The following is a 62,258-nucleotide window of genomic DNA, read 5'->3' as shown; positions in this document are numbered from 1 at the left end:
CAGGGATCCTTCTGGCTCTTCCTGCAAAATACATCTGGCATCCATCCATTTCTCACCACCTCCATTGCTACCATCTGGTCCTCATCCTCATGCTCTCTCGCTTGGATTCCTATATTGGCTCTTTCCTGCTCTGGCTGCTCCCGTCCTCACCCCACTGTAGTTTATTCTCCATACTGCAGCCAGACCGAGCCTTCTAAAATGTAAGGCAGACTGCACCTGCCGTGGCTTTCCAACCTCACTCAGTGACCTACCAGATCCCCCGAGTCTATGGCCCCCGCTTCGCTTCTTCTGTCTTCACCCTGAACACCAGCCTCCTTCTCAGCCACATCTTTGTGCTCACTATTTCCTCTAGCTGGAAGGCTCTTGCAGCAGATAACCCCTCAGTTAACACCCACAGCCCCTTCAAGTTTGTTCAAATGCTCTGTTTTAGCCTCTCCTGAGGTTTCACCTGACCACCCTATTTAAAATCACATCCTCCCTATCTTCCTAATCTCTCTTCCTGTTCTACCATTTTCCCCATAGCACTGTCTCCTCCTAACACATCATGGAATTCATACTTTATGATGTCAGTTCTTTTTGTCTCTCTCACCCTACTAGGGTATAAGCTCCTAGAGAAAAGGATCTTCTTTTGCATTTACTGATGATTTCCAAAAATCTACAGCAGTACCTGGGACATTGTAGACTCTTGGTAAGTATTTGTTGAATAAATAATCAATAATCAATAATAATAAGGTTCCTCAGACAAAATGTGGCAAAGCCATACACGTGAAGCATTATTGGGAATACAGTACTTCTATGTGCTGCAACATGAATGAACCTTGAAAACACAATGCTAAGTAAAAGAAGCCAGGCACAAAAGGCCACATACTGTGTGATTCCATTTACATGAAAGGTCCAGATTAGGCTAATTTATAGAGAAAGAAAGTTGTGTTTGCCTAGGCCCATGAGTGGGGAGGGGACAGATCTGGGGAAAATGGGGAGTTGACTGTTCATGGTACAGGGCTTCTTTTTAGTGGCAATGAAATTTTTCTAAAATTAATGGTGGTGATACTTGCACAGCTTTGTAAATTAAAAACATTAAAAACTATTGAATTGTATATTTTAAATGGGTAAACTTTATGTGCTGCATCAATTCAGTCATGTTTGACTCCTTGTGATCCTATGGACTGTGGCCTGCCAGGCTCCTCTGTCCATGGGATTCTCCAGGCAAGAATACTGGAGTGGGTTGCCATGCCCTCCTCCAGGGGATCTTCTCAACCCAGGCATCAAACCCACATCTCTCATGTCTCCTGTATGGGCAGGTGGGTTCTTTACCACTAAGTGATTTTTGTTGTTGCTGTTCAATCGCTAAGTCACGACTGACTGCATCCTCACGGACTGTAGCACGCCAGGCTCCTCTGTCCTCCACTATTTCCTGGAGTTTGCTCAAATTCGTGTCCATTGAGTCAGTGATGCCGTCTAACCATCTCATCCTCTGCTTCCCCCTTCTCCTTTTGCCTTTAGTCTTTTCCAGCATCAGGCTCTTTTCCAATGAGTCAGCTCTTTGCATCAGGTGGCCAAAGTATTGGAGCTTCAGCTTCAGCAACAGTCCTTCCAATGAATATTTAGGGCTGATTTCCTTTAGGACTGACTGGTTTGATCTCCTTTCTGTCCAAGGGACTCTCAGCATCACAGCTCAAAAGCATCAATTCTATATGTTATTTATATCTCAATAAATATGTTAAAAATAATAATAAGGTTTCTGCCTTCAAGGGCCCTTGTGAGACTTACATGAAATGATTAATTTGACTTGCTTTGTAAAGGAATTATATAATGAGTACTCACTGATCCTAGATGTTCAACAAAACCATTACATGGTTTATCTTATTTATTCCTCACTATGAATCTCATTCGTTCATTCAGTGAGTAATTGTGCACCTACTATGTACTAGGCACTGTTTTGGACACTGGAGGTAAAGCAGTGACCAAACTAGACAAAGACCCCTGTCCTCTGAGAGCTTTCAGGAAGAATCAGACAATACAAACAAAATGTGAAGTTAAGTGTGATTTTCCCTTTTTTTTTGAATGACATGGAAATTGAGATGCCCCAGGTCATCTGACTAATGAGAGGCAGAGTTGAGATTCAAATGTAAGTCTCCAAGATTTATGTGTTTCTGTGCCTCATGGATGAGGGCTCTGGGTTGGTTCAGGTGGAGTGAAAGCTTGTGGACAAGGTGTGTGGGTCTATGGTGAGGACGTGGGTGTGGGTCCCGGAGGGCTGGCTGAGATCCCCTCAATCTGGTGCTTCCCACTTCATTCCAAGGACCGCCCCCTTCCTCATGACTGACAGTCAGATGCATCTTACCTACTAGATGCTGGCGGGATCCAAATGATAGGCATCTCGTGGGTGGTGAGTGAACCTGAACTTCTGCCAGAGCAGCCACATTGGGGGTGCCAGGAGAGGCCGTTGAGCTCAGTCACATCTCCCAAGGGATGGAGTCCAGTTGTGGAGGCTGCCTCACAGGGAGGCAAGGACTTCTGGGGGGCATACAGAGGAACCAGGGCTTTGGGTAGGGGTGGAGGCCTGGAACGGGATGGGGCAGGGAGCTGGGGGTGCCAGCCTGGAGAAGAGCCAGCTTGGGGTCATGGGCACACCCTCTGTGGCTGCCCCGGGCTGCGGATAGGTGTGCCGTGTGCCCCAATGGCCAAACTGGGGAGACAGGGGTCCTGTGAGGAGGCTCTCCTCCAGGGACAGGGGTTGCCTAGGAGGGAATCACCTCTCCATCTCTGGAGGTGGGGGAGGAGGCAACTGATGTTGGGGTGTGAAGGAGGTGCAGAGGGGACCCTTGTGGGGGGACAGATCCTTTCAGAAGCCCCAGCTTCAGAGTGGGGAGAAGATTCTGGCTTCCCTTCAGAAGAGCTCCCAGACCAGATTGCGGGGGGTGGGGGTGGGGCTGGCCCTCAAGGCCTAAGAGCCCCCCACCCAGATCTGCAAGCCTTGGGGAGGGCCTCTCTAGCCTTGCTCCCCAACACTCAGCTGTGTCCTCAGACCCAGGGTTTGGGTGTCTTCCTGGCAGCCAGTGAAGGTGGGGACACCATCTGGGGCCTCCCTGAGATCAAAGGGATAACCACAACCAGAGGACATCACAGAGTTGTCCTTGGGGACCCCTGCTCCTGGCAGAACCAAAGAGGGCCAAGTTAGCACCTTTGAAACCCCACGCTGGGACACTGGGCCTCAGAGGGGCCCTGAGGATGGAGCAGCAGTGTCTGCCTCTCATTTTTTTTTTCGAAGTTTGTTTTTTCTTTTAATGAGGGTCATTTTTTTTCCAGTCTTTATTGAATTTGTTACAATATTGCATCTGTTTTATGTTTTGGTTTTTTTTTCTTTTTTTTTGGCTGCAAGGCATGTGGGATCTTAGCTCCCCAACCAGGGATCAAACTCATACCCGCTGCATTGGAAGGCAAAGTCTTAACCACTGGACCACCAGGGAAGTCCCTGCCCCTCATTCTTCCCTTTCCAAAACCAGCAGCCAGTCATAAGCTGCTGAGGGAATAAGATACCCCACAGTGCTGAGCTTTGTCCTGGTGCCAGAGTGCAGCATGACAGATCCACTAGGGGCTGTGGGGCTCTAGGCGGGTGTAAGAAAAGAGCAAATGGCCAAGATGGCAGTGGTTAGGCTCTCTCGCCCCGTGGCCTCTTGCTCTTGCCCCACGTTTTGTAAATAACGATTATGTAACTGCACATGCACTATGTCCTATATAAGCACCACCTGAACTGCCTTTGTGGTCCAGTCCAGTTGCATTGAGTTGAGTTACATAGTCATTGTTGCTGTTGTGTCTGCCATTAGAGGGTAAAGCACATCTGCTTTGCCATGGTGAATAAAGAATGTCTGCAGTTCCTACAACTCCTTGCATCTTCTTCAAGCTTCTTCCTAGCTCATGCCGTGCCTACCCTGGGTTCAGCAAACAGTGAGATACAATGACACAACTGGCATAGTCAGCAGGATTGAACATCGAGACAGTGGGGACTCCCTGTGAGCCCATGGGGGTGGGTGGGCTGGAATGGAGAGCTGAAATGTCACCTGCAATGAAGAGCTGAAACTCACCCACAATGGCAGCAACCTTTTGTCATTGCTGATCAGTCCTCACCATCAGGAACACACCTGGAGCCAACAAGGCTTGGCTTATTACCTGCTGCAGCAAAGACTTCCCATCAGGGGATTCCGTGGGGTGTCTCTAAGGGGAAGAGTTAAGGAAGGTGTATTTATAAGGTTGTGGGGGCTGAAATGAGTCAAAGAATGGTCTTTGGCAGAGACTGGTCAGAATTTTCAAAATAGGAAGTTGCTGGAACAGTCAGAGATCCTATGTTAAGAACACAGGAGAATTACTATTAAATCAGTTTGTCTGTGGTTTTCTCTTGGAACACGTGGGTCTAAATCAGAAGTCCCCAACCTCCAGGATCTACTGATGATCTGAGGTGGAGCCAATGTAATAATAATAAAATAAAGAGTACAATAAATTTAGGGCACTTGAATCATCCCCAAACCATCCTCCACTCCTGGTCAATGGAAAATTGTCTTCCATGAAACCAGTCCCTGGTGGCAAAAAGGTTGGGGACCGCTGCTCTAAATACATGGGTGTTTACAAGTGTGAGTTTAATCTGAGATGGACATCACAGCTTGGTCAGGAACGGTTACCTGTTTGGTAAGTCAGGATATGTTTTGTAAACTGCGTTCCCCGTTTCAGTTCTCAGTCCTATCTCCATCTTGCACACCCCAGCAACCTGGTTGCCAGCAAGAGGGTCGTTTTCTTCTCCACTCCACTGGCAAGGAGGGTCTGGACCTCAAGCCGCCTTTCTGCTGCTGCTGCCAACTCTGGCCACCAGGGGGCAGCAGGGCAGCATCCATGAGCTCAAGACCCAGCGTGGACTAAGCACAGCCAGGCAAGGGAGCTGAGCCTGGGCCCAGACTGAAGGGGCAGGTCTGAAGCTCTGCACGGCTCCATGTGCTTTCCTTTCCTTCCAGGGGTACAAGGGGCGTGGAGAAAAAGGCGAGGGAAATGGAGAGTGAGGAAGGAGGGAAACTGAAGGAAAGGGGATCCACAGAGCTGGCAGCTGGGTCCTCTGCCCGCCTCCATCTTTTCCTGCCATCCCCAAGCCGGTCTACTTCCATGTTTTTAGCCTGGTTTTAGTCTGACCTCCTGGCAGCCCCTCCTGGTCCTTCTCTTTCTCCCACAGGTTGGTCATCCACCTGTGGCCTTTCTACTCCAGGTATCTACGTGGTACCTGCCGGGACTGCCCCTCCACCTCAGCCTTCTCCCTCAACACAGATGTGAAAACACACACACACTAGCACAGGCTGTGTGATGACTTTTAATTTCCTCCCCCACATTTTGCAATTGATTTGGTCACAAAGGCTGGTCTAACAGCTTAATCTCACAATGAAGTGGGACTTTTCATGTGGCTGCTGATTTGGAATTTGGCTCCAGGACATAAATCTGAGGACACAGAGGGGTAGAATAGCCACCTACTAAAGAAACCTGAAAACAACTGGGGTTAGATACCTTTTCCGTTTACTACCCCTGCTCCCTACCACCTCCTCTCTTGACTCTACAAGCTCAACACCTGACATCTCTGCAGTTGTGAGTTCACAACAGAGTGGGAGTGGGGAGGGGGCTGGACAAGGGCTTTCCCACCCCCAGGCGAGAGATGCTCCAGGAAAATCACTGAGGGAGTCTGGGGTGTATCAGTTCAGACTTTCAGCAGGAAAGATGGGGCACACACTGGTCACTCTGGGATAGTTGAATGAAGAGACTCTTACAAAAGTGTGGTCTGCAGTGCAGTTCAATGCATGAGGCAGGGTACCCAGGGCCAGTGCTCTGTGACAACCTAGAGGGATGGGGTAGGGAGGGAGGTGGAAGGGAGTTCAGGATGGAGGGGACACATGTATATCTATGTATACCGATCATGTTGATGTATGGCAAAAGCCATCACAATATTGTAAAGTAATTATCCTTCAATAAATAAATATTTTTAAAAAGGAGTCTGGTAAAAAAAAAAAAAATGTGTGTGTTCTGGTGTTTGTGGGGACTCTATGCAGAGCAGCACTGATGTCAGGTTGTCAGGGCCAGAGAAGCAAGGACAGCAAGAGAGGGCTGGGGCAGCCCTGGAGATGATTCATTGGCCCCTTTCCCCCTCACCTTGCCCCACATCAAGGGAGAGGGGCATCCCAAGGACGGGAAGCAGGGTCCTGCCAGCACTGGGGGAGAGGAGGAGGGAGCAGTAAATTCAGTAGGCGACTGGAACTTTAAACTGGACTGAACTTTAGTTGTTACCCAAAAGTGACTCAAAGTTTTGGAGTTTGCCAAATACGCAGTTCATGGCTGGAAAGGGAAGTTAGACAGTACTGAGTGGAGAGCATCGATGAGAGAAAAATAAAAGTTGCATATTTGTGCCTTACTGCACGCTCACTGTTCAGTAAACTTGGAAAGGAGGTACGATCAGTTCCATCTTACAGATGAAGAAACTAAGTTTGCGATCACAGAGCTGATGGTGGCTAAACTGGGCCAGAACCCTGCTCTTCCTGCCTCAGCTTCCCTGCATCCCCCGACCTCTTCCTTTCCCTCAAGAGTGAATGGGGAGCTCCCAGGTTAAAGCCAAGATACACCCCCTCCCACCCACACCACTCAGGCTTTTCCCCAGGATGCCTGCCCTAGGCCTTCCAAGGTGAGCGGTCCTCCCAGCGGGTACAGACCAGCACTGATGAAGGCAGCTGAGGCAGCGGAAGAAGCCAGAGAGCCCTGGTCTCAAGTTTAGTCTCCACACTGACCATTGCTTGGCCTCGGGCAAGGCACAGCCCTCTCTGGGTCTCCAGTCCCTCCATGCAGCCAAATAATCCCTGGGGGTCCCTGTCAAGAGGAAAAACTGATTATAATTGGTCATGTCTCCCAGGGTACTCACATGCTGTTTCGCAGTGGTGTCTAGGAGTAACAGCCCTAGGAAGTGATGTCAAGTTTGAAAGGTGAGGAGCAGGGCAGGGAGGCCCAGAAGGTAGATGCAGGGGAGATATTTTGGGGTAGGCAGATGCCCTGGTCACTGCTGGACAATGGTGTAGGGCAGCCATTGTGCTGGGAGTGAAAAATCTTTTTCTGACTTAAAGGGCTGAAAATAGTCACATGTGAGCCCCTGGGAGCTGGCGTGGTCTGGTCCATTGTTCCTGGCTGGGACAGGGCTGGGACTGGACACCTGGCTGACTTGGAGCCAAGACAGGGGCAAGCCCTCATGAAGGGGCTTGGGCCACTGAGGGGTGGATGTGCAGAGCCAAGGCCGTTATATATGGGGAAACTGGAAACTGAGATCCAAAGAGGAAAAGGGGATTCACCATGTCACATGGCACATCAGAGCAGAGGAGGATGAATTTGGTTTCTGGGGCTCATTTCCCTCACCCTCACATCCTCCACCTCAAGCACATACCCATGGGGAAGGCAAATGCATCCCTCACCTGTCACCCCAGTCACTCCTGGCCAAGCTCCAGCCTCACCCTACAGGAGGCAGAAGCGTCTGACATTCAGCTGGATCTACTCCAAGGCATCGTGTGGTACCAGTGGAGTCCCTTCATCTTTCTGCTCACTTGATGCCAGGGGAGACCCACTGCCCCACTCTAGTTCTCAGAACTGAGGGCTCATGGGTCCTAGCAGTGCCTGGTGGAGCAGCTGTTAGCTATGTCTTTGATGAAAAATCTAGGCTGCTGATGCCCTAAGTTAGGGACAACTGGTGTGTGGGAGGCAAGGTCTCCAGCCTCTACAGAGTGACCCAGAGAGGGCAGGCACATGGACTCAGGTCACACAGCAAAAACTGCCCATCTGTTGCCTGCTCGGCCCAGCTCCAGGTTGGTTCTCCAGCCCTGGGTCTCTGACTCTTGGATAAACCTAGGAGTGGCTGCAGCACCCTGGTGGGTACCAACAGTCAGAAAGAAATGGCCAAGTCTTGCTGCCATGGGTGGGTGGGAGCCCTCTGGAAGACCAAGGCCATCCTGTTCATCCTCTTTCCACTGTCACTTCTCCCTAAAGCCCTTCCACAGCCCATCACCTGAACAAGGTTCTGTAAACACAGAACTCAGCTCTGTGAGCCGGAGTGCCACCCAGGGCCAGGCAGGGCAGAGGGTGGTCCCACACCTCACCCCAGGATGGCCTGCTCCCTTCCCCCACATCCTGAGGAAGCCTCACCCACAGGGGACACTCTATTGTTCACTGGCCGGACACATAATCCTTTCCTTCAAATCACTTATCCCCGTGTGGTTATATATTAAATTATGTCAACTCCATAAGGGCAGGGCCAGCTGGTTTGCCTCCACATCCCCGTGGCACAGTGCCCGACGTGTAAATGCGTATGTTCCAGCCTCTGTTCTCACTGCCTCATGTGTATTGATTCAGGCCTGTATTGATTCAGGCCTCCCAATGCCCTACATGGGAGGTAGTGTCTCCTTCTAGAAATGAGAAAACAGAGGGGCTGCAAGATTCAGTGATTTGCCAAAGATGCCACAGCTGAAGAAAAGTGGAGACACTCAAATGCAGGTGGTCTGGGAAGAGAATTGGTGCTCTTAACCCCATCCTCACTGGAGCGCCTCTCTCATCCTGAATCACATGAAGGTTGAAGGGTTGTTTACAAACTTTCCTGCCCTGCAGGGACTGCAAGTGGCAGGGGACACTGGAAAGGGAACTACTCAGGGCATCGGATGGATGAACTCAGTCTTGACTCACCCGTTTACTGCCTGTATAACCTGGAGCAAGTCCTCATCTCTCAGAGCCTGTTCCCTCATTTGCTAAATGGGAATAATACTGTCTATCTCACATGGTGGTGGTGAAGAAATATTACAACGGATGTGAGAGGGCCCTGCCTGGTGCCTGGGACATAGGTCGATATCTCAGTTCCCTTCTTTAGGCGCCTGATTCTGACATCCACCCAAATCTTCCATGACAAGGGTGATGGTAGAGGGGTAGCTTTGGTGGCCTGACCTGCCAAGATTGGAGTAGTTGTGTCTGGAGGGCATGTTACCCAGTGCCTTTCCTAGCCTTTGGAGGGTCAGACTGTCCCTCCTGGGCCCCAGGACAGCTGCCACCCAGGGCAGAGACCTCTATGTGCCAGGGCCCCTGCCCCTGCTGCATGGAGCTCCCCGAGCTGAGCTGCTGCTGGCCAGTCAGCAGGCGTTTCCTCCTCCCAGCTGTTCCCACACTGCTCCAGGTGCCCCAAGTCCCTGGCTTTAGCTCCCTAGCTCCATCAGAGGTGGGAAGAGCTAGGGTGGTGGGGGTGATGGCAGGATTCCCACAGAGGCACTGACCTGCACTGCCAGGAGCGGAACAGCTGGGGCGGCCAAAGCCCCTGGCGCACATCCAGGCGCCACGCTGACCTGCCGGGTGACCTTGGGCAAGGCCCCGCCCCTCTCCGGCCTTGAGTCTACAGCTGGGCTGACAGTCCCTGGGGTCCGTTAGGGGCTGCGCCCTGTCACAGCAGCCTTCCGGAGTCAACAGCCCCAGGAAGTGATGTCAGGCTGAGGAGGTGGTGAAAGGGCAGGGAGGCCCACAGAGTAAGAGGAGATATTTTGAGAGCAGACAGGTCCTTCCACGTCACTGCTGGACAATGGTCTGGGGCCGAGAGTGGAAAATCCTGCTCTTACTTAGGCTGAAAATAGTATAAGGCAACAGGATTGGGAACCCACCCTCAAGGAGGGTGGCCTGCCCACTGAGCAGCAAGGCCCAATGTCCACAACAAGGGGCCAGGCAGTCTGACCAGGGCCCAGAGATGTGGCCCTGGGCCTGTCCATGGTTCCCTTAGGGTCTCCGTTCCCCACCCCCACCAGGGTCGGCCACAGGATTGGATGGTGAGTAAACTCCTCCTGTCCCCTAGGTCCTGTGTCCTTAGACATCTCCAGGCATTGGTTTCAAGGAAGGCTTCCTGAGGCTAAGCCATAGTGTGGTCTCCATGTGCTGCAGAGGCTAAGTCCTCAGTTCTTGGGGTCTCAGGACAGCTGCTGGAGGGGGAAGTGAGCAGGACATGAAAGGAGTGGGGACCAGGGGAACTTGGGCCCATGGGACACAGTCCCATCCCCAACTGCAGATGCATTCAAGGGCCCCCACAGTCATGACATGTAACTCCCTGCCTCTGGGTCTGAGCAGGGCTGAGGGAGTCAGAGCTCAGCATCAACACTCCTGGTCAGTAGAGCATCTCACCTGGGTAGAGACTCCTTATAAACTGAGATGGGGTTCAGCCTGAGCAGCAGCTGGTAGGAAAGAGATAGGCTCAGGCCTGCAAGAAAGGTTCAAGGACAGACTCTAAGAGATCATCACAAAGATAATCATAGGGATCCTGGCTATATTAACAGAAGGATAGAACCTAGAATGCGGGAGGTGAGCATTCCACACTACTTTGGGCAAGTCACCCACATTACACAATGCAGAGTAATGGTCTGGGTCATGGCTCATGACAGATCCCTGTCACACGGGGGAGCCCTGGAGCTAGACTCTAAATAGGGCAACCCTGAGGGTGCCGTTTTGACAAGGCAGAGTGGGAAGGGTGGAGAAGTCATTGGAGGTAGGTGGAGGTGGAGTGGGGAAAGCAGGCAGAGTGGGCCCATCAGGGAAGGGCTTTCCCAAAGGGAGAGAGAGAGAATCCTTATTCTCGAAGTTAAAAGTGAGGTCAGTTTTGCCCTATTCCTGCCCAAAGGCTAGAGCTAGCTGGCACCTGCACTTTCATGTTCTTCTCTGATGAAGTGTTCTTCTTGGAAGTCCTGCCACTCCAAGAGGCTTTCCCCGATGCACAGTCCACAGCCCCAACCATTCATGTTATCCAGTGGTGTGCTAGAGAAACTTGTACCTGCTCACAAGAGCCAAATGCTAAATTTTCAGGCATTTTGCAAGGAGGCTGACATCCCACTGGCAGTCTGAACCTGGCCCTGGTAGGATTATTTGTACCACAGCTATTGGCAGTGTTTACAAATCAGGGATTCCCCCCACCATCTCCGGACAGTCAGCTAAATGATTTAACATTTATCAGCACTTAATGGTTATTGCCATTAAATCCTACACTGGGGGGACCCTAAGGACAGGGACCCTCTGCAGCCAGCAAAATCAGGCAGAAAAGTCAGTTAACTTTAGAGTGGAGGATGTCCTGTGTGTATGGAGAGGCTATTCCTCATATGAGACCACCACTGAGGCAGCTGGTGGGAAGCCAGGCAGCAGAAGAGGGCAGGTTGGAGAAAGGACACCAGTGTGCATGGGGAGACCTTCCCAGGCTGTAACCCCATCCTCCAACGATACAACGAGGCCTGGCTCAGCAGTAGCAACACCTTTAGTATCAGTCCCAGCCTCCAGATGACATCAGTTTATGTCATCATAAACAGTTTATGATGGGTTTATGACATCAGTTTCCAGACATGCATCCCTTGGACTGAGGGTACTCCTCAGAGCCAAGCCCACCATGGCACTCAGACCACTCCGACTCATTGTGGGAACCTCTGGCTCAGCCCTTACCCCTTACCAGGGTCCCCTGGTCAACTTGCGACCCCGCCCCTCCCAGGCAGCTCAGGCCCAGGCTTGGCTGTGTGACCTCGGGAAGTCGCTTTCCTCTCTGGGCCCATTTCTCTATTTGACTTGATTGGGCTGGAGCCCAGCCTGGGGACCCTGGCAGGCACAGCCAGGTATTTATGTGGGAGTCAGGCCAGGGCTGGCATTGTCCCTAAACTCTTTTCTTAAGATCTTACTCCCCACCCTGCACATACAAACGGTGACTAAGGGCGTGGGGACTGCCACGCTCTCTGGACCACAGAGAACAGACCTAGTCCCACTCAAATGACAGAGCGCTGGGGTCACAGCTCCCTTGACCATCCTGCCTGAGTCGCTGATGGTCCATATCTGGGGAGACTGTCCCCTTTGAACAAGTCTACAGCCCCATCTCATGTAAACTTGAACAGGGGTGCAGCGCCTACAGCCAGATGTCCTTAGTGTCAGCGCCACTACCAGCCAGCGAGGACTCTGTCCCCCTGGAGTTCTCACGGCTGGCCGAGTCTTCTGTCCTGACAGCATCAGTTCCGTAGGACCTGTGCAGGCCCAGCCGGTGGCGAGCCTGGGTGGGAGGGGTGGGGTCTGTGGGTGGCTTGGCATCCCGGGCAAAGCGCACGAGCCTCTGCCCAGCCAGGAAGTAAAGCACAGGGTCAAGGCAACTGTTGGCGCTGGCCAGCGGCCGGGTGACCTTGTAAGCCAAGTTGATGGCGTCGAGGGTGTGGCAGCTGAGGTCCAGCGAGCGGAAGGAGTAGTAGAGGGTGCGGGTGACGTGGAAAGGCAGGAAGCAGAGGACGAAGACAGTCAGCACAATGGCGATGGTGCGCACCGACTTGCGCTTGGCCCGCGGCAGGCCGCCGGTGGTCCCGTAGGCCGGCTTTAGCAGCCGCCGAGCCATGAGTACGTAACAGACCAGGATGACGGCGAAGGGCACCGCGAAGAGCAGGCTCAGCATGACGGAGCTGTAGGCCACGAAGTGGCCGAAGAGCTCGGGTGCCGAGGTGTCATGGCAGGTGATGCGGCTGCCACGGGTGCTGGTGGTGACGAAGTACAGCACAGGGGCCTGGCAGGACAGCACCAGCACCCACACGGCGAAGGCCACCCGGCGGGCGTAGCGGGCCCGGCCCCAGCGCAGCGAGTGCAGCGGCCGCAGGACGCCCAGGCACCGGTGCACACTGATGCACGTGAGGAACAGGATACTGCAGTAAAGGTTGGTGTAAAAGAGGAAGCGCACCAGCTTGCAGAGCACGGTGCTGAAGGGCCAGTTGTCGCCCTGGGCGTAGTAGTAGACCAGCAGGGGCAGGGAGGCGGCGTACAGCGCATCCGACACGGCCAGGTGGAACATGTACGTGGTGGAGGCGTTCCAGGTCTTGAGGCGGCAAAGGAAGATGTAGAGCGCCGCGGCGTTGAGACACAGCCCGAGCACGCACACCACACCATAGGACACGGGCAGCAGCACGTACTTGAAGCTCTCGTTGAAGCGGCACTTGTAGTCCAGCTCATCCCCATCCCAGGTGCCATTGGTAGTGCCATTCCAGGTGTCCAGGCCTGTGGCCATGGCCCTGAAGGGAAGCAGGGATGGGGGTGGAGAGAACAACCATCAGGGTCATGGATGGCCGGGGGACCCAGCTGGGAGACCTGATACACCCGTCTGACCCAGGCCATGAGGGACCCCAAGTGCCCACAGACACCTCCGTCAGGAACTGCCCAACCACATTCAAGGCTTTTATTGCATCTGATCTGCCTCTCTCTCTGGACACAGAGGGCCCAGAACCTTGGAACCCTGGGACCTTAAGAACAAATGAGATCCATGAATGTCAAGATCATATAATTCTAACAATTTAAAACAGGGGTAGGCAAACTGAGGGACAAATCCAGCCCACCAGTCTGTTTTTGTAAATAAAGCATTATTGGAATATAGCCATGACCATCTGTTTACACAGCACTTAATAGTTGTGGCAAAGACCATATATTCCTCAAAGCCTAAAATACTTACCATGTTGCCTTAAAAAAATTTTTTTTTTTTTTTTTTTTTGGTGTTTGAGAACCTCAGGAATAGAGTTCCAGATCTAGGATTCTGACTAGGGCAGCTCATACTTTTCTGGAGGCATTAGGAAGTTCTTTTGTTTGGCTTATCTTTCCACTCTCTGGGAGGCTCCGGCCCTGTGCCTAGTATTTTGGCATTTGAAGGAGCTTTGTAAGGGTTTCCCTCTTTAGTTATTCAGTCACCTCTCAGCAAATATTTTTTAGGGACTCCTATATTCTGGTACTTTCTGCATCTGTAAACAGCAGTCCTGTTCCCTGGCCTCTGAGGCCACCAGATGGGGCAATGACCTTCCTGAAGATTGCAGGCAAGTCTGGGGTGGAGATGGGAATGGGGGGAATGGGGAACTTCTGTGGGGCAAACTTAGCTTCCTCCAGACCTGCCCTGCTTCTCTCCACACATCGCCACCACCTTGACCTTCTCCTACCTGGTTCCCAGTGAGCATATAATGAAGCTATGGTGCCTGACCACCCGGACAGAGAGCACCTAGGGATCAGGATGCCACCTTACTCCTCTCCCCATCCCTCCAATGTGACCAAGAAGAGCTCTCTCAGACTATCCCAGTCTGGAGGGCAAAGATGTGCCCAAAGGTCTCAGAAGGCAGGCTGTAAGTCATAGCAGTAGTCCCAGGTGGGCAGGCTTGGAACACAAAGAGTATGTTTCTACGAGTGTGAAGAGGCAGGGGGCGCTGACATTATTGAAACCCCACTACTGCTATGTGTGCTTTATCAATATTGCTTAATTCTATCCTTACATCACAGTTCTGGGAGCCAGGTTATCATGCCCAGGTTTCTGATAGAAGTTGGGGTCACAGATCATTCAAGGTAACTTGCCCAGGTCACAGCCTTCAGGTAGTGGACTCCCCGATTATGGGGCTGTGCAAGTGGCTCCCTGTGAGTGCAGAAGGGCTTGTGCCCTGTGTGTGGGTGTGTCTGGGAGGACAGAGAAGGCAGATGAGGTGGGAGTTCTCCTCACCCTGAGAATCTGGGGCTGTATAATCCCTCCTATTTTGGAACCCCAGGATCCTGAGAGGCTGGGACTCAGATTCTGCAGGGCCAATGACATCCATTCCCTTAGACACTGAGATTCCTGCCCAACCAGGTCTCCCAGAAGCAGCTCAGGGCCCATGAAGTTGAGATCAGGGTGGCTGAGGGACAATTGCCTCCTCAGCTTCCTTCTTCTCCCTTCCTTCCTTCCTAACTCTCCCTCTATCTTCCCAGCCTGCTACTGTCAGCAAAGATGCAACTAGGAGATAGGAAGCCTGCCCTCATGACCTTGCTCCCACGGACACAGATTCCTCCCCAAGGAGCCAGGGGAGATACAGGATGAGAAGGTACATATGGGATCAGGGGCCACTGGCAGGGCCAAACTGCTAGGATCCCTCTTGACTCAGCAACCAGCATTAAAGCATTTCCTGCATCCCACCCAGCTCCTTGCAGCCCAATGTTACCTCCACCGTTGCTGCTGGAGCCCCTGTATCAGTCTCCCTGTCTCCAGCCTCAATCCCCTCCATCCAGAGGGATCTTTCGAAAAGAGAAAGTCATTCCCCTGCTGGAAACCCGTTGTGGCTCCTGTCTGATCTCAGGAGAAAACCCAGCTCCTCAGGTTGGTACCAGCGGATTGTAAAACCCAGCTTCTGTCACCATCCACATCCCCCGTGACCTGCCGTTTCCTGAATGCAGCCAGCACGTTTCCCCTCTCGGCTATGCTTCATGTTACTCCTTCAGCCTTGAATCCCTGCATGCCCCTCGTCTCCATCTATTGAAATGACAACTCTTTATCCTAATCCAGTGATTAGGAAGAAGCTGGCCTCTGGACCCAGGGCTGCCTTTGTCCCCTCACCTGTGAAATGAGGTGATCAACAGAAGCTATGTCACAGGCCTGCTATGAGGGTTAGGGGAGCAATTTGTGTAAAGCCTCTGGAGCCGCACTTGGCACACGGTGGGCACACTGTGTGTTACAAGCTTTGAGACTCAGCTCAGCTGTGGCCTTTTCCTGACCTCTTTGGGAAGCCCTCTTGGGCCATGAGCGGAGGAGTGACAGAAGGTCCTGGAGGTTGTGGAGCAGGTGAGTGTGGTGGGCCAAGGGAGTGACACCAAGTGCCCACGCTGGGGCCAGGCCTGGGGACCTCATGAGGGGAGAGGTCTGAGAGCTGTTTGGGAGGGAGTCTGGATGGAGGAGGGGCCAGGACGCCTCAGGCTCAGGGGTTGGGAGGAGAGGGAACTCCGTGTCAGACACAGTAAGTTTGGTGTGCCCCAAAGGGGTGTCATGGGCTGTGGAGAAGGGTGAAGGCTGGGATCACCAGATCTGAAGTACTGAGAGGTGGGTAGGGGTTGCTGGCTCACAGGAGCTGCAGAAGGAGTATGGAGGCCCAAGTGCAAGACTGAGGATCTATGGAGGGGCCACACTCCCGCTGGGGACACTGGTTTGGGGTGTCCAGCTCTGCCACAGAGCCCTAGGTGACATCAGGAATTTCCTGCCCTCCTGAGGGTCAGACCTCTCAGGTGCTGAATCCCCTGGCCTGGTAGCACTGTGGTGCCAACACTTCCCTCATGAGCTGCTGTGACCACTGGGCATGCTCAGGGCACCCCCCACCCCAGCCACACCTCCACACTGCTGCTCTGCTCTGCCCCCATGCTGAGGCCTGGCAGGTCTCTCCTCAGAGTGAGGGTCAGGGCCTTCATCTTCCTTTCATGTCAACATCTCATGGCTGGTCACAGAGCTCCTTACTAATTACTCATGGTGGAGTCTCTGACACCGACGGCAGGGGTGGAAACTTCCCTAAGGGGCTCATGAACCAAGGGAGCTGCCCTTTCCACCTGTTTTAAGACATCCTGGTCTCCACCCTCCCAGGGCAGCTAGGGATTCTATCACCGCAGCCCCTGTCCAGACTGACCCCGCCTGCCCTCTCTCTCTACAGGCCAGCCCACCAGCTTGTGAGTACAACTTCCCTCCCCACCCTCTCTGACCCGCTCCTGCTTACAGAGCCAGCCAAGTCCCCAGTCCTCTCCCTCGGCCCTTTCTACTGCCTCTCCTGACCCCTGATGCCCTTAGGGCCTCACTCCCAGCTGCCTGGAACCAGCTTCCACCTAACTCTTTTTCAAGAGCCCTGCCCTTCTCTGGACAGATCAGCTACCCCTCTGTGCCCAGTTCTGGCTGGCCCTGACCTCAAGAGCTCTGAGTGTGGTGGGCGCTGGGAGCCATGTGAGTGCCCTGACAGACTTCCCTGCCTCTGTGTGACACTGTCTTTCCACCTGGAAAGCTTTTCCTGACCCACTCACACCACACTCCACCCACCCCTCAAGACTCTTCTCAAATCTCATCTTATCTCCAAGACTCTTTCCCTGCATCACGAACCCCTCAGGGCATTCCTTACATCCTGCAGGGGATTTGTCCCTCCACCCTCTATCCCAACACAGGAACTCCTATCTGATTCTTTTCTCTGGCCCTGTCTTCCAGCTAGAGGCCTCATCCAAAGCAGGCATGACATGAATGAGAGAATGAATGAATGAGTGAGTGAAGCGAGCACAAGAGGTCATGGGAGCCCAGAGGAGGCTAAGCTTTATGATACTGGTCTCCTTTCAGTGGACAATGACACTGAAGGATTTCCAGCTGCTGACCCTAGGTGGCCAGTGGTCACATCAGCTCTCCAGGGGCCCAGTCCACCTGAGGCCTGCTCCTGCCCCAGGCAGACCGCTGGACTGGCTCTTTTTCAAGAGCCCTGCCCTTCTCTGGACAGATCAGGGAAGTGCCAGAGGGAAGGAAACTGGACCCAGGCATTCTGAAGATGGGTCAGCTGTCTGATCCATGTTCCTCTATCTGACACCTCTCTGGCTCAGGTCATGGGATTAGGAGCTCCTGATTCTGGACTGCCACCCGCTTCGCTTTGTAGGGACCAAGTCTGGGTTGAGCAGCTTCCCCTGCAGCATCCTCATTTCATTCCTCACCACATTCCTCAGCAGATACTGCCATAGGAGTTAGGCTACTTGTTTAAGGTCACACTGCCAGGTATTGGAAAAACTGGATTTGATACCCAGGGCTGTCTGGCTCTGAAGCCTGAATTCATCACAGCTTGGGATGAGGTAGCAGAGCATGGATCCCCTTGATTTACCCCCAGGTCAGTGTATACACATGCATGAGCCTGCCTGCCCCAACCTCCCAACTTCCCAGCCAGCGGACCCCACCCTCTCACGCCCATACCTGACCAGCCCCTGCTCTCGCTGTCAGGATGCTCAGCTCCAGCTCAGGTTCCTCACTCATGAATGCACAGGCCTGGACCGAGCTGCAGGGAGCTCTGTGGGAAACAGGAAAAACAGGTCCTCCAGCCTGGGGCCTCGCCCAGCTTCCAGCATTTCTCAGGGCAGGCAATGCTGTGGGCTCCAGAGACAGGGAGGTGGAGACAGCTGGGGCTCTGGGTCACAGGAAGTCAGCTAGGACGAGCCTTCCCCTGGGCTGCCTCCTCTGTACCAGCCCTGGTCTGAAAGAGGCAGAAAGTGACCAGGAGTGCTTGTTCCGGTAGGCAGGAGTGCCCTCTGCCCACTCTTGCCCCTTAACTGTTCCCTTTTAGCTCACATGTTGTACAGGTGTTCCCAGGCACCCCCTTTCACTGGAGGATGGCTCTGCCAGGGAGGGTCTCCCCCATATCCTACGGAGCTGAGCTGAGCTTCCAGTGGCCCCTCCCTCAGTCCCTGTCTGTGCTTCAGCCCCACAACAGGAAACACTCAATACCCTTGCTTCCCAGTATGCACTCAATGGTACTGTGGCCAGCACAGTTTACCTCAAGCTGAGTCTCTATATGGAATACCCTTCCTCCCTTATCCCACCGCTAATCATTCCTCCATAGGTGTGGTGTAAACACATGGGCACACACAGGCACGGACACACCTAGATACACAGAGATGCAGACACTCATATTCAGATGTACACACACACACAATATCTCTCTCTCACACACAGTGTTTGACAGCCAGAGCCTGGAACAGCCTTTAGAAATCACCTCTGCCAAACTCTCATTTGACAGAGGAGGAAACTAGGGCCCAAGGGCTCACAATCAGCCAGAGACGGAGCCAAAACCAGCACCCAGGTCAAGATTCTGGCCCTGGTTGTATGTCTTGCCCCTCCCACAGGGCAGGCACAGTGCTTCGGTGAGGGGATGGTGACTGGTGGAGAAATGCCTCTGTGTGGGCAGGTCCCAGTGTCCACCAGAACCTCAGACCCATCTCAGAGAAAGAGAACATTCCTTTCCTTTTTATCCTGGGTTCACTTCCCTGCAATGGGGGAGCAGGGTCTGAGACAGCTGAAGCCAGGCCCCCAAGCCGGAAGCCCATGCAAGTGTGGGGAAAGTGGAGAGAGGAGGAGATGGGGAAACCACAGAAATAGGGCAGGGGGAGGGGACACCAGGAAAGGCCTCGGACCACGATTTTCCCAGGGCACCTTGCCCAGGAGTCTCAGGCTGAAACGGGCCAGCGGGCTGGTAGTCGGGAGTCTAGTGATAAGGTGAAAGAGTTCTTCACCTTCTCACCTGCTCCACCTAGGGTCTCACCCAGTCTTCTCCTAAGGAGATGCCTTCACTGAAAAGACTAAGGTAGAACATCTTGCTTTCTCTGGACAGGTGGGAGATCCTAGTTCTGCTATGGGACTAGCTCCTAGTTCCCAGCTGTGGGACTCAGACAAGCCTCAAGTCGGCAATTGAATTCCCATGGGATCATTCTGGCCTTGTTGGTTATTTATTTATTTTTGGTTGTGTTGGGTCTTCATTGCTGTATGCAGGCTTTCTCTAGTTGCAGCGAGTGGGGGCCACTCTTTATTGCACTGAGCAGGCTTCTCATTGCCGTGACTTCTTTGGTTGCGGAACATGGGCTCTTCGGTAGTTGCAGCACACAGGCTCAGTAGTTGTGGCACACAAACTTAGTTACCCCAAAGCACATGGAATCTTTCAGAACAGGGATCGAACTTGTGTCCCCTGCATCGGGAGGCAGATTCCTAACTACTGGACCACCAGGGAAGTCCCCCACTCCTGCTCTTTTGCTTGGTTGTGTCTTTTGACTTGACACCCACCAAGAGTCAAACCCAGTTTGGGGGTAAAATGACCACTACCTCCTAGATCCTCTCTTCCAGGAAGCTCCCACAGTTTTTAGTGTGAGGGAATTAGTTCTGATTAGTTCTCCACCAGAGGGAACACGTCTTACTGGCAAGGCCCAAGATCTACTCTTCCTGGTAGTTCCCCACTGTGAAGCAGCCATGATGTTACTGTACTCATTTTACAGTTAAAAGCAAACAAACAACAAAAAGACAAACCAACAAGGCCCAAAAGGTTAGCCCAAGATCTCACCCAAGGTCATCTATAAGTCAGGGGCAGAGCAAGCATGGCATGCAGACTCACTACCTGCCCCCTGGACCTGGCTCTGCCTCTACCTGCCTCTACCCCTCACCCAACCTGGCTCTTCCTCTCCCCCTCACCCTGTCTTTCTCTCTGTGGCCCCAGGCTAGTGAGCCCAAAGCCAGGAAGAGTGGCTGGGGCAGTTCCCAAACTGGTTACAGATTTTTCAGGGTGGCTGGACAGCATTCCAGCTTCTCACTCGGGTGGCTCTGGAATGTATTGCCTGCTTGCCACCCACCTGGCTGGCCCTGTCCAGTCCAGCAGGGGAAAGTGACCTGTCATCATGCTGGAAACTCCTGCCTTTGCAGGAGGTGAGGTGCTGTGAAGGGAAACAGAGGCCCTGGACCCAGAACTGCTGAGGGGCAGTGGAGGGCACTAGGCAGCGGGGAGATCCCAGTTCTTCCATTCCCAGCCATGAGACCCGGACAAGCCTCAGCTCCACAATCTAACTCTCAATTTCTTTGCAATCTAAGAACAGTACCTGCCTTGTAAGTCTGTCAAGATAACTAAAGGAGATGATTTAGACTTTGTGAAATAATTAAAAGAGTTATGATTTTAGCAGGTGAAGAAGGTGGGCAGGATGCGGGTATTCCAAGAAGATAATAGGGGCAGGAAACACATGGTATTATGGGCAGAGGAGCAAGGTGACAGCCAGACTGACCACAGATCAAGGTTCTCACGCTGAAGGCCATCCTCAGAAGGGAGAGCAACCTAGGCACCCCCAGCAAGATTTAGACCACACCACACCCCTTCACTCACTCACCCTTTACAGAGGCTGCCATATCTGCACCTCTGTCTGTGTGGGGCTCTTGGGGACTCTGAGGTGGGTCAGACCCTTCCATGATCTTGAGCTCACAGTCAAGGTTGAGGGTGGAGGAGAAAGGACAGGGGAAGATCCAGAAATAGTCAATGACAACTTAGAGTGATCAGGGCTGAAGGAGACATGAGGGCCCCTAATGGAAAGGGGGTGTGGTCAGGGAAGGCTTCCTGGAGGAGAGGGCACCTGTTTTGGAAGATAGGTCGGAAATTAGGTGGGTGGAGAGAGAAGAGGAGCAAAGAGAGCAAAAACTGGGGCGGGGGATCACATAGTGTTTTGGGAAACTGTCAGTTATCCCTATGGCTTGGGGCAGAGGGAGCGCATAGGGAGGGCAAGGCTGGGTTGGAGGACACGGAGGAGCTTTGGAGTCATCCTCTACCCTCTCCCAAATGTCCTCCCTGGGGCTGAAGGCCCGTAGGCACCCAGCTTTGCCTGGTATGCTTTCTGCATCACAAACACTGGGGCTGGTCTGGAGAAATATCTGAGGGGTAACCTCAGATGTCACCAGCAGGCGCTATTGCGGTGTGATGCCTCTCAGCCTCCTCTGGAGGCCCTCGGTCTCTGGAGCCCCTTATGGAGTCTCTCTCCCTCTTGGGAGTCCTCAGGATCCTGACTGTGGGGGCCACCCACTGTCGTTGAGCTCAGAATATCTGAGTGTGTGGGTCTCAGAGGTCAGCCAAGCTGGTTCTCCTGCCTTACAGATCAGGGAACTGAGACCACTTCCTTAAGTGGAAGGGCTTATCCAGGTCTGGTGTTCGAATTATTTTCAGTGCGGGGTTAAGTTCCCCTCAGACAACCTCCAGGGCAAGACTCCAAACCAGCTGGCCCACCTCTGACATGATCCAGCCCAGTACAGAGCTACAGAGGTATGCTGCTGACCTGAAACAGCTCAGAACCACATGCCGTGGACCCCACCCTGATCCGTCACACCCGAAGGCTTCCAGCCACACTTAAGAAGCAAAAATCCTGGGTTCATGTTCCAACTTGGAACATCCATGCTGTGCAGCCTTGGTCAAGTCAGTTCCCCTCTCTGAGTCTCCGGTTCTTCACTGATCAAACAGGGAGAATTACTGACACATAAGAGCTCTCAGGAACCCTCTGCTCAAGAACCAACTATAGCTCTCCATGGAGCAAGACCTTCTTTTTCTATTATACACCTACTTTCTTCTGGTCATTCACTTCGCCAACACTCACTGGCACCTTCTCTGTGTCCAACCTGTGCTGGGTGATGTGGACAGAAAAAAAAAGGAGACCCAGCCTGGCCTACTCCTACAACTGACCTCTAGGATGAATATAGAGGTGAGGAAGGCTCCCATAGTCAACCTCTGTGCATCAGGGCCCAACAGCTGGGAGAGGTCAGGCCTGAGAACACAAAAGTAGCCTAAGAAGAACATGTGGGTCAAAAGGTGCACCAGGGATTTCCTTAGTCGTCCAGTGGCTAAGACCCTGTGCTCCCAATGCAGTGGGCCCAGGTTTGATCCCTGGTTAGGGAACTAATCCTTGGCCTTTCCTAGTAGCTCAGATGGTAAAGCATCTGCCTACAATGCAGGAGACCTGGGTTCAATCCCTGGGTTGAGAAGATCCCCTGGAGAAGGAAATGGCAATCCACTCCAGTATTCTTGCCTGGAGAATCCCGTGGACAGAGGAGCCTGGCAGGTCACAGTTCATGGGGTCGCAAAGAGTCGGACGTGACTGAGTGACAAAACATGCACATCCACAGGGAACTAGAGCCAGCATGACAAAACTAAAGATCCTGCATGCCTCAACTCAGGTATGGAGCAGCCAAATAAAATTTCAAAAATAAACTTTAAAAATGGTGCACCACACAGACTCACAGAAGGAAGTCTGGGAAGAGGAAAGATTTCACCAGGAGCAGCGCCACCTCCTGTCACCCAAATCAGCAAGGTTTCTCCAGCCCTGTGGACAGCCTGAAAACATACTATCTCAGCAGCAGCTGGGTAATCAGGCCACAGGCAAGAAATAAAGACATATTTTCAGGAAGGAATTCAAACTTCCCTTAGCCTGAAAAGTGGAGGACCTTGCCTCACCCAGATGGGGCTTCTGTCTTGAATGGGGAGGAAAAAGCTAGGGCAGGTGGGTGGGAATCCCTGCCGTCACCTTGGCTTTGTGACCTTGGGCAAGGTGTTCTCTGAGCTTCTACTTCCTCGTCTTCAAAATGGGGGTAATAATTTCTCCTTCACAGGGTTAAAATGAAAGTCGTTCAGTCGTGCCAAACTCTTTGCAATCCCATGGACTATACAGTCCGTGGAATTCTCCAGGCCAGAATACTGGAATGGGTAGCCTCTCCCTTCTCTAGGGGATCTTCCCAACCCAGGGATCAAACCCAGGTCTCCCGCATTGCGGGCAGATTCTTTACCAGCTAAACCACAAGGGAAGCCCAAGAATATAGGATTGGGTAGCCTATCTCTTCTCCAGAGGATCTTCCCAACCCAGAAATTGAACCAAGGTCTCCTTCATTGCAGGCGGATTCTTTACCAACCGAACTATCATGGAACCCAGTATATTTCACAGGGTTGGTGGAAGGTAAATTAGGGACTTTTATAAAATGTTACTGGTAAGCTGTCTCTGCAGAGAGGGCACAGGGAGAGGAAAGCAGTCAATAGTTTAAATTCCAAAAACCAGCACCATCCCTAACTATTGCATTCATGTTCTAGTATTGTCACAATGCATTTAGGTCTATGAATATCACACGTCTCACCTGAACATTGCACTTTACACAGGAGAGAAAGCCCAGAGATAAACCCACACACCTATGGTCACCTAATCCATGACAAAGGAGGCAAGAATATACAATGGAGAAAAGACAGTTTCTTCAATAAGTGGTACTATGAAATCTGGACAGCTACGTGTAAAAGAATGAAGTTAGAACATTCCCAAACACCATACACACACACAAAATAACTCAAAATGGATTAAAGAATTAAATGTAATGCAGAACACTCTTTGAAATAAATTACAGCAAGATCTTTTTTGACCGACCTCCTAGTAATGAAAATGAAAACAAAAATAAACAAATGGAACCTAATTAAACTTAAAAGCTTTTGCACAGCAAAGGAAACCATAAACAAGACAATATACAGAATGGGAGAAAATATTTGCAAATGAAGGAACTGACAAAGGATCAATCTCCAAAATATACAAGCAGCTCATGTAGCTCAATATTAAAAAACCCAAACAACCCAATCAAAATATGGGTGGAAGAACTAAACAGACATTAGAGAAATGCGAATCAAAACTACAATAAGGTATCACCTCACACCTGTCAGAGTGACCATCATTAAAAAAAATCTATAAACAATAAATACTGAAGAAGGTGTGGGGAAAAGGGAATTCTGTTGCACTGTTGATGGGAATGTAAATTAATACAGCCACTATGGAGAACAGTATGGAGGTTCTTTAAAAAACAAAAAATGGAACTACCATATGACCCAGCATTCCCACTACTGGGCATATACTCAAAGAAAATCAGTTCAAAAAGACACATGCACCCCAATGCTCATTGCAGCACTATATACAAATTGCAGCTAGGACATGGAAGCAACCTAAATGTCCATCAGTAGATGAATGGATGAAGAAGACATGGTATTTATATACAATAGAATATTACTCAGCCATAAAAAAGGAACAAAATAGTGCCACTTGCATAGACAGATAGACCTAGAGACTGTCATACAGAATAAAGTAAGTCAGAAAGAGAAAAACAAATACTGTCTATTGATGCTGTTCTGACCATGCCCTGCTCACAAACCTTCCATGGCTCCCTATTTGCCTTCAGGATGCAATCCAAGTTCAAAACTTGCACACCCTGAGTCCTGTAGTGCTCAGGACACACTGTTAGGACAATCTGTGCCACCCATGCTGATGGCCTGACTGGTTTCCCCTTCCTTGTAATGATGTGGAGCTCCACTGTAGACAAGCTTTCCCTGGGGAAGCTGGGGACAGGGGACAGGGCTGAGGGGCTGCTGCTGTTCTCCCAGTTCAGCCCAGTGCTGTGCAGGATCCTGGCAACACAAAAATGAGTGAGATCCAGTTCCTGCCCTCCAGGGGTTCGGAGACCTTGGGAATGAGAAGCAGGAGACAGAGACCTTAACAGTTCAAGGTAGAACTCGGGCTCTAGGACTGCAAGGGCCCAGAAGAGGCTCCAATCCAACCTGGCTAAATAAGGACGGCTTACCAGAGGAGGGGGCATCTGAGCTGGGTAGTTCTCCAACTGAGGAAGATGAGTAGGAGGGCATTTCAGGCAGTGAGCATAGACTATGGAATGGTCCAGAGGCAAGAAAGTGACTAGTATTTGCAGCAGATTACATGCATTTATGAGGATGGAAAGTCAGGCAGGAGAGGTGGCTGGAGAGGGTGGCAAGGACCAGCTCTCAGAGGCCTCGAGTCCCAGGCCAAGGGACTCAGATATGATTCAGTGGAAGTTCTCTGAAAGTTTAGCCCAAGGAGCAAAATGACTGGGATTTGAGTTTCAGGAAGTTATCCCCCAGGATCTGATCTTCCTAACCTCAAAGAGTGAGCCTGCCCAAGAGGACACTGGTGTTGAGCATGACCCACACGACAGCTCCTGGATAGCCCTTAAGCTCCACATCACTGTTATTCCCCTTTTACAGATGAGGCTCAGAGAAGGGACATGCCTTGCTCAGGGTCACACGGTGTACAAGGCATGATGGAGGGAAGGTCTCTGGGTCTCCAGAGAGCTTGTAGGGGGCCCTATCTGCTCAAAGACACTCTTTCCCAACCATTTCCACCAACAGACAGCTGAGACTTTATCTGGGCCCCACCCTGGCCCTCAAAAGCTCCCATTATTCCAGCCAGATCCAAAACAAAGTGGGCACTTCAGCTGTGAGCCCAGGGAAACTGAGGATGCGTACTGGAAGGAACAGCTGCCATCAGCCCCAGAGACCCCAGACTGCCATTTCTGGTCTGCAGCAGGGCCTGGCCCTTGGGTCTGGCTCCTGGGGGACCCTAAGCCTGACACTGCTAGCCCTCCTTAGGGAGGTGAGACAGGGCACTGCCTTTCTCCAGGCTGACCCTTCCTACAGCAGCCCGCCAGATTAAAAGTCCCCAGACAGAGGCTTAACTGTCCTTCCAGGCCACTGCTCTGCGCGCCGCCCCCGCCCCCGCCCCCGCCCCCGTCCAGCCTCAGCTTTGCCGATGCCCAGGCGAGGCTGCCACCCAGGGTGCCCCTGGAGAGAGGGGGCTCGGGACCTCCAGGGTTGGCCTGTCTCTGGTTTGGGTCCCGCCGCGGGGGCGCCCATTCCGCAGCACAAACACAAACAAGTTCCACAGGTTCAGCCACCCGACTCCGCAGGGGCGCACGCTCCCACCCAGGGACACACACACACTTTCCCGAATACGCGCACTCACCCGGGGTATCAGTCCACATTCCCCTCGATCGAACTCCGGTGGAGCCCGAGCTCGACCGCGGACCCGCCGGAGCTCTCACAGGGGTTTGGAACCGTGCCTCCTAGGTCAGCCGCTCGCGCGCCGGTCTGCCTGCCCGGCGCCGGCCGAGTCACCACCCCGCGCGCACCCGGGCCAGCCCGCCCGCCGCCCTCTCTCCGCCTGCGGGTCCTGCCGGCGGCCCGCCCTCACCTCGCAGGGCTCTGGTCCTCACGCTGTGCCCCGACCTGGCTCCCAAGTGCTCGCGCCACCGCGGGGACACACGTGCCCGAGAGCCTCGCCCGCCCCGCCCAGCTCCCCACCCCTCCGGGTCAGGCCGGGGGCGGGCCGGACTCCGGACAGACCCAGGCACTGCCGCCGCCACCTCCTGCCGGGGACAGACACTCTGCTACCCGCTAGGGAACACTGCAGGGCCATAGGGCGCTGCCCGGGAAGGGACGGGCGGCGACTGCCCTACCGCCTGGGGACCGAGGCTCCCTGGCCTTCCTCACTAGAGTGATGAAAGGCTTTCAGAAACTTTGCCAAAGTTTTGCAAAGTTCAGTGCCTCTGTGACCGCTGTCACTGCCCACCGCGAGGGCTTCCAGAGAACCTGTGCAGGGGGGACCTTGCTCAGAGCACTGGCCTCCCATTGCCCGTGGGGAGGAAATGTGGGTGCTCGGGGTCCTGACCCTCCAGTTCTGGCAAGGAGAGTGAAGGGGGCCTCTTGTGCTCTGTCTGTGCTTAATCTCAGCCAGAAAGAGTCAATAGAAATTCCTTAAGAACAGGCTTTTTTTGGTCTGTCATCTTGAGCTACTTCCCTTGAGCTGCCTCTTCAGACTTCTCCGGCCACATTACTCTTTTCTCTGCCCTCAACCCCATTCGGATGGCTCCTGTAGCCAGGGCCCCTAGTCTGTTCCTTTCCTGAACTGTGAGCTCCAGGAGACCAAGGACCAGTCTGTCTGCCTTCTTTCTCCTGGTCCCAGAGGCCCCAGGAGTTGCTCAATACTTATTGGAATGCTTGAATGAATGAGTGAAAATGACCAGCACCCCCTTATTCTGGTCTAGGCTTCGAGAGTGCAGGTTCTGACTCAGCTTCAGCACTGACTCTGGGAGACTAAGACCTTGATCCAAGTCCAGCCCTTTCGAGGCTTCCTTTTCTGTGAAATAGAGGTGATCACAGTCACCCGTCCACCAGTCAGTGTTGTTCTGTGTGGGGCTCTGGACAGTCAGTGTCTGGACAAGTGCACAGAAGGTCTGTTTCTGTGGCTGGGGAGCTTGCCCAGGGCCCTGGGGCCTTGGGTCCTGCTAGGCCCCACATCAGCTGACTGGGCCTGGCTGCGGTCTTGCCAGGAGCAGGAACAGGGTGGACACACAGCTCTCTGTGACTGGGCTGCCTCAGCAGTGCCCTAGGGACCTTCACCCAGGAGACACAAAGGCTCCTTGTCCAGCCTCCTCCATCTATTGTCCGAGTGGATCCATGCAGCTTCTAAGGGGCTAGGAATCCCTGGGGCCCCTCCTTGAGGAGTCCAGGCCTTGGGGGTCTCATTGTGGGGAAAGCCCCCTGGACACTGGAGACCTCAGCCAACCCTCTTCTCTCATCTCCCATCAGATGCCTACTGTAAATGCTATTTTGGCCCAGAGAAAAATTCCTTTGGTATCAGTATGAGGACCCAGGGCTCTGCCTCAGGTTCCACCTTACTGGAGGGTGGCCAGCCCGGGCTCTGCTTCTGCTCTGGTTCAACTTGCTCACTTACAGCAGAAAAACCTGCATCCCTGAGACCCGCGATGTCTGAGCTACCACAACAGGTAACTTGGGCCTGAGGCACAGACGAAAGGGATTTGCCCTCGAACCCCACAACCTGGAGCTCAGGTCCCCTTCTTGCCTCACCTCCTTTGGAGCATCTCTGAGCCTGTTTCCTCTTCTGCAAAGTGGCAGTAATGATTCCTTTCTCAATGGCCCTTCTGAGGTTCTTGTTTCAGGGTTTTGCCCATCATCCCCAGTCGCCTAGGTTTGAAGGGTTAGGATGTCCTTCTGTTGAGGGGCTGGAAGTCAAGGTCTCCTGATATCTCCCCCTGACCCTCTCCTCACTGGGCTTTGGAGATCATCAAGTCCACCAGCTTCCAAATCCCCCAGCTAAGTCTCCTCTACATAGGGTGGCCTAAGGAGCTGCCATCCCTCTTCAACCTGAGCTCCTTTGCTTTTATCTTTGTATTTACTTACATTTCCTTGTAAGAGTTTGATGAACCATTGATCCAGCCGGGAACTGAGGCCCTGTGAGTTCCATAACACGCCCTACCCAAGTCCCCATTATGAATGGGTGAAGAAAGAGCATGGAGGGAGCCTTTCTGTAACCACGCAGCCAAGGCAGGCTAATGGAGAAGGCCCAGACACGTCCTGGTCCCCATGAGGAGAGGGAACCAGGAGAGGAGGTGGGGAGCAAGGTTCCATTAGCAGTAGCAGGTTAGGATGGGGAGGGCAAACCCAACAGCACTTCTCCCCAGGCATTAGGAGGCTTCCTGCATCTCCAACTCTGAGGAGGCATTTGGCTCTCTCAAGCCTTCTCATCTTCCCTCTCTGACTGCTCTCATCTCCCCTGAGGAAGCCCGCTCTGAGGATCTGTGCTGGAGCTGGAGCCCCTGCCCTGGCTCAGGCCTTGTTGCTCAGCTGGGATGTGATACCTCCAAGCCCTCCTTCACAGGCTAGGGTGGTGACTCTGTTACCCCTCCTAGCCTTGCCTGCCTTACACCCTCTGGTGTCCCCACCACCCTCATGATAAAGCCTGGCTCTGCAGCCTGCCAGGCCAGGGCCTTCCTCCCCCTACCTCACCTCCTGCCTCTGCTCCAGCCATGCTGCTGCACTGGGCCATCTCTTGTCTCCTGCCTGGCACTTGCTGCTCCCTCTGCCTGCGATGCCCCTTGATGCTTCTCCACCCTTGGCCCTTTCTCCTGTCTCCCCACCATCACTCCTCTTAAGTCCCAGCCCAGGTGCCACACCAGGTCCCTCTGTCACACCACTTATCACAATCTGATTACTGTCTATATCTATCTCCCCCTCTTATGGGGATCTTTTTGAGGGCAGGGCTAGAGTTCATCTTGTTCACAGTTAAATGTCCAGCACCTAGCACTGTCCCTGTCACCTGGACAGCCTCCATGAATATTTGTTATGTAAGTGAATAAGAACTCTATCAATCACATTCTTGTGCTAGTCATTGTCTGAAAATATCTCATTTAATCTTCACCAGCACCTAAGAGGTAGATCATTATCACTTTACATAAAGAGAAATTGCAGTTCAGAAATCAGAAGTGAATGTCTAAATCACATAGTGAGTCTACAGTAGGTCCCCTGGCCCTGAAACTGCAAGGCAGGGAGGAAGGCTGTGTGGCATTCCCAGAGTGATGGCTGAGCCATGGTGTTGGCACCCGCACTGCGACTCCAGTTACACAGGGCTGGACTGGCTCCAGAAGGCTTGTCTTGCTTGCTGTCTGGACTGCTTCATCGGCCTGGACCATCCCCTGCCTCCCTCACCAACCGGGAACTGTGCTCCTCAGATTTCCCCAGCAGGGGCCAGGCCTCCGATGTCAAATGCAGCCTGGAAGCTCTGGCTGTTGACGTGCCAGGATGCAAGCACCCAGGGGAGGCAGCCCAGGAGGCAGGAAGCCTGGTCCAGGCCAAAGCAAGCCTCTGTTCTACCTCCCTGCCAGCAGGATAGGCTACATAATTTGAGGGATCCATGGCAAAATGAAAAATGCATGCCCCTTGTTCCAAAACTAGTAAGACTCTCAAGATGGTATAGCAGAGCATTAAATCAAGTATGGGGACCTTCAAAGCATGAGTCGCACACCTATGAAGCCAGCCCTATCCCCGGGCCTTGGTTTCTTCATCTGTCTAACAGGTGAATGATGGCCACCTGGTCAGGCAGTGGTGAGGATGAGGTGGGAGATATAAGTAGGAGGTTCAGTGAACAGAATGAGGTTGAGTAGGGGTCTGTGTGGACACCATGTGTTGTTCACCTCTCAGCACTAGGTAGCAGACTAATTCTCATCAGGAGTTCGATTCCTTACACAACTCCTTTTCATGAGCTAAAAACTAAGGTTCAGGCAAAATGACTTGGTCAGGTTCACACACAGATTCAGTACAGAAAGCCAAGATCAGATTCCTGGCCAGTCTGTCTGCAAAACGGGTGCTTTCTGTAACACAGGAGAGGGGTGGTTGGGAAGAGGGAGGGAGGGTGCTGCTCAGTACAAAGAGGGCCACTGTGCAGACACAAAGACCTGACCACAGAGGCCCCTGCGGGGGCTGGGTCCAATGAGTGGATAGAAAAGCCTCATGGTGACTGGGGAGCTGCTGGGAGCTGCCTCCCAGCCTCTCCCTGGCCCTGCATGGGGGAGGTAGCATGCAGAAACGAAGAAACAGGTCCAGGAGGAGAAAACAGACTCACAGCCAGACGCTTTACCCAGCCCCAGGCCCAGGCCCCCAGAGCTAACCACCCTGGCTCTCCCTAGCTTCTCCTGGGCAGCCTGCCAGCTTCAGGAATTCCCCACCCCCCGCCCTGCATACCACCCACCACCTCACTTCCCGGGGCATCACTGAGAGCAGGGCTTAGTTAGGTAGCTGACCATCCAACATTTCCAAGCTCACAATCCTGCTCAGAAACTTTTGGCTACTGTCTATCACCCACAGAGGAAGGAAGCATAAGCCCTGCCCCGTGACCTGCCCCGTTTACCAATCCACACTCCCCTGTCCCCATGCTCTATCAACCTTCCTCAGCCTAGTCATATGGGACATGCCACAGTTCTCCAAACCACAGTCCTTTCACACACCCCTGCATTTGCTCGTGCTCTTCCTTCTTCCTGCAGAGCTCGATCCCCATGCTCATTGCTGGCTGAAATCCTTTCTCCTTCACTGGCCAGTTCAGGGTCCCTGTACCAGGCAGCTTTCCTCAACCCCCCATAGTTGGATTTAACCTCCAGTCTGCCCCCAAGGTTGGATTCACCCATTCTCTTACAGAGCTTATCCCAGTCTGGCTTGAGCTGTAGTTTGGATCTTCAAAGCCTGCCTGGAGGGGAAGACATTTGAGCTGGGCCTTAAAGGGCAGGTGGACTTGACTGGTGGACAGCAATGGTAAGCAATGAATAAGAGCTCTCAGAACCAGCGTTCTCTCAAACATTTTATATAAATATAAATATTTATATTCATTTTATATAAATCAATCCGAACCACTCTTTTGGTTTGGATAGCAAGGGGTCCATAGTTCAGAATGTGCTTGGTTGCTCAGTTGTGTCCGACTCTTTGCGACCCCATAGATTAGAGCCCACCAGGCTCCTCTGTCCATGGGCATTCTCTAGGCAAGAACACTGGAGTGGGTTGCCATTTCCTTCTCCAGTAGTTCAGAATGGCAGGAGATGAATGTGGCGTCCCATATCAAAGCGTAAGATAAATTGCAACCATCAAGTCATGACAGGTTTTATACGACATACTACAGACTGTTTGCTCATTTAAAATGCACCTGAATGTATTTCTCAGTACTATGGTTTACAAACTAATTCTGCTTTTATCTTTATTGTTTTCTTCCCTTTAACTACCTTGGGATAGCTTTTCTGTTCTTTTTCTACAAGCTTACTCAAGTGAATGCCTGTTTTGTTTATTATCATTCTTTTTAAATAACAGAAACATATAAAGCTATGTTTTCCCACTGAATTGGGAAAATGCAGTTTTGCTGTACATTGTACATTTTGATATGTAAAGTTGCCTTTATCATTGTTTTAAAATAGTTGGTAATTGAATTTTTTATTTTCTCTTTGACCCAATAAGAGTCTTTTAGGAGAATATTTAGACTTAGGAGTTGTTTCTTTTAGTTATTTATTTTTGGCTGTTCTGGGTATTCATTGCTACAGGGACTTTTCTCTAGTTTCAGTGAGCGAGGGCTACTCTATAGTTGAGGATTGTTGAGGAGCAGTGGCTCTAGGGCTCTTGGGCTTCAATAGTTAAGGCGCTTGGGCTCAATAGTTGTGGTTCCTGGGCCCTAGAGCACAGGCTCAGTAATTGTGGCCCACAGACTTAGTTGCTCCATGGTATGTGGGATCTTCCCAGGCCAGGGATCGAAGCCGTGTCTCCTGTGTTGGCAGATGGATTCTTTACCACTGAGCCACCAGGGAAGTCCATATGTCACTTTTCATAGGATCCATGTTTTGAGATGTTATTAGTTGTATTATACACATACATACACATGTATTTTAAAATAACGTATATCTGTATTTATTTTTAGCCTATGTAATGTTTGTAACAGGCTTCCCAGGTGGCTCCGGTGGGAAAGAATCAAACACAGGAGCCTAGTGGGTTATAGCCTATGGCGTTGCAAAGAATCAGACAGTTGCTTGCTCAGAAGCAACTAAGCAAGCATGAACTTAAGTATGAAACCATCTTTTCCTAACAAAAGAACCATTTAAGATCTATTTGCATTTCTGATTTTATTACAGACTGCTAATGATATATCCCAATACTTTATTTATATTAACCTTTCCTTCTATTTGTGCTTCATCTATTTTGATGCCGATTCAGTATATAAAAGTCTTCCTCATTTTGGATTGTATTTTTTTAATGAAAAAAAGTGTTGACTTAAAAAATACACAATGTGAGAGTTGTGAGTTAAGTTTTATTTGGGGCAAAGTGAGGACTGCGGTCCTGGGGATAGCACTTCAGACAGCTCTGAGAAACTCCAAAGAGGCAGGGGGGAATGTCTGTACATCTGTGATTTTGGTGAAAAGGGAATACATGCAGTCAAGCACATATTTTTCCAGAAGCTTTATGCTAGTCTTGTGAAGCTTTATGCTAGTCACAAGGAACAGGTGTCACCATGAAGGATTTAAGTGCTTATCTAGATATGAAGGTGGTGCTAGTGGTTAAGAACCTGTCTGCCAATGTAGGAGACACAGGAGACGCAGGTTCTATTCCTGGGGCATGGCAACCCACTCCAGTAATCTTACCTGGAGAATCCCATGGACAGAGGAGCCTGGCAGGCTACAGTCCATAAGGTCGCACAGTCGGACACGACTGAAGCGATTTAGCACGCACACACAAATATGAAGAGCTATGAGAATTGGGCTCATAAAATCGGCTCAGATATCTAACTATCTGAAGACCTGTCCTGCCAGTTTTACACAGAGAACAGAATGTCTCATTTCTACTCATCACCCTGAATGCCTTTCAGGGGGGTGTTGAAAATCAGCAGCTGCAGCAGCAAGTGATTTAATCCTTGTAGAGTTAAATGGCAAGTGCCCAAGGCAAGTGAAAATTGGTAGTTGACAAAAGTATCCCCCTTTTAGCCCATGTAATACTTTTAGCCTCACTTTTTATTAGTTTTTATATCACTATTACTATTCCCTACTTTGCATTTACCTAACATAGCATCGTCTGTGGTTTTTAATGTAAATTTTCTTCATTGCTTAACTTTCTACTTCAAATTTTGAATGAGTAATGTATTTACATGTTTAGACAATTAGTAATACAAGAAAAAAAGATATTCAGAGAAAAATCTCCCTCCATTCTCCATTATTCATCTATCCAGGTCCCCACTCCTCCCTTCACCCCAAGCCGGAAAGTGGTTTTATTATTTTTGTGTGTATCCTTGAGTTCCCGGCAAATACAAATATTTCTGCTTATTTTCCTTTTTAAAAAAAACACAAACAAAACATGTATACACATAATCTTGCGTGTCAACACTCAGTTGTAGCTTGGGGATTTTTCTTAATTAGCACATTGCCAGTTTCCTCATTCTTTCTAGGGGCTACAGAATAGCCCATTATATCAAGGTACCAGAATGTACTTATCAATCCGCTGTTGGTAGACATTTGGATTGTTTCCAATTTTTGCTGGTGCAAGCACTGCTGCAATGAATAACTGTGTACATATTTTTTGTCCATGTAGGAAAATTTCACAGAAATACTATTACTAAATCAACGGGGCTGTGTGTTTGTAAGTTTGATAACTACTGCCATGTTGCCTGCCATTGGGATTGTCCCGATTTACCCTCCCATCAGCAGTGTATGAGAGCCCTTATTCCTTCATGGTCTCACCAACACTGTGAGAGCAAACTTTGAGTTTTGCCAATCTGATAGGTGAAAAATCGTATCTCCAGGAGCTCGAATTTGCATTTCTATTATTTTGAGCACGTCTTTTCATAACAAAAGAGCCATTTAAGATCTATTTGCATTTCTTTTTCTATTACATCCTTTAGCCAATTTTCTCTTAAGATTGTTGGGCTTATTAATTCTGTCAACTGAAAAATATAGTCACAACGTGAAAGTAGAGAGTTATTTTATTTATGGGAATGTTTAGGACTCTGAGCCCGGGAAACAGCATCTCAGTAGTTCTGAGAAAACTGCTCCAAGGAAGCAGAAGGGGGAGTCAGGTTATGCAGAAGTTTGCAACAAAGGGCAGTCAGAACATATGAGATATCAAGTTAAGGAATTCAGCGTTCTGTGTATGGGAAGATGCAAGCCTCTGGGCTCACTGAATTCATTTCTTTCATATGCACCTCAGCTCTGCTGTTGTCACTCAGTCACGTCTCACTCTTTGCGACCCCGTGGACTACAGCACACCAGGCTTCCCTGTCCTTCACTGTCTCTCGGGGTTGGCTCAAACTCATGTCCATTCAGTCGATGATGCCATCCAATTATCTCATCCTTAGTTGCTCCTTCTCTTCCTGCCCTCAATCTTTCCCAGCATCAGGATCTTTTCTAATGAGTCAGGTCTTCGCATTAGGTGGCTTCAGTATCAGACCTTCCAATGAATGTTCAGGTTGATCTCCCTTAGGATGGACTGGTTTGATCTCCTTGCAGTCCAAGGGACTCCCAAGAGTCTTCTCCAGCACCACAGTTCAAAAGCATCAATTCTTCGGCACTCAGCCTTCTTTATGGTCCAACTCTCATATTTGTACACGACCATTCAGCTATCTGGGGCCAAATCCTGTTTCCTAGTTCACCTTAAGGGGTGGCATCTGGCTGCTTCTTGCATTTCCCCAGCTCCTCAGCAATCACTATGGGGGGTGGCAGCATCTGCTGGATCACAGTTCTGGGAGGCCTCATTTACATTTGGAGGCCAGAAATTGCTGATGACTGTGACTTTTCTTATTTATTGATATGGCAGGAGATATTTTCATTTCACAGTTCCTATTAGCTTTTTGTACTTTAGGAAGATTGTCTATCTCTCTGCTATCTGAATTAAAAATAATTTTTTCCAATTTATCATTTGTCTTTTGAATTTACTTAGGATTTTCTGTTTTTACTTTCCCGTGGTTGAATTGATCAATTTTTTTCTTGTATGACTTTTGAGTCTTTTTTTTTTTTCTTTTGAGTTTTAATTAGAAAACACTTTCCTGTCATGGTCCAAGCATGGGTTGGAAAAGAATTTCCAGACATGAGACAGAATGAGAGGGAAATAAAGGTTATTAGCATGGGAGACACTGTTAGAACAGCGGGCCAGCTCAAGGGTGAACTGACCTTTGAACAGGGGTCCTTAGTCCACTTTTTTACCCATGGTACAAGGAGTGGGATAGGGGTATTGGGGGCCTTTGCTGATTGGATGAGGCACGTAGGCTGGGTGGGGGAAGAGTGAGGCAAGTACCTTTTCCCTGTGGGGTAGGAGGGGAGACAAGTTATACTGCTCAGGAGGACCTGAAATCCATTAATAGTTACAACATGGGGAGAGAAGGACGACAAGGGTCTGGTTTTTCCATTCCTGCATTCCAAGACCCTCCTTGGTTTTATCTGCTCTTTAGTCCTTAGGTCACTACATTTCCTACTCCAAGATCATTTCCCCATGTTTTCTTTTAATACTCATATCTTATTTTTCACATGTACATCTTTACTACACCTGGACCTTCTGTGTATTTGATATATTTCTTATAAGCAGAATATAGTCTAGCTGAATTTTATTTTTGAACTTGAGTCTGTGACAATCTTTGCCGAGCATGGAGTAATTTATTTATATCTATTTCATAACTGATGTAGTCTCACTTTACTTCTTTATATTTGTGTTTCCTTTACTGCTTTGTTTTTTGTTCTTTGCTGTACACTCTAGGTTTTTCTTGTTTTTATCTGTTGTAATGATTTAGAAAATGGAGCTCCAGTTTGTAATTTTATAAGCTTTTGGACTGTTGAGCACATATGTTTAAACTCATATGTATCCAGCTGCTGCTGCTGCTAAATCACTTCAGTTGTGTCCGACTCTGTGCGACCCCATAGACAGCCGCCCACCAGGCTCCCCCGTCCCTGGGATTCTTCAGGCAAGAACACTGGAGTGGGTTGCTATTTCCTTCTCTAATGCATGAAAGTGAAAAGTGAAAGTGAAGTTGCTCAGTCATGTCTGACTCTTAGTGACCCCATGGGCTGCAGCCTACCAGGGTCCTCCGTCCATGGGATTTTCCAGGCTACTAAAGTCAATTTCGAGTTCGATCCCTGAGTTGGGAAGATAGCACTTGTTGATTATGTGCTAGACACTGTGCTGGCTGATTTGCAAGGGTCTCTACTTTTTTTTTTGGCCACACTGCAAAATGTGGGATCTTGGTTCCCTGACCAGGGATCAAACCTGTGTCCTCTGCATTGCAAACCTGGAGTTTTAACCACTGGACCACTAGGGAAGTCCCAGTGGGCCTCCACTATTCTCTGCATTTTACAGACAAGGAAACAAAAGTTAAGCGTGCTCAAGCAGCCTGCCCAATTTTTTTTTAAAAGGTTGTCACATGCTTGTCACATGTCCGGTACTACTAGGGGATAAAAAGTATAACAGGGTCTTCTTACAAAGCTTGCATTCTGCTTAAAGAGATAAAATTAACCCACTTAACACAATGGGAAGATACTCTAGGACTAAAAAGTAAGGAATGAAAAGTTTAGTAAGAGTTAAAGGTCTTTGTTATGACCTGGAGTTTGGTGTTAGCCTGCTCAATTTTTGATGATCTCCTCTGGATGGTGCAAAATTTAGTAGGCTTCAGGCCATCAGGGCCACCCCTGGAGCTAGAGTGGAAGATATCTCACTTAAAACAATATGGTTGAAAAGGAGGGAGGAGTGAATTCTTCAAATCCCCCAAAGATTTAAAATTCCCACAGTATATTTCATAAGGGCCTCACAATCCTGTGGTATCAAACTCTTGGATTTATACCAGCCTGATAAATGAAAAAAATCATGTTTCCTGTAGTTTCGGTTTGCATTTCTCTTATGAGAAAAATAAGCATCCTTTGATGTTTTCAAGGCATTTGCATTTTCATTTCTATAAACTGTTCACATTCTTTGCCCACTTGGGAGGCACCAAGCAAATAACTACTGTATCAGAGCTTCCTGGGCTGTGTTTGTTTTGAGAATACCAAGCAGATGACTTTCAGAGGTTTATTCTGTTTCTTACAGAAAATCATAAGTTTTCTTTATCTGAATCTTCAGAACAATTTTCTTCCTCCCGTGTAGGACCTTTTCACAGGCCTCGTGTCAACTGTTTTTGTTCACTCTTGCTCCACCAGGCAGAGAAAATGCCAGGCCAGGCATTGCCTCCTGCCCCTTTCAGCTTGATGTTGCATTGCTCAGTAATGGTGGCTGTCTCAATCCCACTATGAAACAGACATTGTAGACACAAAAATAGAGAAACTGATGGAGTTTATTAGGGAATTATCACCGCTGTCATCAACAATAGCTGGAACTTAAATATCACTATATTTATATCTACATCTAGATATATATTATATATTACATATACCATAGTGAGTGAAAGTTGCTCAGTCATGTCCAACTCTTTGTGACCCCATGGACTATACAGTCCATGGAATTCTCCAGGCCAGAATACTGGAGTGGGTAGCTGTTTCCTTCTCTGGGGATCTTCCCAACCCAGGGATCGAACCCAGGTCTCCCTCATTGCAGATGGATTCTTTACCAGCTCACCCACCAGGGAAGCCCATACCACATATAGTATAATATATATTATAGTACAATATATATTTATTTATATATGTGTGTATACATATATGCTAAATATATATATACACTAAATTTACACACACACACACTGATAAATTTAGTTCTCACAACAACCAAGATTGACATTATTACTATTCCCATTTTACAGATGACAAAGGTGGGCACAGAGAGGTTGGGTTACATGCCCAAGCTCACACAGCTAGTAACTGATGGAGCCATACTCTACCATGACTTTCTGGCCCTGGAATCCATGCTATCAATCACCCTGACTGGCTTAGAAGATAATCCTGTGTGGTTGGGGGTTATAGCCAAAGGTCCTTCTAGTCAGTGCTGCCCCTGGGTCCCTGAGAGAAGAGTAGGTAGTGGGAATTAGTCTGTTTATTTACTTAGAAAAAAGAACTATTGGGTCTTCATTCATTAATTTGTCAAAATCCTATCATTCATTCATTCAACAAGTATGTATTAAATGTCTCTTACATGCCAAGCCTTGTGCTAAGTGTGAGACACCAAGATAAATTCTAGACATGGTGCTTGTCCTTAAGGAGCTTTCAGCAAAGGGAAGGGGAAGCACATGGTCAGTTAATGGCACAGTATGACACATGCTATTCTGTTTTAGAGGGAGAAGCCAGTGATGTGTCACCCAAGAATGTGTTTCTCAATCTGTTCCTGTCTACCATCTAGTCAGTGCAATTCCTCCCTCACACTTTGCGTGTGATCTTCTCTTTATATAGTATCACAGCAAGTTTTTGCATTTTTGCTTATCTTCCTGATCACCTCGGAGGGAGTAGACAGTGGAATGATCAGTCATATACCCTAATTTTTTCATACCCTTTTTTTTTTTCCATCCAAGAAATGTAGCCTTGTTCCTATGAGTGATGGGGGGCCAGGAAGGTTCTGAGGAGGAAGACGGGAACTTTAGAATAAGAACTCTGGCTGTAGTGTGGGAAATAAGTAGAATGGGGGAGTTGAAGCTGGCAGTGCAATGAGAAGACTGCTCAATAGTTCAGGTGGAAAATGAGATCTGAACAAAAGTTGTGGCTGGGGAAAGGGAAAACGGTATGGATTGAAGGAATATTAAAGGAATGAAATTAAAGGGATTTACTAATTCAGTCAATAATGTTTAATGAGCAACTACTAAGTGCAGGCACTTTGCCAGGTGCCAGGAATACACCAGAAAACAAGTCCCTGCTGTCATTCAGTCTAGAAGGAAGAGATAGATAATTGGAGTTTTTACAACATGTGACAGGGCGACTACAGGACACTACAGAAAAACAGAAGAGGGGGACATGAAGGGAATGAGGGAGGAGTCCAAACTGATGCCTGGACTTCCGCTTTGGGTGCAGGAGTAGATGGTGGCATCATTATCTGAGCCAGGGGACCCAGGAGGGCAGAACCCTGTAAATGTCTCTCTGAGTCCCCCAAGCCCAGGACAGGCGAAAATAGGGGAGGTGGTGAGCAAATGACCAGTGAATGAATAAATAAATGAATGTGGGCTTGTGGATACTTCCCAGCTCCCAGCCTGACCCTGGAAGAGGAAGAGGAGGAGGAGTACAGAAAGAAACTTGAAGTTTCAAGAAGCCCAGTGGTTACTCAATGCCCACAAACCACTAACTCTTTTCAGTTTCCCAACAGGCCATATGTGGCAGCTGTGACTCCCCTGATGTCTATCAACCAGAGCCGGGCTGCCTTGACTCAGTGTACTTGGGGCCTGGGCAACAGGCAGACTCCGCATACCCCTTAGTTATTTTGAGGCCACCAGCCTGGGCCCCACAGGTTGTTTAGAGGAAATGAGGGAGGAGAGAACCAACCTTGCAACGTCCTTGGATACATGTCAGCAGAGTTAGAGGCCCTTCCTCTGTCTCCCACATCCCCTGTGTGCCCTCTGTCTCAGCATCAAGCTCCCAACTCTGGGTCTGTCTGCCTCCATTGAAGGGCAGGGATTGGCTGATCACTATCTGTATCCCCAGCACCCAGCCCAGGCACCCCGTTCTCCCTAGCATGTGATAGAACATGTTTCATGAGTTAGTTCAGAGAGCTATTCCTTGATCTCCAGGAGTTAGTCTCCTTGACCCTCAGGAGAAGTCCCACCAACAGCCACACAAACACCAGTCCCATTCTTGGCGTGTGGCACGGTTGTGTCCCTGAGTGGGTAGGCTGAGGCTCTGAAAGCATCTGGCCAGGTAGGAGAAGGTACCACCTACGACCGCATCACTCTCTCCCTGACCCTATCAATATCTGAGAGTCTTAGAATTGTGGAATCTTAGAATCTGAAGGACAGAAAGGCCCTCTGTGGTCATGACCTCCAACTACCCTTTTGTGAAATCCCAACTGTCCTGTCCAGACTCTGATCACAGTGCCCTTGGCAACAGGAACTCACCCCAACCTAGGACCTGAGACCTGCCATTTGTGATTTCTTTGAGGGTCTCCTCTCTGTCTTTAAGGCCACACAGACCCCACCTGCCGGCAGGGCCCAGAACAACACACCAGAGCCAGGGCTGGAGATGGGAGTGGGGTCTCTGCAACACTTATCTCCAGCTCTCTGCTACCCATGAGAGATGAAGAAGTGAGCAGGAGTTCCTTTCTCCAAGGCCACAGTTAAAGTGTCATTACATGCAGTAACCAAATCATCAATAGGGCTGCATCAAGACCAAGAAGGACAAGAGAGAGGCCACTCTACTAAGCAGAAAGCTGAAGTGTTGTAGGCTATTTTGAGGTTGTGTGCAATAGTGGTTAAAAACACCTCTGTTATGTATGAGCTGTATAACCTGGTGCTTAATCTTTCTGACCTTAGTTTTCCTGTAGATAAAATGGAACACTGACCTGGTGGGTTTGCTGTGTGGATTAAACAAATGTACGCAAAGAATTAGCCCAGTCTAGCATTAAGGAGGCACTCAGTGAATTCAAGCTCTCTCACGGCAATGTCTGGGGACCACGTGAGCTGCACACACTGCCTCACACACACAACACCCCTGGCTCCCCAGGACTCAGAGTCTGTTCAGGCTGATGGCTGACTGCAGTGCCACTGGGGAAAGAGAGGCCTGCTTCATCCTGGCCATTGCCCAGTGCTGTTGTTTGTGCCGGTTTTGGGGTCTCCCTGCCCCTCAGGTCTTTTCTACCTGCGTGTGGGATTAGGCTCTCCTTCCTGTTCTTGAGTCTCTTATTTCTATGGCTCTTCAAACAAAACATCATGTGTTTATTGAAGTTTTCCAAGTGCCTGGATGGTACTGTATGCCAGCCTAGGAACTGTGCCCTGTATGACAGAAAGTGAAGAACTAAAGAGCCTCTTGATGAAAGTGAAAGACGAGAGTGAAAAAGTTGGCTTAAAACTCAACATTCAGAAAACTAAGATCATGGCATCCGGTCCCATCACTTCATGGCAAATAGATGGGGAAACAGTGGAAACAGTGGCTGACTTTATTTTTCTGGGCTCCAAAATCACTGCAGATGGTGGCTGCAGCCATGAAATTAAAAGACGCTTACTCCTTGGAAGGAAAGTTATGACCAACCTAGACAGCATATTAAAAAAGCAGAGACATTACTTTGTCAACAAAGATACATCTAGTCAAGGCTATGGTTTTTCCAGTGGTCATGTATGGATGTGAGAGTTGGACTATAAAGAAAGCTGAGTGCAGAAGAATGGATGCTTTTGAACTGTGGGTGTTGGAGAAGACTCTTGAGAGTCCCTTGGACTGCAAGGAGATCCAACCAGTCCATCCTAAAGGAGATCAGTCCTGGGTGTTCATTGGAAGGACTGATGTTGAAGCTGAAATTCCAATACTTTGGCTACCTGATGCGAAGAGCTGACTCATTTGAAAAGACCCTGATGCCAGGAAAGATTGAAGGCAGGAGGAAAAGGGGACAACAGAGGATGAGATGGTTGGATGGCATCACAGACTCAATAGACATGGGTTTGGGTGGACTCCAGGAGTTGGTGATGGACAGGGAGGCCTGGCATGCTGTGGTTCATGGGGTCGCAACAAGTTGGACATGACCAAGTGACTGAACTGAACACGTAACTTGTATCAGAGTTTTCTATGCATTGCAACCTAGTCATAATGTATGTATAATTGTATTCTTTGCTTTTTAAAAAAATTCATCATAATGGCAAAAAATATTTTCCTGCATAAAATATATTTTCCTGGAATTTTACTATCTAGTCAGTTTGGTGTTTTGTTTTGTTCCTGTACTGCATGGTTTGTGGGATCTTAGTTCCCCAACCAGGGATCGAACCCATGCCCTTAGCAGTGAGAGCACGCAGTCCTAAACTTTGGACTGCCAGGAGCTCCATACAACCTCCCTACAAATCCCTGCAGCCAGTAGAATTCTACCCTGTTGATTTCAGCTCACCATTTTAACAAAATTCCTTAACTTGTGCTGAGATTTAGCTGCCTCTTCCCAGGATAGAATGGTGCTGGTTGTCAGCCTGGAGGAAAAGAAAGATGAGGAGGAGAGGAAGGGATTGGGAGTAGAGGTGAGGAGATGAAATCAGCCCCTCTGGAGGTTCATTCTTCTTGCCCCTCTCTCCCCCTCAGGCTATATCTGTTTCTAAGTATTGAAACCACACCCCCCACCGCCCCACCCCCGGCCCCCGAGTCATTTGGGCATACCTGATGTCCTTCTGAATCTTTCCCCTGTTCATTCCGTATATCCTTCCCTGAAAGGAAGGGAACTCACTTTCTGGTGGGTAAAAAGCCTCCTTTTTCTGGGCCCCAGTCCTGCAGACCCTGGGCAAAAAAAGACCCCACCCCAGCCTCCCTGCCCTCTCGTCACGTGACCTGGTTTCCAGGCCTCTGTGGTGGTCACCTTCTCCTGACCCGGAGCACACTCCAGCATGTCCGAGAGGCCCCAGAGCTCCAGGTGGGTCTGGCTGGTGTGCAGAGTAGGGCAGTCATCTCTCTCTGAATGCTATATCTCTCTCTCTCTTTTTGTCTGTTTTTGGGCTTTGCCATGTGGCATGTGGGATCTTAGTTCCCTGATCAGGGCTGAACCCACACTCTGTGCACTGGAAGTGTGGCGTCTTAACCACTCTACTGCTAGAGAATTCTCACTGTATTAATGCCATCTTCATTTGCTCATTTGGTAGCTGTTGCCTTGGCTCACGTAGAGTTGTGGTCAGCTCAGACTCTGAGCTCATTTTTGCATTATTGTTGGTAAACCAGTTTACCCACATCCTAGTCCTGGATAATCATTTGAAGAAACCAAAAAAAGACTTGATACTTTGCTCTCTTAAGATACTTGAATTGTGATTTTTTTTATCTCTTCCTCTTGGCTTCTTGTAAGTGAATCTGATACATGTGTGCTATCTTTATCAAAACCTATTGATAAGATGATAACCTGAACTGGGCCCAAGACAGAAAACCCCTTTCCCATAGGCCCTGGTCCATAACCAGAGCTGCTACATAAGTTTGACCAGCTTCCTGAAAACTTGTGAAGATATATCACCTTCTTTAAAAGTCCAATCATGCATAGCTATACACAAAAGAACTGAAAACAGGTACAAAAACGAATACATGAGTGTTCGTAGTGGCACTATTCACAATAACCAAAAGGTGGAAACAACCCAGATGTCTAGCGATGGATGAATGGATCAACAAAATGTGGTGTATACATACGATGGAATATTCATCAGCCATAAAAGGAATGAAGTTATGAAGCATTCTGTAGTACAAATGAACCTTGAAAACATTATTCTGTGTGGAGGAACTCAAACCCAAAAGGTCACATATTATATGATTCCATTTATATGAAATAACCAGCATCGATGAGGAGGGAAGGAAACAGGAGTGACTGTTTAGTGGCTCTGGGGTTTTCTTTTGGGGTGATGAAAACATTTTGGAACTAGAATGGGGGGGATGTTGTACAACACTGTGAATATATAAAGGCCACTGAATTACGCAATTTAAAGTGGTTAATTTTATGTTAAGTGAATTTCACCACAGTCTAAAAAATGCATCTGCAAACAAAGCATCTGCAAAAGAAAAAATCCAATGCATTCAGCAGACAGCCTTGTGCCAAGTATTGGGGCAACTGAGATGGATGAGACCTGCTCTCTGTTAAAGCTGGTAACTGAGCTTTTTGGTCTTTGATGCTAGCAGGTTGCTACCCCTCTGAGATTCACCTCCCTCTCTATGGGTTCTCTCATTGATTACTACTACCACCACCACGCAGACTTCCAGGGGTGCTGCCCCCCTATCCTGTCTTAGTGAACTGGGTTGGTACAACACAAAATGCATCCTCTGAGTGACTTTGCAGTGGGAAACCTGACAAACATAACCTTTGCCATGTGATAAAGGTTAATAACCGCAGTAATGAGTCATGTTGATCGAATGTACCCTTGATCTGATGTGATGAGAACAGCACTTTGTCTGTGAGGTCTTGCTCCAAAGAACTCTGAACTCCAGTTTAATCAGTTTAATCACTCCAGTTTAAACATCAGGAAAACTCAAAATGAGAGACAGTCTACAAAATTCTTGACCAATACACCTCAAAATTGTCAAGATCATAAAAAACAAGTAACGTCTAAGCAACTGTCCAGACCAGAAGGAGTGTTAGGGAGGCATGATAACTAAATGTGAGGAAGTATCCTGAGACAGAAAAAGGATGTTAGGTAAAAGCTAAGGAAATTCTAATAAAGTAGGGGCTCTGGTTAGTTAATAATGTACCAGTATTTGTTCATTAGTTGTGACAAATATAAGAGAGTCCAATAGAGGAAATCAGGTAGGGGTATATGAGAATCCTCTGAACAATCTTTGCAACTTTTCTGTAAATATAAAACTGTTCTTGGGACTTCCTTGGTTGTCCAGTGGTTAAGACTCCATGCTTCCACTTCAAGGGGCACAGGTTCGATCTCTGGTCAGGGAACAAAGATTCTACATGCCATGCCATGCAGAAAAATAAAATTCTTTTAAAAACTTTATTTTAAAAGATTGTCTTAAAAATGTATGCTTTAAAAATCTTTACAAGGGCTATAACAAGGTTGTTCAGATAGAAATGGCAATGAAGAAATGAACAGAGTGGAGTGTGACCTACTCGTTTGGTGTAACAGATGTTCTCAAGTGTGAATTGACCCCAGGAAGAAAAATAAGGGCTTACCCTACTTTCCAAGTCCCTCACCAGCCTCTTCCTAACTTGGAAGTCCCCTTGTAGACACCAATACCTTTAAATACCTAGACTAACAAACATCTCTTCGTAAACGTCACACTGCACTTGAAAATATGTGGGTTATTTTCAAATATCTTTTGATATTGATTTCTTTTTTTATATGAAACTTTTAGTATTTTATTCATTTTCATAGTTTTACAGTATTAGTAAAAATAATGGCCATTATAAACAAGTATAAAATGGAAGTTGATGAAAAAATAACCCCAAGTTTCCTTGACTCCCACCCTCCCACCAAAAAACTAGCTAGTATATGGCAAATATCCTTTTCACACATTATCTTTGGGCATATATGCACTTTGTAGTGGCGGATGGTTTAGTTGCTAAGTCGTGTCTGACTTGTGATCCCACAGCCTGTAGCCTGCCAGACTCCTCTGTCCATGGGGTTTTCCAGGCAAGATTACTGGAGTGGGTTTCCATTTCCTTCTCCATTGATATTGATTTCTAACATAATTTCACAGTGAGAAGAGAACAGACTCTGTATGATTTCAATACCTTTAGACCATGAAATTTTTGTACCTTGTTTTATGTCCCTTAATATGTTCCAGTGTCTCCTAGTTTATATAGTCTATGGGAACTTGAATAGAATTTGTACCTACTGTTGTGTGAAAACTGTATAATTCTTAATTATGTTGAATTGGTTCATAGGGCTTTTCAGATCTACTGTATCCTTCTACTTTTCTGTATATTCATTCTATTAAATTTTGAGAGTTTGATATTGAAACTCCAACTAAAAATCTTAATTTATCCACTTAAATAATTGTAATATATAGTGGAACTATATGTAACTTTGTTCCAAGTCTCCTATAAATGTATTTTCATACTTTCATAATTTAAAAAATAAAAAAGAGAAAAAAAATTCAGACTGAGTCAGGGTTTCACTTCCATATCAAAGACCTCATAGCAGTTTTGCTTTCCAGGCCCTGGTCCACTCATCTTCCCCAGGGGGACTTAAACCAGGAAGAACTTTAGATGAGATGCCTCACTGCCTTTTCACAGGTGTAGTCTCAAAGCCTGATGGTTATGTTCTAAATCAACAGTAGAATGATATCTCAATCCTACACAATATCCATAGATACTCCCACCCATTAATCAGGGATTATTTCCTCCTCTACTGAGCAAACATTCCTCCATTTGGTACATCATGATACCATGGATGCCTTTGAACAGGGCCTTTCTCAAATATAAATGCAGGCGGGGCACTGTAACGGTTAAGAGGAATGGTTTAGAATGCACAACCCTGGACTCAAACCCTGATTCCATCACTTATTAATTTATTTAAACCCTATGATCCTCAGTTTCCACAGCTGTAAAGTAAAGATTAATAATATCTATTTTATAGGATTGTTGGAAGAAGAGAGAATTCATGTAATATGCTAAACACAGAGCCTGATATAAGGTCTCAGGTTCCTGTCAAGGTTCTTGGATGGAGCTGAGAAATCCACAGGCTCCAGGGAAGGGGCACCTGTCGCCAAGACCACTAACCCATGAGTGATACAGAAGCCAGAACAGAGAGAGAGGACTGGCTGGATACTGGAGCCAGTGGGAGAAAAGGAATGGGTAGCAAAGGATCTATCCACAGACAAACTTGACTCCAAGTTACTGGTGAGGAGACTGGCCCATAATGGCTCTCGAGGTCTTGGGCATGTCTGTGTCCAACAGTACTTTATATTCTCCAAGGCCATCATCAGATGAATCATCGTGAAAACCACCCCACACGCACCCCGTGAGGACTTGCCCTGTACCAGGCACATACCTGGAGAGAACTGCAAAGCCCAGGAGGTCCAGGACGTGGGTTGACATGACTTGAGCTCCTAGAATACCCCTGGAGAGCCAGACACTAGCCCTTTAATTGAAGGACTGCGAGGAGGCCTGTGTGGTACACCCAGGGGCAGCCAAGGTGGCAGAACAGTCAGAAGTCTCTGGGCATTTCAACCTCAATCACACCCTGGTGCCTAACACTGCCTGGCACACAGTAGGTGCTTACTGAGCACACAGATGAGAAAACGGAATGTCCCTCTCCTCAAGTCCTTCACAATCTGGCAGGGGAGACAGGGTATACCACAAATCCATGAGGTATCTTGCCCAGAAGTAGTACCGAATCGTGGCCACCGAATACCTTGAGGGAGCAAAGCACTTGCAGGGCCATGCATAGTAGGACAGTGTCAGCCTGGGCCACAGAGGACGAAGGCTGTGTCTCTGCAAGGGGCCCAGCTGCCCCAAGATTGCTGGGGAGCGCATGACTCAGGGTAAGCAGGCTGTGGGCTGGAGGAAGGGTGGGGCACCCTGGGAAAGCACCAGTGAACCCCAGGAGGAGCCGGCCTCACCTCTACCTTCCTGATTCCTTCTCTCCCTTATTGTCTCTGGGCAAAGGCCGCTGCAGAGCTCACAAGCAACAGCTTTGCCGGCATCTGCAGCATAAATAGCAAAGGTCAGAAAGGGATAAAGCTGGAGTGAGCTTCTCAGAGAGTAGGCAAGATCTCAGAGCATACTTTAAAAACAAGGGCGCCTCAGTGAAACAAAAGCTTGACCCTCAGCACTGGATAAAGTTGTGTTAAAATCCTGGTTTAGCCTAAACTCCTAGCACCTGAACTTCCTGCTTCTTTAATTTGCACTTTGGAGATGATATCTATAGGGGGCCTGGTTCATTGAGTTGGAGCTCAGTGCCTGGTAGGTAAGACTTCCCCAGTGGCTCAGTGGTAAAGAATCCATCTGCAATGCAGGAGACACAAGAGATGCAGGTTCGATCCCTGGGTCGGGAAGATCCCCTGGAGTAGGGCATGTCAACCCACTCCAGTATTCTTGTGGGAAAATGCCATGGACAAGAAGCCTGGCAGGCTGTCCACGACGTCCCAAAAAGTTGGACACGACTGAAGCGACAGAGCACGCATGCCTAGTAGTTAGACATTGCCTGTCACTGTCACCGAACTGTCCCACACCATGGTGTGAAGCAGGCTGGATAAACAGATGCTGAAAGCTACAGGGGCCTCCGGGTAGGGCAGAAAGCCACTCGTCTTATCTAATATTGCTGAGCAACTGTTTTCACCTACTAAAATTGGCCCCGCAACACCTGATGCCTGAGTGTGACCAGTCCTCTGAGCCAGCGGGGAGCAGCCGTCCCCTTCCTCAGTTCTCTATCAAACCATCTTCTGTTTGGGGTTCTCAGCCCAGTTCTAGAGAGCACGAGAGAGGAGAAAGACCCAGCCCCTGCCCTCTGGAAATGCAGACTCTCGCAGGACAGGCCACCCTCTGAGCAATGACACGTCATGATGCCATGTGGTCCCCAGGTCACGGGACCACAGCACTGGAGCTCTTGGCAGGCTCTCAGCCTGGTCTGTGCTGATCCTCCACATCGGTCACATTCTCTCCCCCTTAGGTCATTGCAGACACCTGACCTTCACCTGGAAGGCCCCTTTTCCAACTATGAGGGGGAAGGTCTCCTGGGAGGCCTTCCCTCTGCTGTTATCCCTCAGCACTCTTATTTTTTCCACTAATACAGATTGAAACCCATTCTGTGGTAGGGCCCAAATAGAATAGAACAGCTAGGGTCCCACAGGCACAAAGCCCCAGGCACATGGATTCATTTGTCCTGTGAAAGGACGATTATTCCCCTGTTTGGTGATTGTCACGTGTCTGTCTCCCCACTAGACGGAGAGCTCCATGGAGGCAGGAGCTCTGTCTGTCCTGGTCGCTGCTATGGGTTTGGCTACACAGAGGGAAGCTGGTTGACTGAATGGCTCTTGGCCGTGAGTCTGACAGCACTCAGGGGAAAAGGTCCTGATGATAGAGAACAGCTGAGGGAGGCTCCTGCAGTGGGTGGAGTTTGTATACAAGGGCAGCAGGCAGGAATGCAGCAGGGATGTGGAGGTGGGAATGAGTCTGGGCTGGGCCAGAGACGATGGGGAGACCAGCCTGCCTTATTGGGAGAAGAGGTGGTGACGCTGGCTGGGTATGGGGCAGGAGGAATCCAGGTGCCACCTCCTGGGGCCTCTCTGCCTCTATACACAGCTCTTGGTCTTCCCCAGCTTCCGGTTCTCCCTCCCTCATCCCGCTACCTTCTTCTTTGAAAAAATTATTTATTTATTTGGCTGTGCTAGGTCTTCATTGCAGTGTGAGGGCTCTAGGAGTGGCGGCTTCAGTAGTTGCGGCTCGTGGGCTCTAGAGTAGTGGCTCTAGTACTTGGCTTATGTCACATGGGCTTAGTTGTTCCTCAGCATATGGGATCTTCTTGGACCAGGAAACAATACTGTGTCTCCTTGTGCATTGTATTCACTGAGCCACCAGGGAAACCCCCCCACCCCCCCAACCCCCCCCAACCCCCCAACCTCCCCCCCCACCACCTTCTAACGGGGCATCAAGAAGTCCATGGATAAGGAACTCAAAGAACACCAAGGTAGGTGATCAGACCTCTGGTCATCTGAGAGTATAGGACCTTCCTTTGTTGAAGTCCAGTTCCAATCACCTTCCCCATGTGGAGCTGCCAGATAAAATACCAGACACCCAATAAATCTGAGTTTCAGACATACAGTGAATAATTACTTAGAATAAATAACACTGGAGACATGCCTATAGTAAAAAGTTCTTCCTTGCTTTTCTGAAATTTCAATTCTCATTAGCTAAACACGGTAACCCGTCCCTCACCCCCATTTCAGAACCTGCCACTTGCCCCTGCTTGAGCCTCCAGGGAGCCATCAGAGAAGTCTTGGGCCTCCAACAGCATTCTCAGCAAACCCACAATTTAGATGGAAGCGATACTGAAGATTATTTAGTCTCATGTGTGTGTGCGTGCTAAGTCGTTTCAGCAGTGTCCGACTCTTTGCGACCCCATGGACTGTAGCCTGCCAGGCTCCTCTGTCTATGGAATTCTCCAGGTAAGAATACTGGAGTGGGTTGCTGTTTCCTTCTCCAGGGGATTTTACCAACCCAGGGATCGAACCTCTGTCTCTTATGTCTCCTACACTGGCAGGCAGGTGTTTTGTTTTTTTTTAAACACTAGTGCCACCTGGGAAGCCCATTTAGTCTCATACCACCCCCCAGATGTGGACTAGGAGATTGAGGCCCAGAGAGGACAGGCATTGGCAAGCCCTTGGGCTCCTGCCACTCCTTGCCTATAACTTGAGTCTCCTGGAGAGCAGAAGGACCCTTGGGGAAGGGGGTTTAGGAAAGGCCAGGGCCCTCCTGGGTAAGGCAGGGCAGGAAGGCTCCAGGTTAGCCTACCCCCAGGCAGTTTCCCGGATCCTGACAACCCCAGGTGAGTCACCACCTCCCAGATTACATCTAGAGCAGTTCCAAGTCCCTGGGCTTCTCAGCTCCTGCTGGGCTTGCTGCCCAGAGGCCCTGGGGGTGGGGTGGCTGGAAGGGGGTGTCTCTTGGGCAGGAACAAGTGGGTGGGGCTGGACTTCATGTGAGAGGACTGGCCAGCCACTGAGGCACTTCAGAGATGACTCAGTTTAACTCCCAAGCAGGAAACTGAGGTGAGGGGAGCTGGGAATGGACTCAGTTGTTGTTCAGTCGCTTGTTCATGTCCAACTCTTTTTGACCCAATGGATTGAAGCAAGACAGGGTTCCCCGTCCTTCACCATTTCCTGGAGCTTGCTCAAACTCATGTCCACTGAGTCAGCGATGCCATCCAACCATCTCTTCCTTTATTGTCCAACCATCTCTTCCTTTATTGTCCCCTTTTCCTCCTACCTTCAATCTTTCCCACCATCAGAGTCTTTTCTAATGAGTCAGCTCTTTGCATCAGATGGCCAAAGAATCGGAGCTTCAGCTTCAGCATCAGTTCTTCCAATGAATATTTAGGATTGATTTTCCTTAGGATTGACTGGTATGATCTCCTTGCTATCCAAGGGACTCTCAAGAGTCGTCTCCAACACCACAATTCAAAAGCATCAATTCTTCGACACTTATAGAGGCAGGGACTTAACCAAAATCACCCAGCCAGTCAGACCCACAGGCTAGAGTTTTTCTACCGAATTGTCATTCCACGCTTCCTGCTGAAATTGCCCACCCCGCTCCCTGCTCTGTGTTTCTTCATCTCACTTTTCCCTCCTTGATGCTACATTTTGTGTTTAAATCCTGTTCACTCTCTGGAGATCCCAGAACAGTGCCTGGCACTGAGTAGGTGCTGAACAAGCCTTTGTTGAAAGAAACTGCCCCTATTACATCTCACCTTTTTTTTTTTAAACTTTGTTTGTTTGTTTTCATTTATTTGTATTAGTTGGAGGCTAATTACTTTACAATTGTAGTGGTTTTTGCCATACATTGACATGAGTCAGCCATGGATTCACATGTGTTCCCCATCCTGAACCCCGCTCCCACCTCCCTCCCCATCCCATCCCTCTGGGTCATCCCAGTGCACCAGCCCCGAACACTTGTCTCATGCATCCAACCTGGACTGGCGATCTGTTTCACACTTAATGATATACATGTTTCGATGCTGTTCTCTCAGGTCATCCCACCCTCGCCTTCTCCCGTAGAGTCCAAACGTCTGTTCCGTACATCTACGTCTCACCTTGTGCGGCACACACAGCATGATGTGGCAGTCCCGTGGCCGCAGGCGTGCAGTGCAACCTCTGCTAGGAGTGTGGCTCTCCCAGGGTCTGGGGGCCCCTGAGGCCCAGGGCTCCCTCCTCCAGTCACAGCCTCGCCTGGGTCTGGGAACTGAGAGAGTGACAGCACAGGCATGAGATGGACTGATTGTGAGCTTAGGGGCTGGGCTCTCACCGGTCTGTCCCAGTGCATCCTCTGGACCAGACAACACCTGAGAATGGCCAGGGGACTCAGTTCCAGAGTTATGCAGGTTCGATCCCTGGGTCAGGAAGATCCCCTGGAGAAGGAAATGGAACCCACTGCAGTATTCTTGCCTGGGAAATCCCATGGACAGAGGAGCCTGTTGGGCAACAGTCCATGGGGTCGCAGAGTGGGACATGACTGAAGTGACTTAGCTTGCACACAGTTGCTAAGTAGTTTCAGACTGTCTTGTGACTTCATGGACTATAGCCCTACAGGCTCTTCTCTCTAACAAACTACCACCAACAGGAAGAATTTAAGAAAGGTCAAAAGGAGAGAGGAGACTCTAGTCCATGTGTCCTACCAATCTCCCAGAACCATTCTTGCTGAAATCCATCTTGGCTGAGTGATGTGCATGTCACCAGAAAACACCCTGGGTCAGAGTGATTGGACAGAGACAACCTGGAAACTAACCATAAAACCACAAAACCTGACACTGTGAGCCTCATGGCAGAGCAGTTCTCCGGGTTCCCGTACCCTGCCCCTCTCCACTCAGGTGCCGCTTCCCAATAAAGTCTCTTGCTTTGTCAGTGAGCATGTCTCCTCGGACATTCATTTCCAAGTGTTAGGCAAGAGCCCACTCTCGGGCCCTAGAAGGGCAACATGTAGTCTCAGCTAATAGCTATGTTCTCGTGGCAGGGCTGTACCAAAGACATCCCTTTTAATGTATGGATAAATAGTAAGCTCTCAATAAAACCATGGAGCCCTCTCATGGCAGTAATGGTGCGTGTGCTGATGGGAATGTGCTCACCACAATGAGTAATGTGCACTGTTTCCCTCTCTTTGGTTATTGCTTTGACATTTGTCACAAACATACCTTCTGTTCCTCTAATAATGTCTATGGCCTATTTCACTGTCAGCAGCAAAGCTCCCCTGGGTAATTTCAAAACCCTAAAGAAACAAAATCTTGGTGTCACATTCTTCTCCAGGTTTATTCTGTCAGCACCTTTGCCAACAATCACCTCTGGTTATGTATTATACCTTGGGGGTGTACATGGTGCCAGCCACTACCCTAGCGGTGTCTCTTACCTTTAGGCCCCAGACTCCCCTCTATCCTTGACAGACCCTTCGCGGACCATATTCCCTGTCCTTCTCTGAGGCTCACATCCAGGTCTTATCTGTCTTGGAGACCATGGGTGGTTGGGGCCTCAAGGACTGTCTTGGGGACACTTGGAACACTTCATAGTCATCCAGAGAATGTCACTCCGAGAGGTCTGTCCAGACATGTCTGGCCCCAGGCCTCTGCCCAGTCTAGATACCTCCACCTCTAGTCCTGTGATCTCCCTGGTATGTCCAAAGGTGAGCTCTGCATCTCTTCCCAAGTCTGTTCCTGTCTCATCCTCAGTGAGGGCACCTCCAGCCAGCTGGCCACGTGGGCAGAACCTGAGAATCGTGGAGCCTCCTCTCACCCCCTCTGCCCTCCTCCAACATTTCGCTCAGTCCTGGCCATCCGTCTGTGATGTCCTGGGGAGAGTCCACTTCTCACCTTCCTTCGCCTCGCCTTCATTTTTACTTCATCTTCTCTCACCTGACCTTGAAGCAGTGAGCTCCTTCGATCTCTGCCCTCAGCCCTGTGCTCCCTGCAGCAGCAGGGAGGGATCCTCCTGGCAGCACGTCCAACCTCATCATTCTCCTGCTCAAAACCTCTCCACAGCTCCCCATTGCCCTCAGGATGAAATCAGCTCCTCCGCCTGATAGTTGAGGTCCTTCATGATCTGGACCCCGCCAGCCTCCCTAGCTCACTTCACACAGCTGTTCCACGGACTGCTAAGCATTCCGCAGCTCCCAGCCTTGCTTCAAGACGATCCCTCCATCTTGGAGGGAGGACGCTCCTTCCTTCCTAACTGGTAGATTCCTTCATCTTCAATCACCGGCAGAGTCCACTGCGGGAATCAACTTGTTTTCCAGGGAGGGTGGGTAAACAAGGCTTTTCGCAGGGTGTATGTGTGTGTTTTTAGAGTCAGTCAATGTTTGTCTATTTATTCACGTACACATGGGCTTGTTTCTAAAAGGATCTGAGCTGGGCCCTTACATATTTACTGAGTGGCAGCCATGTGCGCCGCACGCACATCTCCATGCACGCTGCCTGCTCATCCACACTCCCTCTGGCGAACCAGAGACCGGAGAACTTTTAGGCAGGAACTCGGGACTCAAGGGTGAGGGAACTCAGAGGAACCAGGAAGGGGGAGGTGGGAAGGAGGGAACAATGAGAAGGGCTTGACAGGAGATGGGAACAAAGGGACCAGAAGGAGCAAAGTTTTCGAGTAAGGAATGGGGGAGAACCACAGCTTCCTTCTGTGACCCCTGCTTGTGTTTCCTTTCCCTCTTGCCCAGGTCATCTTCAAGATCTGTTCCCCTTTGTTCTTGCAACATTGCCCCGTGGGGGACAGGGTGGGGATGAACGTAGTGGGAACAGAGATTGTGAGAGCCCCTCAGGGTCCAGATGACCCGCAGGAGGGAGCCTGTCCCCAGTCAATGAGCCGCCCTGGGGTCACAGCACATTGAAGTTGCCAGCACACTAGCCATCCTCCCTTCATCCTCCCAACCAGTCTGTGACTGTGTATCACTGCATCCATTTCGTCAGAGAGGAAACCAAAGACCAGAATGTGGGTGACAGAGCAAGGACTCCATCCATCTATTTTCAGAGGCTAAAATCTTTCTTCTGTCAACTATCCCAGGGGCCATCTGCTCCTGAATCCTCTGGGCACAGCATAGGGAGCTTAAGAAATATGAGTTGGGTTAGAATCAGGGAGGATGGATTCCTGAGAAGGGTCCCCTCTCTGCAGCCTCTAGGCCAATACCTGAGCTTCACCTTCATGGGCTTCCCTGATAGCTCAGTTGGTAAAGAACCTGCCTATAATGCAGGTGAGACCCTAGTTCAATTCCTGGGTCAGGAAGATCTGCTAGAGAAGGGATAGGCTACCCACTCCAATATTTTTGGGCTTCCCTTGTGGCTCAGCTGGTAAAAAAAAAAAACCTGCCCGCAAAGGTTTTCCACTGCAGTATTCTGGCCTGGGGAATTGCATAGACTGTATAGTCCATGGGGTCACAAAGTGTCAGACTGAGCAACTTGCACTTGCACTTTCAACCTTCATGGGCTACTTTAGTCGCTTGGCCCCTCTGCATTTCTATCTAGCTCTGGTGCTCAGGGCACAGGACCTGATCAGGCACCAGAAAACTCAGGCTGCAGCACCAGCACTGCCAGCCCTGGCTTTGTGACTCTGGCCGAGACCTCAGGCCTCTGCCCTTTGCCTTCTGCAGTCAAGATGCTGAGCTAGAGGGTGTTCAAGGTCCTGACTTCTCTGATCTCCATGACTGCCAGATTTCCCTGGGTTTGGCTTGTCTGTCTGCAGAGTGTGTGCCAGGCTGAGAACAAGATCAGTTCCCATCCTGCCCTGCTGGTCAACCCTGAGGGGGCTTTCCAGGCAGTGGGAATTGTTGCCAAGGTCGGGGGTTACAGATTCTAGTTTTATCTGTTGCAGCCAAAGCTGGGGCCTGCCTGGCCCACTCCCCAGCTGACCCCCACTGACCCTAACACTGAGCGGCTGGGAATTGACCCAGGTGGAGCTGAGGCAGCTGTCAAGGCAGCCCTAAAATTAGCCTCAACAGGGATAGGGAGAGAGCCCTGGCCCAGGCTTCAGGCTCCAACGTCCCCAAGGGACTGAGCCCACACTCCACTGAAGGCTGGAGAGGTCAGCCAAAGTTCTGGCAATGGCCCTACCATGATGTTGGCTGGAGAGTCACAGATGAGCATGGACACATTTCAGGAGCGGATCTGAAGGTCAGGCACCCTCTGCCAATTGCTTGGGCCCTGATGTAGCTCCTGTCTCCCAGCCCATCAGAACCTGAGGGGGTCCAGGGAAGGACCTTGCTATTTATATTCTTCTAGAACATGGTTGAGGCAGCCTGTCTGTCTTCCCAAGGCCGAGTTGGATGGCCTCACACCTTAGCATCAACTCCCAACCACAGAGGAGGAGCCAGAAGGTCTACCAGCCTGCTGGGGGGGTAGGTTGCAGATCTCCAGCACTCGGTCTAAAGTCAGCTCTTCCCACTTAGGAACAGCAGCTGGTTCCACTTCCCTCCTCTCTGCCTTGTGTTCTGAGGATCTTGCAGATTCTAATTCCGAAGGCCTGGGGTGGCACGTGAAATTATTCAAGATTCTAACAAGGTCCCAGGTTGGTCTGCAGACTACTCTAATCACAGATCTTACTTCCCCAGCCAGCCTGGGTGGACCCCAAGACCAGACTTCCTTTCTTCGGGTGAAATTATTCAAGATTCTAACAAGGTCCCAGGTTGGTCTACAGACTACTCTAATCACAGATCTTACTTTCCCAGCCAGCCTGGGTGGACCCCAAGGCCAGACTTCCTTTCTTCGATTTCATAGGTATTCCTCAACCAACCCCAGTAGAGCCTGGCTCAGGCACGTGGGCACAAGATACAGCAGGTATCTGACTGTTTTATTTTGTGTTCCTATGTGGGTATGTAGATGTGCATGGCAGTCCTGGTGCCCCTGTGTATCCAGTTTGTGACTTTTTACACGTATAGAGTGTACAGAGGTGCAGGGGTACAATAATAGCACAAACTGCTACCATTTAAAAAAAATAGTCAACTTTTAGTTAGGTACTAACAAGATTACATATAATGTCTAAAGTCTCATAACAACTCTTATGAGTTATGGTCCTATTCTCAGATGAGAAAATAGAGGCTCGCAGAGGTTGGGTGACTTGCTCAAGGTCACAGGACTGTTAAGAGGCAGTCAGGGTTGCTGTCAGGGATGGGCTGCACTCTGGGGCAGGTGAGCTTGGGAGCATATGTGCAGCTGGGTAGGCCTGGGCGAGTGCAGGAGTGAAGTAGCGCCAAGAGTCAGGGAGGTTGGAGTCAGGGCAGACCAATCGGAGCACATGAAGAAGGCAGGTGGGGAGGAGGAAGGAGACCTAGGCCCAAATCAGACCAGCCTGGGCTTGAGTCTTCACACTGCCCGGCTGAGTTTCAACTTTCTCCTCTGTGAAGTGAATATATAAGAGTTGTCTCATGAGGCTGCCGTTTTGAGAAAGAAATGTGATAACACGTACAAAGAGGCTCTCCCAGGGCCAGCCCAACACAGAGTAGGTGCTCAGGATGTGTGAGCTGGCCTTTCCTCCCTCCCCCTGCCCCACCCACTGTGGGTGAACTCCTTGGCAATTTGGGGAGTGGCTTCTGACCTGATGGTTGCTGCCAACTCATTGGATTAAAAGAGATATCCTGGGAAGAGCCAGGGACAAGCTGGGGCAAGGCCAATAGAGAGGTGCTGGGACCACAGCTGAGAGAGCCTGCCCAGAGGGAGACAGACATCCCTACAAAGCTTAGAGCCTGGCTTGCATTGGCTGAGACAGGAGAATTGCAAGGCTGGAGACCCCTTCAACTCGGGATAAACCCTTTTAGGGAAGGAAACACCCTCTCCTTTGACTCAGCCCTTAGCTATGTCAGATATTAGTCTTCATGGTCCTCTAGAGACCTTGCCCACTGGGGGCCAAGTCTCCCCTGGGCTGGGCCGGACATCTGTTAGGTCAGGCTTTTGTAAGTCTCTGATGACTCATTTTCTCTTCCTCCTCCCACACCCTAACCTCATGCCGGAGCTGGGTGTCCCTGGTGATGCTCGCATCTGGTTGGCTCCCAGCATGAGTTGTTGTGGGGCATCAGTGGGTAGACCCCTTACCTACCAGTCATGCATTGCCACCAAGTTTGCTGTCCGAATCACTCCTAGAGGGAGTAAACTGCTTCTTGTAGGCCTCTGCAAACAGAGGGAAGTCACCTTGGTAGGCATTAATCTCTCCTGGGATCCAGAGTGGAGGGGAACTCAGTTGGATTCCCTGGACCACCAGAAGCAGATCCTGGGAGAGAGAGTCCAGGATACACTGCTGCTGAGAGCTCGTTAAAGGTGGGATACCGAAATATAGCACTGGTGATGCCACATGGCTCACTTCTTAAATTTCCCACGTGAGGATCCTAAGGCCAAAAGAGGGCCATCACCAGGCCAGGTCACCAGGAAAAGGGGCACAGAGCCCACCCCAGCCACCTTCCCAGATGAGGCTGTGAAAGACTCTGGCTTTTGGCGCCCTCATGTGGCTGAATAGAAGAAAGACAGGGCTGAGCTAAGACTTGGAAAACAGGTTCCTGGGGTTGGGTGACTCCAGTGCGTGGGGGGTGCCCTTCCTGGATACAGGGCGAGGACTGTCTCCAATTATACAGCCTCGGCCCCAACTAGTCCCCCCAATTCAATATCTATCTCCCCCACCAGACTGGGAGCACCCCAGAAGCACGGTGGGATCTGATCTATCACATCCCTTGGATACCCTGGGAAGGCACTGTGAAGCTTTGAGGAAGTGGTTTGAACTGAATTGAATTCAGTATAAATGGAAGGAAACAGTGTGGAATGTGGACAAAGATTATGCACAAGACTGTTCACCAAATCCATGTCTGTAAAAGCAAAAATTGCATTGATGTATTGTTGAAGTGGGTGATGGGTACAGTGGTCTGTTATAGTATTCAATTCATTTTAGTGTGTGTTTGAAATGTTTTGAAACAAAGGAATTAGTGGAAACCATAAAGGCCTAACAATAGAAATCTAAATAAATTATGATGCAGTTGTGCAAAGGAATAGTGTCTAGAGACATTAAAAATACTGCCATGGAGTTTTTTTGTTTTTAATTATAACAGCTTTATTGATCTATAATTCATATAACATACAATTAATGGACTTAAAGTATACAGTGACTTTTAGCATATTCATGAAGTTTTACAACCATCACTGTACTTGATTTTGAAGCATTTTTGGCACCCCCCAACAAAACCCTCTACCTGTTAGCAGTCACTTCTCATATGCCCCCAAGTCTCTCCCACCCCTCAACACAGCCGACAAATCTACTTTCTGTCCCTAGAGATTTGCTTATTCTGGGCATTTAATGAAAATGAAATCACGTAATATGTCGTCCTCTGTATTTGATTCTTTTTTTTTTTTAAACGCAGCACAATGTTTTCAAGGTTCATTGAAGTTGTAGCATGTATTGGTATTTCATTGTGGATACACCAAAATTTATCCATTCATTAGTTGATGGATATTTAGGTTGTTTTTGCTTTGGGGCTATAATGAATAATGTAGCTAATAACATTTATGTACAAGTGTTTGTGTGAATATATGTTTTCATTTTTCTTGAATATACATCTAGGAGTAAAATTTCTAACTCTATGGAGGACTTACCTGGAGGTCCAGTGGTTAAGACTCTGTGCTCCCAATGCAAAGGGCACTGCTTCAATTCCTGGTCAGAGAACTAAGATCCCACATGCCACATGATGCAGCCAAAAAATCATAAAATTTAATTTAAAAAATATATAAACTCTATGTTTAATTAACTGCCAGAACTGCCAGACTATTTTCTTTTTTTTTTTTTCATTTATTTTTATTAGTTGGAGGCTAATTACTTTACAATATTGTAGTGGTTTTTGCCATACATTGACATGAATCAGCCATGGATTTACATGTGTTCCCCATCCTGAACCCCCCTCCCACCTCCCTCCCCATCCCATCCCTCTGGGTCAACCCAGTGCACCAGCCCTGAGCACTTGTCTCATGCATCCAACCTGGACTGGCGATCTGTTTCACACTTGATAATATACATGTTTCAATACTATTCTCTCAGATCATCCCACCCTCACCTTCTCCCATAGAGTCCAAAAGTCTGTTCTATATATCTGTGTCTCTTTTTCTGTCTTGCATATAGGGTTATAGAGTTATCATTACCATCTTTCTAAATTCCATATATATGCATTAGTATACTGTATTGGTGTTTTTCTTTCTGGCTTACTTCACTCTGTATGATGGGCTCCAGTTTCATCTACCTCATTAGAATTGATTCAAATGTATTCTTTTTAATGGTTGAGTAATATTCCATTGTGTATATGTAACACAGCTTTCTTATCCATTCGTCTGCTGATGGACATCTAGGTTGCTTCCATGTCCTGGCTATTATAAACAGTGCTGTGATGAACATTGGGGTGCACATGTCTCTTTCAGTTCTGGTTTCCTCGGTGTGTATGCCCAGAAGTGGGATTGCTGGGTCATATGGCAGTTCTATTTCCAGTTTTTTAAGGAATCTCCACACTGTTCTCCATAGTGGCTGTACTAGTTTGCATTCCCACCAACAGTGTAAGAGGGTTCCCTTTTCTCCACACCCTCTCCAGCATTTATTGCTTGAAGACTTGGATAGCAGCCATCCTGACTGGCATGAAATGGTATCTCATTGTGGTTTTGATTTGTATTTCTCTGATAATGAGTGATGTTGAGCATCTTTTCATGTGTTTGTTAGCCATCTGTATGTCTTCTTTGGAGAAATGTCTGTTTAGATCTTTGGCCCATTTTTTGACTGGTTCATTTATTTTTGCCAGACTATTTTCCAAAAGCTGTATCATTCTATATTCTCACCAGCATTATACGAGTGTTCAGATCGATTTCTCCATATCCTTGCCACATTTGTTATTATCTGTCCTTCTTTTAGTCTAGCCATCCTAGTGGATGTGACCCATGTAATTTTTAATGACATAGAAAATGTCTTTAGTGTAATGTTAGATTTTTTAAGAAGTAGACTTTAGAACTGTTTATACAGTATAATCTCAACTCTATATATGTTTACAGAAATCAGACTAAAAAATAATCTACTAAAATGTTGATTTGGCTATCTATGGACAATTTTGCATGGTTTTTATTTTTTCCTAATTTCTTTGACAGTTTAAACATGCTTTGATGGGGAAAAAAGCCAATATTATAAAAGAAGTTAAGAAATCAGTAAATGTTAGAAAGAGATAATGCAAATAAATTAAAATATTAAAAATGTATTGAATGAAGCTGTTAAGTGCCAGTATGCAGGACCTTGGGCTCTTGGAGATGAGGTCTGAGTGGAGATGGAAAAAGCAGACGAGTCAGGCCACTGATTTTAGGATGCAGGGGTGTACAGAAAAGGAACATCACTTTCAGTGGGGATCAGGGAAAGCTTCATGGAGGAGGTAACCCTGCAGCTATATGGACTGTGAGCAAGAGGCCAATTTAGACTCATGGAGATGAAGTGGGGGGACAGATTACAGACTGCAGGTATATCAGACATAGGCCTGACCTCTGTGTGCGCAGACTGCTGGGGTTGCAGACAAGAGCTCCAGTGTCTCTGTAGGAGAGATGGTGACCCGAGCCAACCTCGCTCTGCCCTAATTTGGGGTAACTGACCTTGCCCAGTATGCTGAGGATGAGTTTCCTAATCTCTGAAATGGCTGTAATAAACTTCCTTGAGTGTTGTCATAGCGCTGAATGAGATAGGAATGCGAAGCAGCCTCTGGCATAAGCCTGACCCACAGCAAGTAAGGGATTTACTTCAAGGAAAGAGGGAGGTGCAAAGTTGATTTAAAGGGTGGAATGATGTAGGGGGAGATCTGAGGCGAGGGACACTTAACTGGACCTGGTAGAATGAAGGATTGGTGGAGGAGGGGACTGACGTTCCAGACAAAAGCAGCCGGGATCCAGAGTCCCCAGCAAGAGGAAAAAGATTAAAGGCCAGGCCAACTGGAAGTAAAATCTTGGAGGGCGGGGCACCTCGCTTTCTGACAATAGAGAAGTTACTAAAGCAAAGATACAAGAGACTTGCCTAATGGACCAGTGGCTAAGACTTTGTGCTGCCAATTCAGGGGGCCTGGGACTTTCAGGTGACTCAGTGGTAAAGAATCTGCCTGCAATGCAGGAGACATGGGTTTGATCCCTGGGTCAAGAAGATCCCCTGGAGAAGGAAATGGTAACCCACTCTAGTATTCCTGCCTGGAAAATTCCTTGCACAGAGGAGCCAGGCAGGCTGAAGTCCATGGGGTTGCAAAGAGTTGGATGTGACTGGGCAGGTTCTGGTTCAGTCCCTGGTAAGGAAACTAGGTCCCACCTGCCCCAACTGAGAGTTCACATGTTGCAACTATAGATCCCACATGCCAACTAAGACCCAGCATAGCCAAATAAATAAATAACTTTTTAAAGTGAAATTGCTTTATTTTAAAAAAGAGCGAGAGAGATACAAATAGACTCCTGGGAGGACAGCCAAGCAGTCACCTTATCTACTTTTACCAGCTAGCCCAGAGAGGCTCAAGGTCACACAGGGAGGCTGGGGTGTCCCA

At 49.2% G+C, this 62,258-nt stretch overlaps 1 protein-coding gene across 6 annotated transcripts; it reads right to left on the bottom strand.

The window, feature by feature from the left end:
- Positions 1-10,328: 10,328 nt before the first annotated feature.
- Positions 10,329-26,629, bottom strand: P2RY2 (purinergic receptor P2Y2). Of its 6 annotated transcripts, none has more exons than XM_043482231.1 (3): positions 26,386-26,627; positions 17,774-18,050; positions 10,329-13,091 (listed from the first exon to the last, which is right to left on the bottom strand). In XM_043482231.1, exon 3 carries the CDS (start codon positions 13,085-13,087, stop codon positions 11,954-11,956), a length of 1,134 nt encoding a protein of 377 aa, XP_043338166.1. In that variant the 5' UTR covers positions 13,088-13,091; positions 17,774-18,050; positions 26,386-26,627; the 3' UTR covers positions 10,329-11,953. The 6 variants fall into 6 exon arrangements, with proteins under 6 accessions (XP_043338166.1, XP_043338164.1, XP_043338163.1 ...); XM_043482229.1 differs by having other exon boundaries at positions 17,774-17,867; XM_043482228.1 differs by lacking the exon at positions 26,386-26,627 and adding an exon at positions 26,158-26,375.
- Positions 26,630-62,258: the final 35,629 nt, after the last annotated feature.

This window comes from Cervus canadensis, chromosome 11 (genome assembly GCF_019320065.1).
Source record: "Cervus canadensis isolate Bull #8, Minnesota chromosome 11, ASM1932006v1, whole genome shotgun sequence".
NCBI lineage: Eukaryota > Metazoa > Chordata > Mammalia > Artiodactyla > Cervidae > Cervus > Cervus canadensis.
The sequence above is the reverse complement of the archived record's forward strand: the minus strand, read 5'-3'. Positions and strand labels throughout refer to the sequence as shown.

Coding starts and splice junctions, on each gene's coding strand:
- P2RY2 (XM_043482232.1), bottom strand. CDS start 13,087: ATGGCCACAGGCCTGGACACCTGGAATGGCACTACCAATGGCACCTGG.